Source organism: Xyrauchen texanus, chromosome 18 (genome assembly GCF_025860055.1).
Source record: "Xyrauchen texanus isolate HMW12.3.18 chromosome 18, RBS_HiC_50CHRs, whole genome shotgun sequence".
NCBI classification, from domain to species: Eukaryota; Metazoa; Chordata; class Actinopteri; order Cypriniformes; family Catostomidae; genus Xyrauchen; species Xyrauchen texanus.
Genome location: NC_068293.1, coordinates 20,173,684 through 20,239,902, shown reverse-complemented (window position 1 = coordinate 20,239,902; position 66,219 = coordinate 20,173,684). Strand labels below are relative to the sequence as shown.

At 39.2% G+C, this 66,219-nt stretch overlaps 6 protein-coding genes, 1 long non-coding RNA gene and 1 pseudogene across 10 annotated transcripts; 1 reads left to right on the top strand and 7 right to left on the bottom strand.

Annotated features, from left to right (window-relative positions):
- The first annotated feature begins 2,718 nt into the window (after positions 1–2,718).
- LOC127659274 (gamma-crystallin M2-like) lies at positions 2,719–3,752 on the top strand. Its single transcript, XM_052149015.1, has 3 exons — positions 2,719–2,808; positions 3,067–3,309; positions 3,414–3,752. Exons 1-3 carry the CDS (start codon positions 2,797–2,799, stop codon positions 3,684–3,686), a joined length of 528 nt encoding a protein of 175 aa, XP_052004975.1. The 5' UTR covers positions 2,719–2,796; the 3' UTR covers positions 3,687–3,752.
- An 18,642-nt stretch (positions 3,753–22,394) lies between these two features.
- crygmxl1 (crystallin, gamma MX, like 1) lies at positions 22,395–23,432 on the bottom strand. Its single transcript, XM_052148697.1, has 3 exons — positions 23,341–23,432; positions 22,987–23,229; positions 22,395–22,703 (listed from the first exon to the last, which is right to left on the bottom strand). Exons 1-3 carry the CDS (start codon positions 23,347–23,349, stop codon positions 22,434–22,436), a joined length of 522 nt encoding a protein of 173 aa, XP_052004657.1. The 5' UTR covers positions 23,350–23,432; the 3' UTR covers positions 22,395–22,433.
- A 12,486-nt stretch (positions 23,433–35,918) lies between these two features.
- On the bottom strand, positions 35,919–36,934 carry LOC127659149 (gamma-crystallin M1-like). Its single transcript, XM_052148819.1, has 3 exons — positions 36,857–36,934; positions 36,441–36,692; positions 35,919–36,244 (listed from the first exon to the last, which is right to left on the bottom strand). The coding sequence occupies exons 1-3, from the start codon at positions 36,926–36,928 to the stop codon at positions 35,969–35,971; spliced, it is 600 nt and encodes a 199-aa protein (XP_052004779.1). The 5' UTR covers positions 36,929–36,934; the 3' UTR covers positions 35,919–35,968.
- A 1,955-nt stretch (positions 36,935–38,889) lies between these two features.
- si:dkey-57a22.15 (uncharacterized protein LOC795575 homolog) lies at positions 38,890–42,250 on the bottom strand. 3 transcript variants are annotated; one of them, XM_052148717.1, is made up of 4 exons: positions 42,088–42,250; positions 40,716–40,787; positions 39,409–39,651; positions 38,890–39,274 (listed from the first exon to the last, which is right to left on the bottom strand). In XM_052148717.1, exons 1-4 carry the CDS (start codon positions 42,103–42,105, stop codon positions 39,002–39,004), a joined length of 606 nt encoding a protein of 201 aa, XP_052004677.1. In that variant the 5' UTR covers positions 42,106–42,250; the 3' UTR covers positions 38,890–39,001. The 3 variants fall into 3 exon arrangements, with proteins under 3 accessions (XP_052004677.1, XP_052004678.1, XP_052004679.1); XM_052148718.1 differs by lacking the exon at positions 40,716–40,787 and having other exon boundaries at positions 38,891–39,274; positions 42,088–42,248; XM_052148719.1 differs by lacking the exons at positions 40,716–40,787; positions 42,088–42,250 and adding an exon at positions 39,806–39,830 and having other exon boundaries at positions 38,891–39,274.
- A 3,575-nt stretch (positions 42,251–45,825) lies between these two features.
- si:dkey-57a22.14 (gamma-crystallin S-1) lies at positions 45,826–47,578 on the bottom strand. 2 transcript variants are annotated; one of them, XM_052148846.1, is made up of 3 exons: positions 47,516–47,578; positions 47,138–47,380; positions 45,826–46,929 (listed from the first exon to the last, which is right to left on the bottom strand). In XM_052148846.1, exons 1-3 carry the CDS (start codon positions 47,522–47,524, stop codon positions 46,657–46,659), a joined length of 525 nt encoding a protein of 174 aa, XP_052004806.1. In that variant the 5' UTR covers positions 47,525–47,578; the 3' UTR covers positions 45,826–46,656. The 2 variants fall into 2 exon arrangements, with proteins under 2 accessions (XP_052004806.1, XP_052004805.1); XM_052148845.1 differs by having other exon boundaries at positions 45,828–46,929; positions 47,538–47,573.
- Positions 47,579–50,754: 3,176 nt separating this feature from the next.
- Positions 50,755–51,719, bottom strand: LOC127659330 (gamma-crystallin S-1-like). The gene is made up of 3 exons (XM_052149105.1): positions 51,653–51,719; positions 51,312–51,554; positions 50,755–51,227 (listed from the first exon to the last, which is right to left on the bottom strand). Exons 1-3 carry the CDS (start codon positions 51,659–51,661, stop codon positions 50,955–50,957), a joined length of 525 nt encoding a protein of 174 aa, XP_052005065.1. The 5' UTR covers positions 51,662–51,719; the 3' UTR covers positions 50,755–50,954.
- Positions 51,720–52,493: 774 nt separating this feature from the next.
- On the bottom strand, positions 52,494–54,194 carry LOC127659329 (gamma-crystallin M2-like; annotated as a pseudogene).
- Positions 54,195–62,822: 8,628 nt separating this feature from the next.
- On the bottom strand, positions 62,823–63,725 carry LOC127658509 (uncharacterized). Its single transcript, XR_007972396.1, has 3 exons — positions 63,485–63,725; positions 63,111–63,188; positions 62,823–62,960 (listed from the first exon to the last, which is right to left on the bottom strand). It is a non-coding gene; the product is annotated as an uncharacterized LOC127658509 (long non-coding RNA).
- Positions 63,726–66,219: the final 2,494 nt, after the last annotated feature.

Below are 66,219 nucleotides of genomic sequence, written 5' to 3'. Positions count from 1 at the left end.
TTTTTTGTCATATGTTTGCATTGTTTTTATGTTTTTGTTTTTACTTTTATACCTTCTGTACAGCACTTTGGTTCCACTTGTGGTTTTGAAAGTGCTCTATAAATAAAGTTGAGTTGAGTTGAGTTGAGGAGCAAGTGGGGCAGAGAATCCACTGCTCTCCTGAACTCCATAGCGCCTCTCAATCCCAATAAAATCTGTGGTCAAATATGGTACTGCAACGAGCCCACAGTGAGACAAGAAATATATCTGCCCACAAACATAGTGCCAGTACTTTAGTATTAGTACGTGCTAGCAGTGTGACAGATTGCGAACATGGCGAGCACTATTGACAAACGTATGTGTAACAGCGTGTTGGGTATGTTGCGAATTCAGACAAATTAGCCATCAAACAGCTTGGTCCTGACAAGCCAGACATAAAAATTGTTTGGAAATCAAAAGACAAAGGTAGGTGATAAGATTCTGTATGTATTTGTGGCAGGAGGGCGGGGCCGGGTCTTGATTATACACACCCGGTCCCTTATCAGGCTCATCAAGCCTCCGAGAGGGATAAAGGTCAACTGCGGAGGCTTGTGCGGGAGAGAGAGATAGTTTACGGACATGTCCGTCATATGTGTGTTTGTTGTCTTTTAAGTTTATAATTAAACTATTATTTATATTGTCATGCCGGTTCTCGCCTCCTCCTTTCCATTGACTGCTTTACAGTATTGTATGATGAAAACTTATAAATCAACAAGCACTGGCTCTGTGTTAACTGAATAAATGTTAAATATGGGATGTTTCCCATATTTACTTTTTCATTCTTATTTTTTAAGTGGACAGGGGACAGCACATTACATCTACCGGACTTCCAGCTGTTCCGAGTGGATCGCACTGTGGAGTTGGGGAAATGGGGAAAACGAGAGGTGGTGGAACGTATTTTTACATCAACGAATGTTGGTGAACAGATGTAACAATGCTGAAGAAGATGTGCTGTCCTAATTTAGAGGTGCTCTCCATAAACTGTAAGCCTTTCTACTCGCTGTGGAAGTTTTCCTTGTGTATTCTTGTGAGTGTTTATATTCCTCCACATGCGAACAATAATTCGATCGGGAAGACATGCAGGCTTGAGTGAGGTTTAAGATGCCATTTATTTGATAAATGTAAAAACAAAGTAATGTCTCTCTCTTTGGCGTAGGCCCCATCCGGCGGTCCGAAGGATTTGTGCCCGGAACCGTCATATCCTGCCGGAGATAGGAGGCAGGGGCGAGGAGCCTACCCCCGTGCGGGACAGGGCTCAGCTGGTGGTGGTGGGGTGGCGGAGGTTGCCTGTGTTTTAGCGCACTGAAACAGCAATGTGATAGATTGTGAGCAGACTTATAAAGCAATGGCTTACATGCGATTGGCTAGGAATTGCCCCGTTAATGAAGTGATGATGTACAGCTGCTAGTCTTCCCGCTAGAACTACGCTGCACTACGTTGCACTTCCATTTCCTGGACTCACTTATTATTATTCTTATAAATCTCACACGTGAACTGCCTAAATACAAAAAGCACATTACATGCCCCACCAGAGACAGAAATCTATCGGCAGTTACTGCCAAACTTAGTTATCGGTAAAATTCTCTATCAGTCGACCTCTAATGCTGCTAACTGATCAGCCTGCTTATTTAGCATACGGCTAACATATTAAATGCTAGCTCAGTATACCAGTAGACAATTTTCCTGTTAGTTTAGCATACGGATAACTGAGTAGCATGCCAGAAATGCTGTTTTGATTATGTGGTATGAGATATCGCAGCTTAAATATAAGATAATAGACATGTATCATTTATTTCAGACAAAATACCGGACAGTGGCAACAATAAATATCAATCATGGTTGCCGGTTTTTATTTTAAAACCCTGTATATACAGTACTGTGCAAAAGTTTTAGGCACTTAAAATGTTTCACAAAAACATTTGTTTTAAGAAGGTTATTTATATCTTCAGCTTTAGTGTGTCAATAGGAAAAATAAATTTTAGACTTCCAAACATTACTTTTGCAAATAGAAATATTAGAATAGAAGAAGGCGCTCTGCAAGAGATGGCATTGCTCCTACAAAGCCCCCCACGGAACGTGTCAGTCTGAGATAATATAAAGAGACAGAAGCAATTGAGAGAGCATAAATAGATTTCCAAGAAACGGTACATCCTATTTGCCAACAACCAAGAAAAGCTGTGTCCAGTAGAACTTAGGAAAATAGGGGCTGTTTTAAAGGCAAAGGTGGCCACACCAAATATCTCACTTTCTATGATGGGTAATTTATTAATTAAATGTGATAATTAATTCAGTACAATTCAGAAATCAAAAGGACAAAGGTATCTTAATTTTTAAATAAACTTATATTGAATTTCTTTTAACAAGTAAAAAACCTTTTAAAACCAAAAGTGTAATGTGAAAAATCTGTGGTGATATATGTATATTTACAACCAAGCAAGGGTAAGTTTAGTTGACATACATGCTAACAGAATGATAAATAAAATAATAACAAATATTTTTAGTATGTTCACTTTCCCTACAATCCTTTAGTTACACAAGAATATTTGTTTCAGGCAGTATTTTGTCTGTTTAGATTGCTTTCTTGCCTATAGAATTGCTTTACAGGCAGAAAATTCTAATATTCTCCACCACAAGGCTTGAAAGTACCACTCGCTATACCATTCTGCTGACTAAGGCCTTTTTAAACAATAGGAATACAAATTCTTTGGGAGTCCATATAGTATAAATAAGGCAGCGGGCTGTTTCAATGACAAGTTTGGAACAACCACAACTGCAGCCATGCACGGAAAGGTAAGCCGAGAGTAAAGGATAACCATACCTTCAACACTTAGCTTATAATTCGAAAATACATGTTTTAACTGTTTGCTTTTCTGTTTTAAAAATAACATCTAATCAGCTCAAATAAAAACAGTTAGCAATTCTCAGTACAACAGTCCTACCTTTTTGGATAATTGGATATTTCTTTCGGTAATGTTTCATATTGTGCTGCTCTTCTCACTGATGATAAATAGTAATCCAGTCAAAATGTACCATATTGTGTTTTCCTAGGTCATCTTCTACGAGGACAGGAACTTCCAGGGGCGCTCTTATGAGTGCATGAGCGACTGTGCCGACATGTCCTCCTATCTGAGCCGCTGCCACTCTTGCAGAATAGAGAGTGGCTGCTTCATGATGTATGACCGTCCCAACTACATGGGAAACCAGTATTTCTTTAAGAGGGGCGAGTATTCTGATTACATGTCTATGTTTGGAATGAGTGACTGCATCAAGTCCTGCCGTATGATCCCTATGGTGAGTTCCATTAACATTTTGATGTGATTGAAATTAATCGATTCACTTTTAGAACAGAAAAAAGAATATTCTATTTATATTCTTTTTTTTTTTTTCATGTACAGTACAGGGGATCCTACAGAATGAGGATCTACGAGAGGGAGAACTTCATGGGTCAGATGTATGAGCTGATGGATGACTGTGACAACATTATGGACCGCTACCGCATGTCTCACTGCAATTCCTGCCATGTGATGGATGGTCACTGGCTCATGTATGAGCAGCCCAACTACAGAGGCAGGATGCACTACTTCAGGCCTGGAGAGTACAGAAGCTTCAGCAATATGGGTGGCATGAGATTCATGAGCATGAGGCGTATCAATGATTCCTATTATTAAAAAGTGAATTGTACTTACGTCACAAAATTGTTGTTACTTTACAATAAAGCAGTTTTGAACTAAAAATCCTTTTGCATTTTTCTGTTTATCAATTAATTTTGATATTCTTGTTGTTGTATGGTACCTATTGCTTTCACCTGTGATTTGTGGGGGACAACAAATTTAATTGGGTTTTGTATATTAATACAAAAGCAAATGTAAAATTAAACAATATTTCTGAAGTCCTTCCTACTGTAGTTATAACTGCAGTAATTATAGATTGGTCTCACCAGATGAAAGTTTTGCAGAAAGTTTCTCTTCAGATAGCCTTTTACAAAGTTTCCAATGTACATTTATTTTCTTAAGTTTTAAATCAATCTATAAGTTTTGAAAAAATATCTAACATAAATCATTGGTAAACTATTATATCATAATATAACCAAGAGTTGTATTAGCGTATCATGAATTCTTGGTATTAGTGTTTCGATAAATGTATTTCTCTACAACACTTAACATTTTTAAAACTTTAATGCTACTTAATGGAGCAATCCACATAAAAACTACCCCATGAGTTAAACACTTGCTGATTACATAAAACTATTTTATTAAATATAATCTCCTTAGGCTTGAACTGTAGATTATTATATTTTATTTTTCAGTTTTCAAGATGTAGGCTAAAATGTTTTATTGATCTATACATTTTATTGATAGCTTGGTAAAATGCTATTAAGCAACTAAATGCCATCTGCTTATAAACAAAGCAAGTTGAACCCCAAGTGAAGAATATATATTTAAATGATAACAGAATTGTGTGATTTAACATGGATCATTCTAGACATGACTTTTGAATTCCAAAATTACAGCTACTAACATTCAAACTAAACAAAAAATGGCTTCAAAGTTATGTACATCCCTTAATATGAGATTGTGTAACTGAAGGCCTGCTAGAAGGGTTCAGCAGAGACAACTCTAAATGAGTGTTCTCAAACCCACCCGTTACAAATAAAACGCTTTTACTGGTTAATGAATCTGACAGAATCTTCCAATTCATTTGTGCTGTTGAGGGATTCACTGGAAATTTTAAAGGTCCTGGTTGAAGCTCAGATTCACTCTTTGCTTGTAAACAACAAGGAATATAGTCTTATTGGGTAAAAGTTTTACCGCAATTTGTCTGTAGACTGATGAAGTCATATAGAATTGGGAATTATTAAAAAATACATACAAGAATAAAGATAAATATCAATGAAAGGGAAAAAATAAGGCCTGTTATGCCAGCAGAGCCAGATAAGTTCACCACTGGAGTTGAGTATGGTCATTGTTTCAGACATGAGAATGGACATTTACGCATCCAAAGAAAACAGAAAATTAAACAAAGGAGCATTCACAGGAACCAGAACAATGGTAGAGTCAAGGATATGGAATCGTGAGCTGGAAAAGAAAACACAGGCTGAAGGCAAGAACCCAAAATCACGGATTGAAGTTAAAAAATTTGGATAGGCAGAGACTCTGCGGGCATCTGAAAATAGAGACAGAAACAGTGAAATAATTATGCGAGACAGGAAATAGAATAACAGATAAAACAGATTAAGTTGATTTTAGTATTGGAGAAATCGAAAAAGGATTTGGTGCCAGGTAAGAAGGAACCCTCTTTGAGGTGAGATTCCCAGGCAGCAGAACAAGATTCTACTAATGGGAATAGAACAGCTGCGGGAACTGGCAACATAGTTTGATAACAATTTGTTAGAATAGCAAAATATGGTGAAATCGCATGACTTTGTTCATACGAAAACTTACGACTTATACGCTAACTTTAGTGGGAAATAAAGACTCAAGTCTGAGCTTCCGTGGCATGTTCTCTTTATTAAGCACAGAGAACAAACTGCACACCAACACATAGCCTTTTATAGATTACAGAACAAGAATTGCCTTTGTTCTAGAGGCTCCTAGCAATTTCGACCTTGAGATTTAAAGCAAAGCACGTATTTGTTCCAGCAGCTGTTTCAAGACTCTCACAGCAGTTTTGGAACTCAGGGTAGATAGTAGTGGTCTCAACATTGTCTTCATGTAGTGACCCATCAGTGACACAGCTTGGGCCGAATGCCCTCCTGGTAGGCTCCCCTGCCAGATGGAGGACAGGTTTTCCACCATGGCCCAACCAGTGTTGGCCTTTCCATCCACATAGAATCGGGGACTGTCCACTAAGAACACCCACTCTTTGAGTAACAGAGACGGGACCTGATGGGACTGACAGGGTTTCACGATCTCCAGAGCACGTAGGCCAATCGAGTCCGCATAATAAAGGGACAGAGTCAAACTCAAGGCCGAGTCCATAACAAGTAGAGTCCTTGTCGAGTCCGAGTTAATCCATTCACGAATCTGAATTAAAATTGTAACCGTAAACTCAAACACAACCTCAATATATTAAGTTTATTTGAACCTTCACAACTTAGAAAAAATATTGTTTATATAAATGTAACAAAAAAACCTCTGTTGAATTTAATATGTATAATTTCTGATTAGTATTCTACTGAACTAACTTCAAAGTGGTTTAAGAATTAAAGAATATCCTTTAGGTGTATGTAGAAAAATCTCTGGGGTCTGAGGGTATTTTGGGCCCTGGAGAAGTTTTGACATGCCTTGACATTTGTGCTTTTTTCAGTTGCTTAAAAACATATTAATGGCTAAAGTCTGATTACACTGTATTCAGCACAAACTGGGCTACATTAATATGTGAGCAACATGTATGTACAGGTTTGTATTTTTGAGAAAATAATGTTTATGCATGGTTTTTGAAAAAACTAAAATTTTAAGTCACTGAAATAAGGTCAGATAACACATACTAAACATTTGTCCACAAGACTTTTGAGAACTGGATCTTGTAGCCTAGAGTTTTTGCTACAGAAGTATGTGAAAACCATCCTGATCATTCATTCATACAAAACAATATAGTAATTTAACTTTTGTAAGACAATTTTAGTGTTGAAAGGTCATATGCGAGGAGGCGTGAATGATCATGAATATTCACTGTATTTCACACCCGAGAGACAAAAGACCCCCCCCCCCCCCGGGCCTATCAATGAGGGATAGAGAATGAATGTGAGGAGACTTAATGATCAAAATCAAGTTTTAAGTTAAAAGAAGTAATCTGACTATATATATTTTCTTAACATAAAGACTTCACTTAATTTTAGACCTACACTACCATTTAAAAGAAGTCTCTTCTGCTCACCAAGACTGGATTTATTTGATCCAAAATACAGAAACAACATTGATATTCTGAACTCTTTTTACAATTTAAAAGAACAGTTTTCTATTTAAATATATTGTAAAATACAATTTGTGATCAAAGCTGAATTTTCTGCATCATTACTGCAGTCTTCAGTGTCACATGATCCTTCATAAATCATTATAATATGCTGATTTTCTAATATGGGCATATTTAAAGTGCATTTTACTAATTTAACCCTAACACATATTTGCAAGCACAAGCTTTGTTGATGATAATGAGGCATTATAAACACTAGATAAAATATAATCTAAATATTCATATTATTTTTATATCATATTACATACTATATATATATATATATATATATATATATATATATATATATATATATATATATATATATCATACAGCATACAATTTAAATACCTGCTTTAGCCGAAACAGCATTTAAATATAACTAAATCTTGCTTATTAGGACATATTTCAAATGTCAATACTCTGAATCCTGGCTGGTAAGTCTGTAAACAGTCCCACTAGTAAAATATGTACATGTGTAAATAAAATAGCATGTCAGCTAATGAAAACTAAATGACTTACTCATCCAAAATTGTATCCTCGGCTGGATCAAGTCTCTCTTCAAAATACAAACATTCATCGGAGTCCCACTCTTCTTCTGAGGAAAATGTTAACTCTTCCATACTATCCTGGAGCTTTTTCGCCTGTGTATCATTGCAAACGTGCAGAAAAATGAATGAAATGTGTTTCCAACCTCACTGTCGGGGGCGTTTACCATTTGCATTGATCGTATGATCATGAGCGTATGAATATAGATAATTAGATAGACCTGTACATCACTTTGTTTCAAACAGATTACATTGCAGGAGAATATTTGTTTTAAATTTAAATTGTTTTATTTAAAATTAGACATTTTAAGCTTTCTTTAGACATAGGTTTCATGTTTGTGTCATAAGTATTCGGAGAGTTTCAGTTCATGAAATATGCTCGTGAACACAGAGACTGTTGAAAGCTCGCTCTTTTTATTTTCTTTTTTTTTACAAAAGCACAAGGTTTTGTTGTTATTGTGAGTGTACACAAATAAAAGTAGACCCTTTATAGTCTCTAATGATGTCTTACACTTATCTGTATACCCAAAAATGACTATTGTAAAATAAAGAAAAGTATTGTAAAAATGAGTATTGTAAGTTGTTTCTGCTGTAATGATGAAAATATCCAACAGGACACGCCGGCGCGTCCGTCAACCCCAGAGGGTTAAACACACTTCTTATTGCATTCTGTTGACATTTCAGTTATTTGTTGCTTTTTCTCCTCCACTCAAACATAGACTAAAGAAAGTGAAAGCTGCATCAGTCATTACGACCAAGGTTATTATCGTTTCAAATTTTTATTTAGTTTTTATTTCTTCTTAATTTTCAATTTATCACTGACCCTCACACTCTTGTCCCGAGTGAAACACACTCAAAGCAGTGTACAGCCTGCCAGGGCTGCATCTGAAAACTGGAAAATTCTGCCTTCGGAGGCTGTATACATGTAGAATGAAAATAAGGTGCTTTTCAAACTGTACTGAGACCAGTTTCTTTAAGAGATCCATTCATTCAGAACACTGTCGGTTAACCCATTAATTGATTAGGCAGTTAACTGCCTACCTTTGCATAGCCACTACTGAAATAAAATTCTGTCATTGTGGTAAAACTGGTATTATTGTTTAGTTGGGAACTTGGCATGGAGAAACATTTAAGTGTAAGTCATCAGTCAGTATTGCATTTCTTTTTACCTTATTTTTGGATGAGGCCTTGAAGAAACTGAATGTAGTCATATGATGCAATTTTAATACTGTAATACTTGGATTGTTTTACTGTTTCAGGGTTCCCATGATCATGGAAAACCTGAAAATTTCAGGGAATTTGACTGTTGTGTTTTCTAGGCCTGAGAAAGTCATGCAAATTAATTAAATATAAAAAAATTATATTGAAATATGGAATAGTTTTGTAGTTATGCTTGGCTCTAAAATATTTCATCAGCACATTGCACTCCTGTTGTATTCCAAGAAGCCTCTATTTACATTTATTTAATGCAGGGCCATCCTTAGGATGATGCAACCCAGGGGGGCCCCACGGTGATTGGTCCTACTGCTTCCAACCCTGGTGCAACCGGAAATTGCTATTGTAGGGGTCCCGGACCCACGAACACTACCAATGGGGACACAAACACTCTCCACCATCAATGCTTCAAGGCACTCCTGCAAGCCAAGGTGGAGGACCGGTGGGTGTTCCAAAGTTTGCTGCCACATGGGGTACTCCAGCAGCGACACAGTCTGCAGGACCCCCACCTCAGATCACTCTAGCCAAGATGGCCCACCATGATGATCCCGAAGCATTCATTAAGTTGTTTGAGCAGGCCGCTGCGTGGTCAGCTAGCCCCAGACATAGTGGGTGGGACGCCTGCTGCCGCTATTGTCGGGGGATGCCCAGCTCTTGGTCCAACAACTGCCTGTGGCTAATCTTCTGGAGTACCTGGTCCTGAAGCAAGCCAACCTACAGTGTGTCAGCCAGAACCCAGAGCAACATCATCAGCGATTCCAGGTGCTGACCTGTGGGAAATTCAGCTGCCCATTTGCCTTCGCCCAGCAGCTCCGAGATACCTACTGTAGGTGATTGCTAGTGGAGGGCCATGACGCTGAGGAGATTGTCATCTTGGTGATGCTGGAACATTTTATCGACTGGCTGCCCAAGTGGACCGTGGGTCCAATGCCACCACCCGACATCGCTGGAGGATGCAGTCTGGCTGGCTGAGGACCACTTGATGGTGTATCCGGGATACAGCCAAGCTTTTTCTCTCTCTCTCTCCCTCCCCTCTGCCTACTCCTGTTCCTGCCCCCTGGAGACAGGTGTTCATTCCCCTGAAACCCGCTCTGACGACCCAGGGGGTTACGGGCCTTTCTACCACCCCTTCTGAGTCTGTTCCCCTTTCCCGCCTGGTGGGATATTTTGTGGCCATAGGTGCAGGAGGAAAGTCTGGGCTGGCGTGCTGGCGCTGCAGGGAGCCAGGCCACTTCCAGGATCATTTTCTGCAGACGGAGTTGGGAATGTTGGTCCAGATTCCCGACACGCCACATACCGCCCCCAACTGAGCAGGGAAGTACCAGATACATGTGAGTATTCAAGGGGGTACCTATCAGGCCTTGGTGGATTCAGGTTGTAATCAGATCTCACTTCACCACTGCTTGGTTCAAGGTGAAGGTGAGGTGTGTGCATGGGGACATTCACGAGTACCCTTTAGTGGCCATTACTATTCAATTTCAGGGGGAAAAAACTGAACTGATGTGGCGGTTAGTCCTTGTCTCACCCATTCACTGATTTGAGAACCATTGAGATAAAGGTACAGACAGGAGCAGTCTGGCCACGTTGTCGCGCACCTACAGTATATGTTAACTGTTAATAATCATAGGACATTCTTTAAAAGCTCACACAGCTAATGTTATTTTCCATTTAGTAGTTCATTTAACATGCTATGATAACATGTAAACTAACATGCTTTAGTTATATAACATGTTATAGTAACATTATATTTTTTAGCATGTTTATTATTCTGTTTATTGTAATTCTGTTAGCTTTCTTATATTTTTTTTTACATTTATTGTCAAAAGGGAGACTTTTTTACACATACTTCAATAAAATAAATGGTTTCAAGTTTCAATTATAATAAAGTGTTTGCTCAAAAATAAATAAATATATAAAATAACCCTTCTGTTTTCACTAATAATAGTAATTGTGTAATACCGTATACCGTGATACTGTGAAACCGTGATATTTTCTGAGACAGTTATCATACCGTGAAAATCTCATACCGTTGCAACCCTATTGCATATCCGTATTTTTCAGTTATTAAAGATTGATTGTATTGAGTGACGACAAAGGAAGATACATCCTAACCGTTCATTCCGAAGAGCATTTCCAGACGGCTCATCATAATCGGATGGCAGGTCACTTAGGGCAAGAAAAAACACTGAACCATCTATTGGGCCATTTCTATTGACCGGGCATCAACGGGGATGCTCGCAGATGGTGTGTGGCATGCTGTGAATGACAGCTGGTTAATCCGCCGGCCACGGCAAGAGTGCCATTGTGCCCCCTTCTGTTGATTGAGGTCCCCTTCGAAAGAATTGGAATGGATCTTGTGGGGCCATTAGAGCAGACGGAATGCAGGCATCACTTTGTGTTGGTTCTGGTGGACTACGCAACACGATATCCAGAAGCAATGCCTCTGCGTAACATCTCAGTACATAGTGTTGTGGAGGCACTCTTCAGAATAATCTCCCGAGTGGGGATTCTGAAAGAAAACCTCACTGATCAGGGCACAACGTTTATGTAATGTACACTATGCGAACTGTATGAATTATAGGGATTATATCGATTCGGACCAGCTTTTACCACCCCCAAATGGATGACTTGGCCGAACTATTTAATCAGACACTAAAGAATATGATTCGTAAGTTGTGCACAAAGATGCTCAAAATTGAGGCAAGTGGCTGGAGCCCCTATTATTTGCATTACGAGAGGTCCCACAAGCCTCCACGGGGGGGACTACTCAAGGATGCGATAGAGCCTGTCCCTCCAGCTGAGATGAATAAGGGTCTCTACAGCCCATACATCATCATACCCAAAAAGGCAGTAGGTTGCGGCCAATCTTGAAATTCAGTGGAGAGTGGAGGCTCCACCCCCAGGTGGTCCAGCTGATTTGGGTCCGATTCGGCATGGCACAGGTAGATCTCTTTGCCCAGGACAATTCTCAATGCCAGCTCTGGTACTCCCTGACAGAAGCAACTCTTGGGACAGACGCAATGGCACACAGCTGGCACCGGTGCTGCGTAAGTACCCATTTCCCACATTGAGCCTTCTTGCACCGGTGCTCAACATGTGCAACAGCATCGGCAGTCGTCAAGCGATCTGTGGTCTAGTTCCGGAGAAGCGTGCATGTTTTTTTGTTTGTTTGTTTGTTTGTTTTGTTTTGTTGTTTTTCCCCTTTTTTCTTAACATAAATCATTCCATTAAATTGTACATAAATATGTTCAATAAAATGTAATAAATAAATAAAATAGACCCCAGTAACAATAACATTGAACCCACAATGTGAGCAAATGAGCTCTACAGCAAGTTAACAAAGGGAGAGAAAAAGGAAAGGGAAAAAAGCATCAGGCAGGAGCCAATGGACAGACAACAGAACAAAAAAACCCACTCAGGATGCATCAGAAAAATGCACGATGTGCAGGCAAAGTTAGCGGCTCACTCCAATGATTTAATGAAGGCCATAGTTTGTTGTGGTCGTGTAAAAGTCTTATGCCCATCCTTGCCATCAATTCTCAGCTTAGCCGAATAGAGCAGTGTGAAGCTTACCTTCTGTTGGTGCAGCAATTGTTTACACTCTTTGATTACATCCCGCTTCACTTGAGTCGATCTAGCAAAGTCTTGGAAAACCATGATGTTTTGGTCCTCCCAGCACAACTTGCCTTTATTCCTCTGTCTGCCGACCGCAAGAATCTTGCCAAGATAGATCGGTGTCTGTCACCCGCCTGGGGAATCTGACTGAGAGCTCTGTGCATGTACTCTATCTCGAGCCGGAGGCCTGCTGTGTCGATCAAATTCGGAATAAGCCTGTCCAAAAACTTCTCTATATCCTAACCTTCCTTTCCCTTGGGGATTCAAATGAAAAGAACATTATTACATTTGCTGCAATTTTCCATATCCCCTACTTTTTCCTATGCCCGCTCTCAAATCAGCCTTGGAAGCAGGTGGGTTAGCTTGTAGCTCTCGATTTAAAAAATGTCAACATTCTGCCCTCCTAGCACAGTTTTACAAACAAATCTAATATAGTTTTCACTGGTAAAAATTGCTTAAAAAGATAATTGTTGCAAAGTTTAAGCAGAGCTCTCATTTAAGTGACCAACCCTCACATAGCGTCACGTGACTCCCCTTTATAAAGGATGATTAAGGAAAATTTGATTATGCATTTGTTGGAATACTGAACAGAGGACAAGAGACCACATGCACAACCATAATACACTCAAAAAAATAATTTGAATATTTACACATTTCTTTTTCATAAAATTCTTTTGAATTGAGTAATCTTAAACAAAGGAATTAAGGAATTACAAGGTTGCGAGAGACAAACACAAAACATTTGACATGAGTGCATCACGCAAGAATTACATAGGAGCAATGCAATCGTGACAGCAACCAATAAGACAACAGAATGCATGACAATGCCAAAAGGACGCGCTATACACTCTCACAAAGTGCAAATGGCATCAATTAGCTTTTATTTAAAATAGAAAATAGGGAACGACAGGGAAGGAAACCAACCAACAAATGAAACAATCCAGCACAGAACAGCAAACACGAGGAGCTAACAAAGGGAGAGGAATCAAACAGGTTAACGAGGGACAGGTGAAACCAATAAACTAATAATGATCAGACAAGGAGGCAGGGTGTACAGAGACACGTGGTAATACAGAAACTAAACAAAGCCACGTGCTTTCATAGACACAACATGACAAAGGCAACATGCTCTCATGCCAAATGACAGACAAAACAGGACATTTGTGAGGTTTCGGCCACAAATAAACAGGCCGAAGTCCGAAGTGGCCGAATCCCAGAACAACATGACAACAGATCGTGACCCGGATGCACAGCACAAAGCAAGCACAACTTAAAGCACGCCTGAGGTCACGAGAGACAAACACAAAACAACTGACACTCGTGCATGCCGCAAGAATGACATGAGAACAATGCACTCTACAAAATATGCCAATAACCTACAAAACAAGAGAATGCATGACAGCGCCAAAAAGGATGAGCCATGCACTCACACATAGACTAGACAAGTCACTAAATATGAGTGTCAGAGCTCAGCCCCAAAGACAATAAATTACAATCAACATAACTGGCTGAACTCTGACAGAAATTGCATAAATCGTAAAAACAAACTAACGTATATCTTATAGTATTATACATACTAAGATGATCAGGGCAGGTCAACCCATTAGGCGACAAAAGCAAGCTCCTAGGAAGGCATCGCTTGGGGGGCACTGAGCAAATAAGTATGTGTTCAATCTTTGTCAAACAAAATGTGCCCTGTGTGTTCCTATGATGTGTTGTGGCACCCCCCACAGAACAAATGGACCTTGTACTAAATGCCTTACTACCACACTACTCTTTCTGTTTCTGTTATACCAGTGTTTGGCAAAACACATTTAGAGTAGTATGGATAGTATGCCATTGTGATCATGGTCATAAACTCAGAAGGGCTTGTGAATCAAATTGATGCCCGATGCGTGAATTAATCAATCTTTTGAGTCGGTTCTTCTCAACAAAGTTTTCTAATGTGCAGGCTGAATCGTTTGAAGCTCTTTGTCATGCAATAACAGTTACGGGATGCTTTAGAAGACAGAGAACGAAAACAATGCTGAATAAAGTAAATATTTACTAACAATTCAATGAAACAAAACCTGCAGCTGCATTCAGTCGTTTGCCAGTGATGAAAATCATGTGCGAGTGAGTGCAGCCTGTGAACGACTGTCTACTGACGGTAAAGATACTGTAGGATATTTAGGGGTGCGACATTTAGGAGGGAACTTTTAGAGTGCCCTCATTCTCACAGAATTATATGTAAGGATATTTGGTATGCTAAATTTAGAAGGGAATTTAGGGTCTCGAAATATGTGAGCTATGAACTAAATAAAACTGTCCTTATTGTACATGTACAATATGTACATATTGTAAATGTATAATGGAATTTGTCACATTCGTCAACCATTATAAATTAGATTAATGACAAATAACTAGATTATTCTCCCCCATTAAAATCGTAATACAACGTATCCGCTCACAATTTCTACTGTAAGGAATTAGCTTTAATAAGTGAATTATGATTAATTCACTTATTGGAATTATTTTATTCTCATGGCTTATTGAAAATAATATCATACGTATTTAGGTTCAGATTTGAAACAAAATCATTTAGAAACAGGGATGAGATTATTCATCAAAATATATCAGTCACATCGTTTTTGAACACAGACAAACTTTATTACTATTCTAAACTTAAATCGAATCTAACACATATATACATGAGGCAGGTTGGTGAGAAGAGTGACAGAATGTGAAATAAATGATCAGTACAGTGAAAATGAACTTTATGGAGTCTGTTGACAATACCTGAAGAACCATTTATCCTTCTTTGAGTCTACATCGATTTGCTATCGGATTACTCAAATTATTTAATTAATACACCAGCACTTTGAGCACAATATTGGAGATGTACTTGCGTGTAGTGGTGTTTCCTTGCGTCCTTTGTGTTGCTTGGTTCTTGGCGCTTGGTCGAAAGTTTGTTCTATCTATGTTTTGGACCGCTGTAAGATCGAAGTTATTGTCTGTATGAATGATGAGGTTGGCTTTGAAGCAGGGCGTGTGTGAACCGTAGAGAGTGGCGAGTTTCTCGGGACGACGAGATCCAGAGAAGACCACGAGGGAAGAGTCAGAGCAAAGTCTGAGCAGTCAGCGGAGCAGGAGAGATGACAGGAGAAACGAGAAGAAAAACGTGTTCTTCCAATTTGGAAACATTTGAACTGAAATTGGCCGCATCCCCTAAGGTGTCCTGCGCCAATCAGAAGTGACTTTTCAGAGTAACATTGTTCGTTGTCATAAGCTTTCTCTGCATATGCCAGTGAACATGTACATACTAAACATATGATATAATATCATGGATATTATACGTGTAGGTAACAAAACATGACAATCCCTGGTTACAAATAATACTGGGTAGGTCCTTGGTTATGCCACATGGATAAAACATTACACACATTTTAAAGAGGTACATCAGGCTATAATCATTAATTTGTCAGTTATACAAGTTACCACAGTTCAAAGAAAATTTCCAGAGCTCCGCCCTCCGAGCTTTCCAGAGCTCCGCCCTCCGAGCTTTCCAGAGCTCCGCCTTCCGAGCTTTCCAGAGCTCCGCCTTCCGAGCTTTCCAGAGCTCCGCCTTCCGAGCCTCCCGAGCTTTCCAGAGCTCTGTCTTCCGAGCTTTCCAGAGCTCCGCCCTCCGAACTTTCCAGAGCGCTGCCTCCAGAGCTACCCGAGCTTTCCAGAGCTCCGCCCTCTGAGCTTACCAGAGCTCCACCCTCCGAGCTTACCAGAGCTCCGCCTCCCGAGCTTCCTAGAGCTCCGCCTTCCGAGCCTCCCGAGCTTTCCAGAGCTCTGCCTCCCAAGCTTCCTAGAGCTCCGCCTTCCGAGCCTCACGAGCTTTCCAGAGCTCCGCCTTCCGAGCTTTCAAGAGCTCCGCCTTTCGAGCTTCCTAGAGCTCCGCCTTCCGAGCTTCCTAGAGCTCCGCCTTCCGAGCTTCCTAGAGCTCCGCCTTCCAAGCTTCCCGAGCTTTCCAGAGCTCTGCCTCCCGAGCTTCCTAGAGCTCCGCCTTCCGAGCCTCCCGAGCTTTCCAGAGCTCCGCCTTCCGAGCTTCCTAGAGCTCCACCTTCCGAGCCTCCCGAGCTTTCCAGAGCTCCGCCTTCCGAGCTTTCAAGAGCTCTGCCTTCCGAGCTTCCTAGAGCTCCGCCTTCCGAGCTTCCTAGAGCTCCGCCTTCCAAGCTTCCCAAGCTTTCCAGAGCTCTGCCTTCCGAGCTTTCCAGAGCTCCGCCTTTCAAGCTTTCCAGGGCTCCGCCTCTCAAGCCTCTCGAGCCTTCCAGGGCTCTGCCTCTCAAGCCTCTCAAGCCTTTCAGGGCTCCGCCTCTCGAGCCTCCCAGGGCTCCGCCTCTCGAGCTTCCCGAGCCTCCCAGGGCTCTGCCTCTCAAGCCTCTCGAGCCTTTCAGAACTCTGCCTCTCAAGCCTCCCAGGGCTCCGCCCCTCAAGTCACTCGAGCCTTCCAGGGCTCCGCCTCTCAAGCCTCTCGAGCCTTCCAGGGCTCCGCCTCCAGAGCCTCTCGAGTCTTCCACGGCCCTTCTCCCCGAGCCCCCTACGGCTCCGCCTCCCGGGCCTCCTACGGCTCTGCTCCCAGAGACTCCAGAGCTTTCTAGGGCTCCGCCTCTCGAGCCTCCTACGGCTCTGCTCCGAGACTCCAGAGCCTTCTAGGGCTCCGGCTCTCAAGCGTCCTACGGCTCTGCTCCCAGAGACTCTCGAGCCTTCTAGGACTCCGCCTCTAGAGCGTCCTACGGCTCTGCCTCCTGAGCCTCCCTCAGCTCCGCCTCCAGAACCTCACGAGCCTCCTACGGCTTCGCCTCCCGAGCCTCCTACGGCTCCGCCTCCCGAGCCTCCTACAGCTCCGCCCCAGAGCCTCCTGATCCTCCTACGGCTCCGCCCCAAGGCCTCTTGAGCCTCCCACGGCTCCACCTCCTGAGCCTCCAGAACGTCCCACGGCTCCGCCTCCTACGGCTCCGCCTCCCGAGCCTCCTAAGGCTCCGCCTCCAGAGCCTCCTACTGCTCCGCCCCCAGAGCCTCCTGAGCCTCCTACGGCTCCGCCCCCAAAGCCTCCTGAGCCTCCTACAGCTCCGCCTCCTGAGCCTTCCTCGGCTCTGCCTCCTGAGCCTTCCCCGGCTCCGCCTCCTGAGCCTTCCTCACTTCGTCTCCTGAGCCTTCCTCAGCTCCGTCCTCAGAGACTTCCAGGCCTCCTGACCCGGCCCCTGTCCTGTGGCCTCCTCCCAGGCCTCCTGACCCGGCCCCTGACCTGTGGCCTCCTCCCAGGCCTCCTGACACGGCCCCTATCCTGTGGCCTCCTCCCAGGCCCCCTGACCCAGTTCCCGTCCTGTGGCCTCCTCCCAGGCCTCCTGACCCGGCCCCTGTCCTGTGGCCTCCTCCCAGGCCTCCTGACCCAGCCCCTATCCTGTGGCCTCCTCCCAGGCCCCCTGACCCAGTTCCCGTCCTGTGGCCTCCTCCCAGACCACCTGAACCCGTCCTTGCCCTCTGTGCCCCCTTGGACTTCCTGCCTGCCCTCTGTGCCCCCCTGGACCTCTTGTCTGCCCCTTGTTGCCTCCTGGACTGCCTGTCTGCCCCTTGTTGCCCCCTGGACTTCCTGCCTACCCTCTGTGCCCCCCTGGACCTCTTGTCTGCCCCTTGTTGCCCCCTGGACTGCCTGTCTGCCCCTCGTTGCCCCCTGGACTGCCTGTCTGCCCCTCGTTGCCCCCTGGACTGTCTGTCTGCCCCTCATTGCCCCCTGGACTGCCTGTTTGCCCTTCGTTGCTCCCCTTGGTCTGTCTGCCTACCACAAGCTTCCCCCCCAGACTATGGACATTTGTTCTTCCTGTTTTTTTTGTTTTGTGAATTTTTGATCGTCTGGAATCCAATCCTTGAGGGGGGGCTATGTTAGGGTTACCTTGTCTTGTTTTACCGTTGCCCCTTTGTTCATTGTTCTCACCTGTGTATCATTTGTAATCATCCTGTCCTTGTGTATTTATATCCTGGTTTTTGGTTCAGTCCTTGTCTTTCGTTGAATGTTGTTAGCCGGTGTGTGTTCCCTGCCTGTATTTTCTGTGTTATGTTTATTTTCCCATTGAGGGTTTTCCTTTGTGTTTTTGTGTTTCAATAAAGTAAAGCTTGCACTTAGATCCGCTCTCCTCGTCTGCCTTCGCTGTCTGCATTCGTAACAGTAACTTATGATACTTTCAACTTATGATACTTTTTTTTTTTTTGGACTTGGGTTTGATTGAAAATTAAGTTCAGACTGAAAATGTAAATACTGGAAAAAACGTGATTCTATGAGACCAGGTTGTTTGATAAGTACTGTAATAACCAAGGAACTGCACATGAGAACATTGATAAAGGGGGTCTGTAGGGTTTAGTTGAAAACCCAACAATTTCTTAAATTGCAATCTGGAGAGAATTCAAACTCTCTACCTATAATATCTGTATAATTTAATGCTCATCTTTGATGACATGTGCCTTGTATGCCAATGATATAAAGAATTTGGCTTCACTGAAACCCTTTCCGAGTTATAGACCTTAAGCAGTCCTTGGGTGTGCTATCTAAAGCTGAACATAAACATAAATTTACTTTGTGCAGAAGGGGCTTATTGACACTTTTTAAATAGTTAATATGCCCCTGCTATTGAGCAATGATTTTTGATGTTTGTGAAACATGGTCTGGTTGGCCAACGCAATGGCGTCCACTATCCAGTGGGCAAGCCTCGGTTTGGAGACAGCTTTCTCTTTCCACTGTCCAACAAAGCAGACTAAGAGCTGCTCAGAGTGTCTAACACCTTCGTGCGATCCAAATAGGTGCGCACAGCAACGCTAAGGTTCACTACCTGATCCCTGAACAGGGTCATAGCCTGGTCGGGGTCTCAGGATGACGTGAGTGTGAAGTTCTACAGGGATTCTCAGCCTCAATGTCTGCTCAAACTTAAAAAAGGCTTCAATCAACTTCAGAAGGCACATGAAATAACTCAAAACATCCGATTCTTCATCACTGAAGCAATTTATTGAAAATCTTTCAGCAACAACTTGATCTTCTTTGCTTATTTTCAGTGCTTAAGTCAGATATTGAGCTTAATAACCTATACAGATAAAATACAAACCATATATAATTATAAATGAGTCACTATACACAGCAATGACAAAAACAATTTTACTAGAAATCACATAAAGTATATATTTACATAGCAGTTCAACAGCAACACTAAATCAAATGCACTTACTGCACATGGCCAGTTAGCATGTTAGATGCTAAAACCGCTAGCATTAACAAACAACTGTTCTTTTCAACAGTCTGTAGTCACTAAAGAAATTAGTCTTTATCCTACCAGTAGCATCTCAAAGTTGATGAACACATTGTGGCATTTCCCATCTGTCCTTGAGCAAACTCAGCATGTGGTTTACTCCAACTCAATGGCTACAATCGTGCAGGTTTTAGCAATCTTTCTCCTTTGGTTTTATAACCAGCAACAACACCAACTTGGGTAGGAGAAGCACATCCACTTTGCAAACAAAGATCCCTCTGCACGCTGGTAATAACACACACCTGGTTCTATGTAATCTGTGCCAGTTTCAATGACCAATCAGCTTCCTTGTTTCTTCCAGGTTGCTATGCGCTCACAATCAATAGTCCCCATTCATTTTATCTCAAATCTAAACTGATTTTATCTGATATAATTTTTCTCTATGTGGTGTGCTAGTGTCGCTGTGTTGTCTAAGTGAATCAACACATGCTTGCTGCGGATCAACGGCAGAAATCTGTGCAGGGCAAGAGATACGGCCAGCAACTCTAGGAGGTTGATTGCCCATTGCACACAGCGCCCCAGCCCAACTGGGAGGCGTCCGTAGTAACTACGATGCATCTGAACACCTGCTGTAGGGGGACTGCTGAGGTTTGTCCAAGGGCTGAATAAGTTACTGCAGGAAGGGGTGAGGGTCTGCGGGATGCGAGTCTGTGGCCAGTGCTGAAGCAATCTCAAGTGCATCAACCCGAGTGGCCCGACCATCGCTGAGGATGCCATATGCCCCAGGAGCCTCTGAAATTTTTTCATTGGAACCGCTGTGCTCAGTCTGAACGAACTCAGGTAGTTCAGCACCGACTGCGCGTGCTCGCTCGTAAGGTGAACTGAATCGTTTAGCCGAGTCGTGGAGGTGGGGCCTTGCGGCAGGGGGAACAGATGGCATCATGTTGGGAAGCGTTGCTTCATCTCGAGGTGTTTGTGCTGAGGAGAGGCTCGAAGCACTTACCTCCCTCCGTGTACATGGAGGCCCGACTGCAATTGCTCGGTGCCTGATCGGCATGAGAACGTCAGTGGTGGGCACTGGCTAAGTGACCCAGAGAGTGAGGAAACTGTTTCCAGTTGCGACAACATGTGTACTGCAGCCGTTGGGGGTGCGGCAAGCAAAGGAAAGGAAACAAAAATTCTCTACCTGGCCCTCCACCAGGGAATGGAGTGGTCTGGATACCAGCTCTGTGGCAGATGTGTCTCTCCCTAGGTTTCCCATCTCTGGAGTGCTTGGGAGCCTTCAGGGTCCGGGATGTGGTCCGTGAGATGGTGGGCATCCGCTTCCTGCGGGGAGCTCTACGCTGGGGCTGAGAGCTGCCTGGGGTTTCACCGCCACAGGGGGACACCCTCGACGAGCATACAAAATGCGGGATCTTGAGCTGTGGCGGGACAAGATGTGTTGAATGGCTGCCATCTGTATCTTCACCTTTCCCTCGGAAGAAGGAGACCCGTGACTGCAACATTCTTGCAGTGATTAATGCCTAATTAGTGACTAATACCAGCCTAACAGTTGTACAGGTTTCAACATGTACCAACAAATCTTTAGATTAAAATATAGAGATGACATTACATTATTACAAAAAAGTTCTAAGAGTCCATTTATCCCTATGTAGCCAAGTGGATACATTTAATTTAATTCTAGTCATAAATTGGACATGGGCCCTTAAGACTAGAGTTTTGTTACACAACTGAGTTTTGTGACACCCCTTGTCCGGCAAATTCTCGGGTTGGAGAAGTGAGAATATGCATTGTGCAAGAGAGCTCCCGGTTTTGTTCATCAGTTGATAATTATTTGGGTAAATATCAAATTTTACACAAAATGCTTAGAAATTGTATTAAATATGTGGTCAGAAGAGTTGCATGTTAAAACACCTGTGTTTGTTATGGATCATTTTTGAAGGATGCATATTGATTGCATGTTTGAAGTTTGACCACGTTAGCATATACGCAAGGACTAGGTATGTAAATTTAGAATTAATCCTATCTCATTTAATGATTTATAGCCCTGTGTATTCTAGTTTACTGAATATTTATTATACATGTTATATTCGAAAACATGTGTTTTGAGTATTCAATTGTTTAAACTGCAATACTTGTCCTTAAATCCTGGTCACAAATAAGACAAATACTGTGAGTATTTAAGCATGTGTTAAATGCATAAGATGCTTTGAGTTATTTAAGCAAGTACTTAAATGCATAAATGCTGTGAATGATGGAAGCATGTATGTGTTCAGGCATGTGGGTAGGCTAATGCCCTGTTTGTGATTTCATTTAACATTAAACCCACTACCGTATTTTCATTGTACTGCAATTCAGTGAATAATGTTTGTTCTCATTTGGGACATTGTTGTTCACAGTTTATATATATTTTGTATTCCCTTCTTAAATACGGCCCCATCGACTGCTGTCCTTTTGATAAATCAGCCATCAGAATAAAACCCAAAAAATATATTTTTGTTTCCTGTGTTGATTCTTTATAACCACCAGCTACACCTAAAAACATAAATAAGGTCAGAATGTTAATAAAAGAGGTTTATTGGACTAAGGACCATCACCAATGTTTCTCATGAAACTGATTGGCACCAGGCAGAAAGAGTTGATACAATTACATGTACTTGTGAGTGAGGTGTTAAATGAATTGGTATGTATGCATTTATGTAGAAGCCACTTAGAGCCACATGTCAACCATGATTTCTTTATTTTCAAATTTCAATAGTAAATGTTATTGGGGAGAGAAGAAAAGTTTGTACAGTTTGTTGAATTTATTGCAGCTCTCTCAGTTTCAGAAGGTAATACGTCTGATAGAACCAATTCTTGAGCTCATGGCACCCCAGTCGCTGTACCTCCTGTACTCACCAGGTCTCAGGAGGTATTGCCTGCCTCTGTAATTGGGGTGCTCGTAGAAGATCCAGTATCCATCTAGCACATTGCAGGAATGGATATCATTGTAGTGGAAGCGCTCATAAAGGGATGGACAGTCATCAGAAAACTCCATCATCTGACCACCAAAGTCTGAGCGTTCATAGATCATCATTCTGTAGGATCCCTGGTGCTATGGTTTGAAAAATATTAATTTAAACATCAATGTAATGCTGAACAACATTTAGACACAGCAAAAAATAATGATAAAAACTAAAAGAATTTGGTAAAAAGAAAGAAGTTTAAGAAACAAAAACTTAACCCATGATGTATTTCCTGAAAACAAATTTATATGACTTATTTTAAGGATATTTAGATATTTCTATAGGAAAACAAGACAAAAATACTGATTAAGGAAATGTTTGTAGTGTAGGCCAAGCTGTAAGATTTGATGCAAGTACAAGGATAGTGCTCACTTGGGGGATCATTCGACAGGATCTGACACAATCATTGAAACCCATCCACCGTTGGTAGTCAGGATACTTGCCCCTGTGCAGAAAGTACTGGTAACCCATAAAGTGTGGCCGCTCATACACCATCCAGCTTCCACTCTCAACCTGAATGGAGTTACAGCGGCTAAAATGAGAGTGCAGGTCAGCACAATCACTGCTGCACTCATAGGAGCGGCCCTGAAAGTTCCTGTCTTCATAGAAGATGATCTGTAACAGAGTTTTTGGAGTTGTTGTTTTGTTGTGTTACCAAACAAGTATGCAGATGTCATTGTTTATTAAACTTACAAAAAAATCAGCAAGATTAGACAAAAGCCTCACCTTCCCCATTGTTTTGAATCAGTTTTGTCCCAGTTCAACACTAAGCGAGAACTACAGGGAACCTTTTATATAGGCCTACTTTACGAAAGCAGACATTGTCAGTGACATCAATTAACTTCAGATGTCAGCTTTTTTTTTTGTTTTTTTTTGGAAGAGTAGTGTACTACCATACAACAAAAGGCATTTGTATCAGTTGTCAGGGGAGCAAATTATGTTTTGTCATCTTGAAAAAGACAACAGCACGACTTATTAACCCTTCATGCCCTTGTTTGTTTATATTTTGATTGTAGCGTAATGCATGATGGTATATTCAAAGGTCAAAAAAAGGCATTGTCATGGACCTTTACAATTGTCATTACTATTAGACAAATGATAAATGCATGTCTCCTTTGTAATTATAAGCTTTTTACTTCCTTTATTTGCTAAGGAATGCTTGGTTCATGGACCTTAGTACAGTAAATTGTCTTGTATAACTGCCATTATTCTGGTATTGCATCCTGTATGTGACATAAAATTTGAAGTCTCACTACTTTTTACTTTTGACACTGATTGAATGTACTGTATGTTTAATGTGTGAAGAACAATCAACTGTAATATTTTGTGTAGTGATCTTTCAGCTTTCATCACATTAAAGGGGTCATGACAAGGAATTACATTTTCCTTGATCTTTTCACATGTAAGATTTCATTGTACTATAAAGTCTGCACGTTTTAGAACTCAAAACTTCCTCCTCACTGCAAAAAGGGCATTTGTTGAAACCAAGCTGCCAGAACGACTCGTTCTCTACTTCCTCCATATTGTGATTTCACACTGTGGTAGAGATTTGCATCTGACCACCTCCACAACAACACATCAATGAGTACTTTACCTTATTACAAATATCCAAAAAAAATCCAAAATGGCGTCTTGAGGTCAAGACATGTTTGTACTGTGTCTGCATATAGAGTGTTTTATTGCTTTTAATGGTGCACGTTACTTCTCAACTTCTCTACAAAAACGATTCTCATGCACACGCATTTCCTTAACTTGTTGGATTATTACAGTCAACCATCTGGCCAGTAACAGCCACTAACAACCTAACGTGTTCAGCTGACTAGCTGCAATCGTGCGCCTTACAGCATCCCGTAGTGGCAGGTAGTAACGGAGTTTTGGCCTACCCTTGGCTGGTGTCTGGCTGGTGTCCTTGCTCCCCGGCGCTGTTATCCCGGAGTTTTGTAGCCCGGAGTGGGTACTCCGTCGATAGGACTTCGCGGCGCCGCTTTGGTGTGTCTGTCGATGCCCAGTCATCTGGCCAGTAAAAGCCAACAGCTACCTAGATCAGCTGACTAGCCGCAACTGTGTTCATCGTGGCACCCCATAGTGGCGGATAGCAACAGAGATCGGTCTAACGTTACCTCGGCTGGTTGGCGTCCTCGCTTCCCGGCGTTGTCTTCTCGGAGCTTTGTGGACCCGTCGTGGGTGCTCCGTCGATGGGATTTCGTGGTGATGATCTCGGTGTGCCTCCAATGTGATGTTTACTCTTGATGCGGGTCTTCTGGACGGCTGACGGGACTGGCTGCTTGGATTAACGGGGCATTTTGTTGTTGTTGAACTTTTTGACATCATACATTTTCCTTTGATTTGTGAAATGAACCTGTGAAGCCCGATCACCGATATATCGTAAGAATACATTATCATTTGACATTCTTATTATTGTTGATTCGTGTGTGCCACTGTGTGTGCTTAATTTTTTATTTTTTTATTTTTTTATTTATTTTTTTTTTCAACATGTCTCGTTTTTTGTTATTGCAGTTTTTTTTTTTTTTTTTTTATTGTCCTATTTCAGCATAGACCAGAAAGTCATGATAGCTCAGACAACCATCTTACACCTCCTCTCACGTTTGCTGAGACCCTTATTGGTCCAACTGATCCATACAACTTTCCTAGAGATGCAACCTGTTTCTTTATCACTCTACACATAGGTTTACCCCTTCAGTATATTCATTTGACTACACCCTTATCTGCCTATAGGGCAATGAATATATTCTATTCTGCTCAAAAATCTTTTCTATATATTTATCCGGTCCAATACTCTAAACGCCCTGTCTTGCATGCCTTCTGCAGAATTCTCACATTGCTCTTACTTTGCTCAGGTGATATTGAATTAAATCCTGGCCCTGTAGCAAATAATACCATCTTAACATCTCAGGAGCTCTCTTATGCAGACTTCTGTAATAGTAATAATTTGAGGTTCATGCACACTAATATCAGAAGCTTACTTCCAAAAATGGATTTGTTTGCTGCCCTTGCACACTCAACCAATCCTGATATTTTAGCAGTGTCTGAGTCCTGGCTTAGGAAATCCATAAAAAATTCAGAAGTCTCAATTCCAGATTATAATATTTACCGTCAAGATAGAACTACTAAAGGAGGTGGAGTCATTCTTTATTGTAGACAGGCTTTACAATGCTCTATCATTTTATCTAGGTCTCTGCCGAAACAGTTTGAGCTATTAATTTTGCAAATCCACCTTTCTAGAAATAAGTCCTTGACTGTAGCTGCCTGTTATAGACCCCCCTCTGCACACAGTTGTGCCCTAGACAACCTGTGTGAACTGATTGCTCCCTATTTATCTTCTGAGTTTTTATTGTTGGGCGACTTAAACTGGGACATGCTTAATGCTTCTTCCAATTTATTATCTAAACTTGATGCCCTCAATCTCACGCAAATTATTAATGAACCCACTAGATACAACATAAAATCTGCAAATAAGGGCACCCTCATAGATATTATTTTAACTAATATGCCCACTAAATACATCTCAGGTGTCTTTAGTCAAGACATCAGCGATCACTGTATAACTGCATGTGCTCGTAATGGGTCTGCAATTAAAAGGTCTCCTCTTATCATTAATAAACGTTCTTTAAAACATTTTTGCGAACAGACCTTCTTAGCTGACTTAGCCCAGGTATCCTGGAAGGATATCGACCTTATCCCTTCAGTTGAGGATGCCTGGTCATTTTTTAAAAACTCTTTTTTAGCTGTTCTAAATAAGCATGCCCCTTACAAGAAGCTCAGAACTAAAAGTAGATACAGCCCGTGATTCACTTCAGAACTCACTGCCCTGAGCCAACATAAGAACATTTTATGGCATACGGCATTAATGACGAAAAACCCTCGAGACCGGCAACTTTTTAACGAAGCCAGAAATCGATACACACAGGCGGTCAGGAATGCTAAGGCTAGTTTTTTCAAACAGAAATTTGCCAATTGCAGCACTAACTCTAGAAAGTTTTGGGATACAGTAAATTCTATGGAGAATAAGAACACCTTCGCACAGCTGCCTAAAGCTCTGAAGCTAGATAATATTATTAACACTGACAAGCCTTCCATGGTTGAGAATTTTAATAAGCATTTTGCCATGGCTGGTCGTGCTTTTCATTTGGCGAACCCGAACATAGTTAATGGCCCCTCACCCTCTGTAGCATCTTGTAATAACCACTCACGTTTCTCCTTTGCCCATGTCCAGACAGTAGACGTTCTAAGGGAGCTGCAGCATCTTGACCCTTTTAAATCATCAGGATTAGACAATCTGGACCCTTCCTTTTTAAGGTTGTCTGCGGTAATCATAGCTACCCCCATCACCAGTCTCTTCAACCTTTCTTTCAATTCATCAGAACTACCGAAAGATTGGAAATCTGCTGCAGTAATTCCGTTATTTAAAGGAGGGATAGATTAGACCCAAACTGCTGTAGACCAATCTCTATCCTCCCTTGCATTTCAAAGGTTTTCGAAAGAATTGTTAATAAACAAATTATCCACCATTTCGAATCCCATCACAGTCTTTCTGACATGCAATCAGGTTTTCGAGCCGGTCATGGGTGCACTTCAGCCACACTTAAAGTAATAAATGACATCATAACTGCTCTTGATCAAAGACACTATTGCGCAGCAGTATTTATTGACCTGGCCAAGGCCTTTGATTCCGTCAATCACAACATTCTAATTGGTAGATTGAAAAACCTAGGTTTCTCAAAGGATTGTCTTGCTTGGTTCACAAATTATTTTTCTGACAGGTTTCAATGTGTTAAGTCAGAGGGACTTCTCTCCAGTCCCCTGACAGTCTCCATGGGGGTGCCTCAGGGTTCAATCCTCGGGCCGACTCTATTTTCTGTATATATCAATGACGTTGCTCTTGCTGCAGGAGACTCAATGATTCACCTCTATGCAGACGATACCATCCTTTATACAGCTGGCCCGGTGTTGGACACTGTGTTAAAAAACCTCCAAGAAAGCTTTAATAATATACAATACTCTTTCTGTTCCCTTCAACTGCTTTTAAATTCTAGCAAAACTAAATTTATGTTTTTTAATCGATCTCACACTGTATTTGACTGCTCAAAAAGTATCATGACACTAGATGGGTTTGCAATAGAGCAGGTAGATACCTATAAATACCTAGGGGTATGGTTAGACTCTTCACTCTCTTTCCAGACCCACATCAATCAGCTTCAAACTAAAATCAAATCTAGGATTGGCTTCTTATTTCGTAATAAAGCCTCCTTCACTTTCCCAGCCAAACTCTCCCTTGTGAAAATGACTATTCTTCCAATTATTGATTTTGGTGATGTTATTTACAGAATCGCTTCAAATTCTCGTCTTAGGAAATTGGATGTTGTATATCATAGTGTCATCCGTTTTGTCACCAATGCTCCATATAACACTCACCATTGCAACCTTTACAGTTTAATCGGATGGCCTTCATTACATACCCGGCGTCAAAAACATTGGTATCTTTTTATTTATAAATGCTTATTGTGTAACACCCCACCCTATCTAAGATCATTAATTTCCAGAACAATCCCCTCTATTAACCTTCGTTCAAGCAGGTATGTCACCTTGGTGGCTACTAAAGCTCGTACTTCTTTTGGACGCCTCTCCTTCCAGTTCTCTGCTGCTAATGATTGGAATACACTTCAAAAATCTTTGAAGCTTTAATCACTTTTAAATTATTGTTAGCAAATTTATTGTCGGACCACTGTACATGCTAACCTGATCTGTGTACATGATTTACGGATCAGTATATTAATCATCTATGTTTATTGAGTACTACTTTGTCTTGTAATTATATGTGTAACTTATGTTTTTGTACCTCGACGCTTTTTTGGCCAGGTCGCCATTGTAAATGAGAAAGTGTTCTCAATGTGCTTACCTGGTTAAATAAAGGTTTTATTTTATTTATTTATTACTCCTGTAGCCCCACCCAATAGTGGTGAGCAATGAGATCAGTGGCTGTTCTGTCTTACTTGATGCCCTAGGCGAAATCAGGTGGCGCCCCTCTTACCGTCCCCCTTCCCCAATGTTAATATTTATAAGTGACATAAAATTACATAAAAGATCAGATGCCATAAAAATGGAAAAGGAAAAACACTGCTTCAATTCACACTTCTGTGCCAAGGGAAACTTCCCCAAAGATCACAATTTTATGACAAACTCTATGGTCAAATAATATTGAGTATGGATAGTATGTAGAGACACAGAGCTTGTTTCTCCACCAGTGTTCTTGTTCATTATATTTTCTTTTCTTTTTTTGCCATTGAGACACAAGTGCTACCTTTATATGTCACATACAGAGCTTACGCTACAAATCTGGTGGACTGATTTGCTAAATGTCCTTGCTTGAATATAGGTCTATCACATCAATATGAAGACAAAGCCAAATCCTGGACATATTTAGCCAATTTTGAAATCCCTGCCAGAGGCTTTTTTCAGGTCTGAAAAGGACATGTCCAGGAAAAAGAGGACATATGGTCACCCATGAATAGGTACGTTTACAGGCATGTTTTTATCGTAATGGTGGAAAACAGTTATCATGCACTCGAATGCTATATTTTTGGCAAAATGTTCCTGCTTCTGACAGAAAAACATGACAGAAGACATGTGCTGATTGTCAATGATCTTTCACCTGGCCGCTTCTGTCTCTCAATTTGTGAAACATTATCAGCATTATTCAGTGCTTGAAGTGGAAGAAAAAAGTGCAGGTCCTCTCCTTGGAAGTATTAAACTCTAATGTACTCTGAGGGGCAGTTGCTTTTTTTGTTCGCAACTTATGTTTATTTATACAATTAACAATACTGTTAATAATATGTGTTTATTTACATTAAAATAGTATTTAATTACATTAAAAGAGGTGTTCAATTACAATTTTCAAGTTCTAGATGTATAAATGGTAAATGGTCTGCACTTATATATCGCTTTTTTATGCTTAGTGGTTTTCAAAGTGCTTTACACTGTGGCTCATTCAACCATTCACGCACACACTCACACACCAATGACGACAGAGCTGCCATGCAAGGTGCTAGCCTACCATTGGAATCGACCTGGGGTTCAGTGTCTTGCCCAAGGACACTTCGGCACGTGGAGTCTTGTGGGCCAACTTTACTTTGAAAATAAAATTATTAAAACTGAGGAAGAATATTTAGATCTGCTAAATTCTGTATCTTTGTCAATATCATCCACATAAGAGAACAATGGCAATCTAATGTTGAACTGTTTTTTTACACAATTTTTTTTTAGCCTACAACTGAAAAAAAAACATTATATCTGTTTTTTCTTTTTTTATTATTATTATCTTCCCATTCAAAGAGGGGAAAATTAGCCTTTCCTTGTTCTGCACACATGAATTTGCACACAGGAGCCAGATACTTGTGCAGATAATAATCATTAGACATTAAACCCTATAGAGCAACATTGACACTACAGAGGATGTGTAAAAATCTTTGTCTTACAGACATTTGGAGACATCTGAACCCATCTGGGAGGAACTACACCTTTTTTTATCAGTTCATAAGATTTATTCTAGAATTTTATATATATATATATATATATATATATATATATATATATATATATATATAAGTCTCTTCTTACATCTGCCACTGACTGTTCAATTGGGAACATTTTAGTTCCAGATCATACTTTGTAGTGTTTAGAGATGTTGCCACATACAGAGAAAAATCATATAATTGGCACTTTAATACATCCCTTCAACAGGACCCAGCATTTCAACAAAAGATAAAGATAGTTAATGCTTATGTAGAAACCAATTGATCTTCAGCGTCATCTATGTGCGTGGCATGGGAGGCGCTTAAGTCATTTCTTAGGGAGCAGATCTTACAATATTCCTCCTTCATTAAAAAGATCAAAATACAGGAATTCAAAGAATTTGAAAGAGTATTAAAAGAGCTGTAACTGAGCTGAATCACAGAATGTCATCCAATGGTCTTAGAATGTTGACTCAGCTAAAATATTGGTACAATACTTGTAGCTTTTGTCACAGAGGTAGTGTTTTGGTTATTAAGGGCAGACAGATATATTTTGAGTTGGGGGGACAAGGCGGGGAGACTTCTTGCCAGATACATAAAACAGAGAAAGTTTTTTCACCATTTCTCCAGTGAAGTCTTCTGGAGGCAATATATTTACTTCTCCCACGGATATGGGGGTCGACGGATGCGCCGGCATATCCTGCTGGATATTTTCATCATTACAGTGGAAACAACTTAAAATACTCCGTCATTTTGGGGCATACAGATAAGTGTAAGACATCATTACAGACTATAAAAGGGTCTACTTTTATTTGTGTACACTCACAATAACAACAAAACCTTGTGCTTTTGTAAAATGAAGAAAATAAAAAGGGTGAGCTGTCAGCAGTCTCTGGGTTCACAAGCATATTTCTGAAACACGTTAAAAAATGAACTGAAACTCTGCGAATACTTATCACACAAACATAAAACATATGTCTAAAGAAAGCTTAAGATTTCTACTTTTAAATAAAACAACATTTAAAAGAAACATTCTCCTGCAATGTAATCTGTATGAAACCAAGCGATGTACAGTTTTTACTGGTTCATCTAATTATAGATAATGTGATCACACCCACCACCAGAGCATGCCATTCATACGCTAATGTGCTGAGAAGATCAATGCAAATGGTAAATGCCCCTGACAGTGCCTTAAAAACAAAGTCATTCACTTTACTGCTCGTTTGTAAGGATACACAGGTGAGGAAACTCATGGATAGTAAGGAAGAGTTAACATTTTCCTCAGAAGAAGAGGGGGACTCCGATGAATGTTTGTATTTTGAAGAGAGACTTGATCCAGCCCAGGTTACAATTTTGGACAAGTAAGTCATTTAGTTTTCATTAGTTGACATGCTATTTTATATAAACATGTACATATTTTACTAGTGGGACTGTTTTCAGACTTGCCAGCCAGGATTCAGAATATTGACATTTGTAATATGTCCTTATAAGCAAGTTTTAGTTACATTTAAATGCTGTTTCGGCTAAAGCAGGTATTTAAGTTGTATGCTGTATGATATAACTATGATATGTAATATGATATAAAAAATAATATGAATGTTTAGATTATATTTTATCTAGTGTTTATGCTGCCTCATTATCATCAACAAAGCTTGTGCTTCATTTGACACTGAAGACTGTAGTAATGATGCTGATCACAATTCAGCTTTGATCACAAATTGCCTATTACAATATATTCAATAGAAAACTTTTCTTTTTCTAAAAGTATCACTGTTTTTATTGTATTTTGGTTCAAATAAATGCAGTCTTGGTGAGCAGAAGAGACTTCTTCTAAAACTTTTAAACGGTAGTGTAGGTCTAAAATTAAGTGAAGTCTTTATTTAAAGAAAATGTACAGTCAGATGACTTCTTTTAACTTAAAAATTGATTTTGATCATTAAGTCTCCTCACATTCATTCTCTTTCTGATTCCTCATTGATAGGCCCAGGGGAGGGGTCTTTTGTCTCCTCAGGTGTAAATCACCTCAATATTCATGATAGTTCACGTCTCCTCGCATATGACCTTTCAACACTAAAATTGTCTTACAAAGGTTCAATTACTATATTGTTTTGTATGAATGAGTGATCAGGATGGTTTTCACATCATTTTGTAGCAAAAACTCTAGGCTACAAGATCCAGTTCTCAAAAGTCTTGTGGACAAATGTTTAGTATGTGTTATATGGCCTTATTTCAATGACTTAACATTTTTGTTTTTTCAAAAATCATGGATAAATGTTATTTTCTCAAAAATACAAACCTGTACATACATGTTGCTCACATATTATTGTAGCCCAGTTTGTGCTGAATACAGTGTTATCATACTTTATCCATTAATACGTTTTTAAGCAACTGAAAAAAGCACAAATGTCAAGGCATGTCAAAACTTCTCCAGGGCCCAAAACACCCTCAGACCCCAGAGGGTTAATAAAGCCTTTGAATAATTGTATTTCAATCTTTATAGTTCCACATCCACATCTTCCAATAAGGATATTAGCAATTTCGTAGAGACATTAGAACTTCCTAAATGGATGAATGATCAAAAATACTTTCTTGACTCAGACATTACTTTGGAGGAGCTTTTTGAGGTAATTAAAGCCTTGCCAACAGGTAAGGCACTGGGGCCAGATAGTTTTGCCACAGAATTGTTTTAGATCTTATGTCACAGAACTGGCTAAATTTATGTAAGTCATTCAAGAAAGGTGAACTACCGCCAACCACAGTGCAAGACCTGACGAGTCTCGTTCTTAAAAAAGATAAAGACATAAATTAATGTAAAAGTTATTGTCCAAATTCCCTGATCCAAGATTAAGCAAAGTAATTACATACATTATACATATTGATCAAGTGGGGTTTATATGTGGTCGTAGTTCTTCTGATAACATTTTATAAATATTATATTGTCAGTAGCGAATTATCATTCCCAAATCACTGCAGTCTCATTTGACGCAGAGAAGTCGTTTGATAGGGTGAGATTTTAGATTCAAAATTTCATTCTGCCCCACACTATGTATATTGGGTGATGGGGCGGTCATTAAATTAGGTGACAAATATCCAAAACCTGGGTCCAGTCTAGTGTAAAGATTGGCAGACAGTTAATTCTTAAGAGGATGGAAGTCAATTGGTGCTTCCTCATTTCAAGAATTGTTCACCGAATTGGGTAGGGTGGCAGCATTTGAAAATATTTCATATAAACAGCTTGGCAAAATAGGCATGTATGGTAAGAAATGGGACAGGTATTTGGCCTTTCTGGAGGGCTGTCAGTGAGGACGGAGGTCAGAGAGGATGTGGAGATAAACAGAATTATGGTGGTAATGGTAAATTCTATTCACTGTGGAATTCTTTCTTTTCTATTTGTTTGTTGATTTTTCTATTATTTTCTATTATTTGTTCTAAAACAATATTTTGTTTGTTTGTACAGTGTTATACAGTCAGGTCCATAAATATTGGGACATCGACACAATTCTAATCTTTTTGGCTCTATACACCACCATAATGGAAATGAAACAAACAAGATGTGCTTTAACTGCAGACTTTCAGCTTTAATTTGAGGTTACTTACATCAAAATCAGGTGAACGGTGTAGGAATTACAACAGTTTGTATATGTGCCTCCCACTTTTTAAGGGACCAAAAGTAATGGGACAGATTAACAATCATAAATCAAACTTTCACTTTTTAATACTTTGTTGCAAATCCTTTGCAGTCAATTACAGCCTGAAGTCTGGAACGCATAGACATCACCAGACGCTGGGTTTCATCCCTGGTGATGCTCTGCCAGGCCTCTACTGCAACTGTCTTCAGTTCCTGCTTGTTCTTGGGGCATTTTACCTTCAGTTTTGTCTTCAGCAAGTGAAATGCATGCTCAATCGGATTCAGGTCAGGTGATTGACTTGGCCATTGCATAACATTCCACTTCTTTCCCTAAAAAAAACTCTTTGGTTGCTTACGCAGTATGCTTCGGGTCATTGTCCATCCCGTTCATCGCTGTGAAGCGACGTCCAATGAGTTCTGAAGCATTTGGCTGAATATGAGCAGATAATATTGCCCGAAACACTTCAGAATTCATCCTGCTGCTTTTGTCAGCAGTCACATCATCAATAAATACAAGAGAACCAGTTCCATTGGCAGCCATACATGCCCACGCCATGACACTACCACCACCATGCTTCACTGATGAGGTGGTATGCTTTGGATCATGAGCAGTTCCTTTCCTTCTCCATACTCTTCTCTTCCCATCACTCTGGTACAAGTTGATCTTTGTCTCATCTGTCCATAGGATGTTGTTCCAGAACTGTGAAGGCTTTTTTAGATGTTGTTTGGCAAACTCTAATCTGGCCTTCCTGTTTTTGAGGCTCACCAATGGTTTACATCTTGTGGTGAACCCTCTGTATTCACTCTGGTGAAGTCTTCTCTTGATTGTTGACTTTGACACACATGCACCTACCTCCTGGAGAGTGTTCTTGATCTGGCCAACTGTTGTGAAAGGTGTTTTCTTCACCAGGGAAAGACTTCTTCGGTCATCCACCACAGTTTTCCGTGGTCTTCCGGGTCTTTTGGTGTTGCTGAGCTCACCGGTGCGTTTTTTCTTTTTAAGAATGTTCCAAACAGTTGATTTGGCCACACCTTATGTTGTTGCTATCTCTCTGATGGGTTTGTTTTCATTTTTCAGCCTAATGATGGCTTGCTTCACTGATAGTGACAGCTCTTTGGATCTCATATTGAGAGTTGACAGCAACAGATTCCAAATGCAAATAGCACACTTGAAATGAACTCTGGACCTTTTATCTGTGCCTTGTAAATGTGATAATGAGGGAATAACACACACCTGGCCATGGAACAGCTGAGCAGCCAATTGTCCCATTACTTTTGGTCCCTTAAAAAGTGGGAGGCAAACTGTTGTAATTCCTACACTGTTCACCTGATTTGGATGTAAATACCCTCAAATTAAAGCTGAAAGTCTGCAGTTAAAGCACATCTTGTTCGTTTCATTTCAATCCATTGTGGTGGTGTATAGAGCCAAAAAGATTAGAATTGTGTCAATGTCCCAATATTTATGGACCTGACTGTAAGTGTGCATGGTGCAATTTAGGATTTGACTATAGGGATATTTTTTGAGGGGCAGGGTGGAGTTGGGGATATAATGTGAGCTAAGTTGATTCAGTGTGTATATGTTCTGTTTATTCCATATTTCACATATGAATCAATAAAAATTATAATAGCAAAAATGTTAAATAAAAAAGAAAAACGAAAACTTCCTCTCCAGTCTAGAAAGGACATTAAACTGAAACTAAGCTGCAAAAACTTATTTTAAAATTGATAAATATATCACCCATATTTACACAACAACGATACCTATTCAGTGTTTAAGTAATAAGAAAAAGGTAAGATAACAGATATGAGGAAAAAGAGACTGTTATGAAAGATGGGACAGAGGCAACTATTGGACCTGACAGCAAACCCGCAAGCCAAGCTCTACAACTCATTTCAGATGCAAAGAGGACATTTACAAAGAAGTCTTAAAGGCTCATCATAAAAAAAAATTGACACTCTAAGACTAAGTGTCAGATAGAGGCTGGACAGCAGTCATGTAAATCTAAATTATGAGTGTTTTTTGGACTAAGAAACCTAACATTATAAAAGGGAAAATAATAATAATAATTACAAAGAAATAACGATATGACCCCTTTAATAGGTAAGCCAGTCATTTATCCAATAACAAAATGGACAGCTCAGCTAAGCTTGTTCTGAAAATAACACTTTATTTATTTTTAACACTTTATCTAGAGGTTTAACACATGTCATTGATACGCCTCATGCTCATGAATCTCATGTTGCTGTATCCCATGTCCCTGAAGCTCCTGTATTCTCCGGGCCTGAAGTACATCATCCTGCCTCTGTAGTTGGGCTGCTCATACATGAGCCAATGACCATCCATCACATGGCAGGACTGGCAATCAGACATACGGAAACGGTCCATAATGTTGTCACAGTCATCCATCAACTCATACATCTGGCCTTCGAAATTATCCCTCTCATAAATCCTCATTCTAAAAGATCCTCTGTACTGTAAAACAAATAGAGATTCATTAGAGTGCCTTCATTATTTAGCAGCAATACAACAGTAAACAATTAAATTCATCATCAGCTTAATTTCATGCTTTCCTAGAGTTTGGTGGCTTTTTATTGCAAATTAGCACAACACTATATATATAGACAAAGTGGCAGCTATAAATTCAGAGAAGCATAAGTGAGACCCATACTGGAGGAATCATGCGGCAAGATCTGATAGTGTCGAACATCATGCCCATGCTCATTATTCGCTGGATGTCATGGTACTCGCCCCTCTTCAGGAAGAACTGGTTGCCTATGAAGCCATTGCGCTCATAGACCATAAAGCAACCACTATCCACCCTGATGGACCCAACACGGCTCAGGTATGAGGAGATATCAGAGCAGTCACTCATGCAGTCATAGTGGCGGCCCTGGAAGTTCCTGTCCTCATAGAAGATGATCTGTCCATGGGATAAAAAATCCCAGTAATTTAAAATAAATTAATTGCTTTTTAGATCCAAACTGCAATAGTTTGAAATGAGCCATTAAATGAGTTAAGCAAGTGACTGAACCTGCAACTTTCTTTCAAAAGTTAAACATATACTTTTATTTAAAGCACTATTACCTTGCCCATTGTGATAGTGTGTTGTTTTTCCTCAATGCTGCAGCTCACTGTACTTTTGTACTTTGATAGCATTTGGTGGTGGTTTATATACAAAATCCAGGGACCCACATTTTGTTGTTATTCAAATGCCAAAAGCTGATGAAGCAGAACTGAACATGTAGTATGGCTTCTGCTGATTTGGTCTTGTGAACTGAAACAATAGTTTTCATCCATACATCTCTGGCAGCTTTTCATGCATTGTCTTTTACAGTATATGCAGAGCTTTGGTCACATCCAGAGTGAAAGTTCTTTGAACATCAAAAATGACAATGATATAATGACAATGACAAAAAGTGACAAATAGTTTTTCTCTTATTAGATCAAATATGTTTGCATTGAAACAGTCATAATTATTTTAAAAGGGCAAATTACAAGTGTTCAGATCAAGTGTAAAAGTTGTTCTCCTCAAATAAATTAGTTCCCTTTAAATATTTACTATTTCAAAGCAAGTGGCTTCTGCAAACACATTTTGCATAACGTTTCTCAGAATTGATTTTTCTAAAACATTTTCATAATTGTTTTTTATCACCTGATGCTGCGGTGATTTTTAGTGGGTGCATGAAATCAGTTCCCCTGAAATTCAAACGAAATATGCATATGTTGTTCATCACATTAACTGTGCTATAAAATAACTTTTGTTGATTCAACTCATCATATTTAGTACATGTTTTGTGTTTTAATGACTTAATTAGAAAAGTTTATCTCACAAATTAAAAAGTTGTCTGAAATGATTGAACTAAGATGTGAAAACTTCTGTTTAATTAGCTGAATTTCAGATATAGTTAGGGAAAAGTTCACTGAGGTTCACTTTAGTTCACTGAACCTTAAGACCTGCCACTGCACTGCTGTCAGTGGTGCTTTCATGTCATGATAGCCACACAATATTTGCATTGAAGGATGGTCTCCTCATGAGTGACAGGGATGCACATGTTGTAATGTGCCCAGGAGGCACATAGCTGTGAACACTTGTCACACAAACCTCAGTAACGGTGACACTCTACAAACATCAAGTAAAATATAAGCTCTTAACATCAACACACAACTACATTTACATTTATTGCATTAAGCATCTGCTTTTGTCCAAAGCGTCTTACAGTGCACTTATTACAGGGACAATCCCCCGGAGCAGCCTGGAGTTAAGGGTCTTGCTCAAGGGCCCAACAGTGGCATCTTGGTGGTGCTGGGGCTTGAACCCCCGACCTTCTGGTCAGTAAACCTGAACCTCAACCACTGAGCCACCACTGCCCCTACTACTTAATTGGGCTTATCCTTTTTAGGGGCACTTTAATTGCTCTTCATACCAAAGTATAATTATTTGATATAATCTTATGCACGTAGAGTGACATTCACTTTATAATTCAAGAGAACTGTGCATATGGCTATAATAGTCACAATAATAGTAAAAAAATTCTCACTATACTGCCAAATCACAACATTATTCAGTAAAAATATGTTTTGTGTAGTATTTATAATTACTTGCACTACACAAGAAGAGATCCTCTTGTGTGTGCATGCTATTTTTTATTTTTTGTAATACATTATTTGCTAAATATTAATACTTTAATCAAAATGTATGAATTGTTGTTTTTTATTTGTGCATAAAAAAGTGAAATAATGTTTGTTTTATTATCAATTTTTATTATTTATTAATTTTCTTATTTATACACCTCTAAAAATTTAAAATGTTTTGCTTCATTCTCCTATTATCAAGTAGATATCAGTGATTGTGAGGGCACTTATTTGAAATACTATATTTTTGATGCTGTATCTATTCAACAATAGGATCATCTTTTCATGTTACAGAATCTTTCAGTTTCAAAGCTTTTTGTGTGTTGTTTTGCTATATTGTATATGCTGATATTTCTATTATTAATGCTAATATACTTTTTGTAATGAATATTATACTTTCTTTCTTGAATGTGGTAAAAACTTTCTGTTCTAAGAGGTGTGATGATTTAGTGCTGAGAAAATTTAAAAAGTGCATTAATATTACAAACATAATTGTATTACTTTTTATTCAGGCATAAGAAGTAATATATGTTTATAAACAGTAATGCTTATAACCAGTAAATGAACAGTTCATATAAAGAAGTGCAAGCAGAATGGCTAAAAATCAGTGACTCGTCTGAAGGAGCCCACAATGGCGCAGGTAGCACACCAGTCTCGGTATCTCCTGTATTCCCCAGGTTTCAGGAAGTACTGCCTCCCTCTGTAGTTGGGATATTCATAAAAGATCCAGTAGCCATTCATCACATTACAGGAGTACACATGCCGATGGTGGAAACGATCAGACACACAGGGGCAATCGTCCAAGAATTCCATCATGTGACCGCTGTAGTCAGCCTTCTCATAGATCCTCAGTCTGTAAGGACCCCTGTACTGTTGACATCAAAATGCAAAGGAATGTGTCAGTACACTTCTTGAAAGGGCCAGATTTTAATGAGAATGACTGACAAGCTAAACATTAGCTTAAAAGGTATCTCCACAAGAATATCATATTCATTGAAGCTCACCATTGGAATCATACGACAGGATCGAATACAGCTACTGAAGCCCATCCATCTCTGGTAGTCAGGATACTCGCCTCTTTTCATATAATACTGGTGGCCCATATAATTTGGACGTTCATAGATCATGAAACAGCCACTCTCCACTCTGACGGAGTTGCAGCGACTGAAGTAAGTGTGCAGGTCTGTGCAGTCATTGCTGCACTCATAACTACGACCTAGAAAATTTTTGTCCTCGAAAAAAATTATCTGGAAAATGGAGCAAAATTAAAATTTTACTTCAGAAATACGAGTCCAGAGATTGGGAGAATAATCCATTTGAAGCGGTCAGCAAAGAAAAGTATACATAGGGGAGGTTTAATATAGTGTCAATTTCATAATATAGTTGTGCCAAAAATCCTACCTTGCCCATGGTCTCCGTTGGAGAGATTCCATATGCTTCCCAAGCTATTTATACTGCCTCTTGACAAACTAAGTATTGTTATTCAAATGAACACATAATATGTCAGGGTACTGGCACATGTTTACCTTTTGTTGGAGCACAATATTGGGCTCAGAAATATGGATTTTACTTGAAAAAGGATAAATAATTACATGTTTGGTGTTTTCTCTTTCATGGGCCAGGGAAAGGACTGGTAAAGCACCAACACATTCAAAGCACAATGCACACAGAACAATATGGAACATCCCCTTTCCATTAAAAATGTTGTTCAACAGAGGGAGCAGTTACTTTTCCCCCATTCTCAACAGTATTTTCAACTGCATTGGCTTCCAAACCAAACATATGATTAAAATGTAGTTGGAATCTATCTATCCTCCTAAAAGTTAAAAATGACCCATAAATGTAAAGAGTTTTGAAAGCATTCCTTTTTAAAACTGAGAAGAAAATAATTTGTATTATTTAATTAACTCTACTGAGTCTGTGTGTGTGTGTGTGTGTGTGTCTGTGTGTGTCTGTGTGGGCAGGTTTTTATGGTTTACAAGGACTTTTTTTCAGGTTACAAACTGGTAATTACAAGGGTATTATACTATTAATGTGGTTTATGAGGAAATTTCTAGTGTCCCCATAATTCAAAACGCTTAAACACATTTTGAAAATGTAAAAATGTAGAAAGTGTTTTGTGAGGGGTATGGTTAGGGGTTATAGTATATAGTTCATACAGTATAAAAATAATTATGTTTGTTTGTTTGTTTGTTTGTTTGTTTGTTTGTTTGTTTGTTTGTTTGTTTTGAATGATGAAATAAAAGTGTTCATCCAGGTAACATATTTATGTTCTTAAAAATTGAAAATGTAAAAGATTTTTAAATGTTACATTGTGGTTGTGTGATGAGAAGGACCTTGTTAAGATGATGAGAAGAATGTTGTTTACACTAGCATAGCTTTCCTGAAAAAGAGAAAACATAAAAGCTTAATTTGTTAGCTTCTTTAATGATATAAAATAATGTTTTCTCTGAACAACGTGAGAACATCTATCAAATACTAATAATATTATAACATTGTTAAATTAAATGTGTGTGTGTGTGTGTCAAATGTCAAAGAGGCATGTTTGTCACCTGAAAGTGTCCAATAACAGGGGGGTGAAATAAAGTGAAATAAAGTTTAAAATAAAGTGAATTTTAACTGGTCATTTGATCTCAAAGTGGCAGCCACCATCAGGGAAACCACTCTTTGGACACAACAGGTCTAAAGGCCCCCAAAGGTGTTCAACTTTATTTTCAAAAACTACCACAGCACTTTCTTAAACACCTTTTTGTTAATTTGAACTGCAAAATTTCCCTGATCCATGAAATCATTGTGTATCATGTCTAAAGGTTGATTTTAAGGTAGTTTGATCTAATATTGTTCAACTGGTTATTGTTCAAAATGTTTTCAAAGTGGGGTCACATTGACTGATCCAATCATATTGGAGATATTTTGTTATGTATTTTGTATAGAATACTTGTGATGTTTTGAAATGCCAAATGTGTTTGAAATTAACAGGAAATGGTGCACCCTTTTCTGTAGTTATTTTGAATAAGCATCATCTTAATTTGCTACTCAAAAAAGCATTTTGCTATCTTAAAATTATTTGCATTGGTTGACAAATTTTGTATAATACAAAATTACTATAAATCCCCTGGGAGCCTTTTACCACAAGAGTGTGGTCCTTTTACCCCAAGTGCGGTTAAAGGCCCCCTAACCACCTTTTTAAAAAGATTAATTTTATTTAAAACAAAGTTCTGTTATTATTTAATTTCACACTAAATATGTAGCTCCATCAATGTTCAATAAATATATTCTTTCAGTCTTGATACATTTGGTGACTGAAAAAAAAAAGCAATATTTCCTTAAGGTGTGCCGTTGTACCCTATAGGCATTTTAAATATTTTAAAGTGTAAGATAGTTTAGGAAAAAATTACTTACTGGACCTTCAAATTAATACATATAAATACAACAGGCTTTAAAAGGCATCTCTGCTACACCAAATACTTTTTAAAAAGCAGTAAACCTTTTCATTTTTATTGTTCCATTTTCATAAATAACCATTCAACTACAGAATATATGTGCCAAAATGATTCATGTGTTATGTAAAATGACAAAACGTTTCACAAACCTAATAGCAGTATTGCAAAATAAAGGGGCAAAAAATGTCCCCTCAATCACAAAGCCCTACATGTATACAAACAATAACATACTGTACTTACAGTCAAATCCAGAAACATTTAATAATTTTGTCTTCTCATTCTGTCTTCTTCACATCATAAAGCTGCATTTCGATCACTAAATGTATGTTTAGGAGGGACAGCATGATCTTTCCAATTCCTAAGGTATATGGGATTGATTGCCAATTTGTACCACTATCAGATGCATATGGATTTTAAAACGGTCCTAAAATTCCTCTGGGGTCAATGTGCCTTTAAATAGCTGGGCTGCTTTTTTGTTTCACAGTCATGTTATTGATGGATTTAACTACAATGCAGGGCAGTTAATCCAGACTGAGCCCCATATTGTTCAGCCAAAATTATAAACTGTGTGATAGACAATGAATAATTTCCAGTCTGGTAAATAGGTTTGCAAAAGAAAAAGTCACTCATGAGTTAAGTTTTGAATAGCTAATTGTTGTGTTTTCTACAATAATGTCCGTAATTTCACATGAAAACACTAAAACTAAAATAATAACCAAAACAAGCAAAGGTTTCACTCAAGAGAATTTATTTAGTACATGTGCTGCAGCGCAATACATGTAGACTAGTTTAAAGTGGTGATTCTTCGGAGGGATCCAAGTTTTGGGCCTGTTCCTCCCCAGTCACCATGCTTCATGTATTCACCTGGTCTAACGTAGTACATTCGTCCCCTATAGTTGGGCTATCTTACTTTCCGATAGCCATGTTGGCACCTGGCAGGGCTGCTGCTCAACAGTGGCACCCAGTTTATCACTGTCTTTTATAAAACCTATTGTAGAAGCAGCTGTGTGATTGCACAGCATAAAGTATTGTCATTCAAATAAATCTAGCATGGGAGAAAGTAATAGGGGCTGAAATCAGGGGGGCAATGAAACAATCTGGTGATGTTTAGCCTGGCCTTGGTTCAGTTTTTCCCTATTCATCAAAATGCACAGGACCTCATCCACTCTAGCAAGCAGATACTTCAATCAGTCCGACATTAGCACAGTTGATCAATGCAGAAGCAAAAAAGATCTGAAAGAAAGAAATCTTATAGAAATGGGGTTCCCAATTTTGTTTGTTAGCCGAACCGTTTTGACCTAAATCATAGAAATTATTAAGTACACCCTGATATTTTAAATAATCTTAACATTTTGAAATATAATAGATTTGACATCATTGTACTTTGTTTTTTTCTTAATATTGTTATATTTTAATGAACCTGTAGTTCATTTATTGTACTTTTCTTATAATATTTATACATTTTATTTGAAGTAATTCACCATTGGCATTTCTATCCCAATCAGAGATTGCACTACAGTCACAGTAGTAAAATTTACCAAAAACATAAAAAAACCTATTTTTATTTGTCATTTCTGTTTTCATTTTCCTGAAATCATTTAATTTGTCTTTTTTTGTAAAAGCATGTATTTCCATTTGTGCACATACATTTGATATCCTGATATTATTATTATTATTATTATTTTGGCTCCTGCGATGGGTATGGGGGCGTCCCATCCCTGTGCGTTGAGCCGACCAGATGAACCAGTTGTTTCCATTGCTGACGGTCTTGTGCCATCTGCTCTGCATCCTCCACAGCAACTCCATGTTGTTGGAGGTCGCCCGCAAGGACGTCAAGCCATCGGGTGCGGGGTCTACCTCGTGGTCGTCTCCAGCCTGCGACTCTCGGATCAAACTGGAGAATGGCTCTTGTCGGGTGGTCATGAGGCAAACGGAGGACATGGCCAAGCCAGCGGGTGCGACGTTGCGCAGCCAGGCAAGATGCTCTGGGCTAGCACGTGCGGGCTCTAAGCACTTGATTGGAAATCCGCTGGGGCCACCTGATCTTCTCAATGGTCCTGAGGGCCCTGCAATCAAAGCCATCTAATCTTGTAATCAGTGTCTTATTTAAGGGCCAAGTCTCCGAGCCATAAAGCAGGATGGAGAGTACTGCTGAGTTGTAAATCCGGAGCTTCGTCTTGCGTGAGATGGACTGGTGCCTCCAAAGTGGTTTCCAGAGAGACTGCAGAGCTGACGCAGCCAGGGCTCTTCTGCGGGTAATCTCTGGTTTTAGGTCCCCGTTGTCTGTCACTAAGGATCCCAGATACACAAAGTTGTTGACAGGCTCTACAATATCATTGCTAAACTGCAGTCAAAAAAAAAAAAAAATAAAAAAAAAAATAAAAAACTTTTTTGTTACGAAACCGATATCCTGATATGATAAAGTTAATATTAAAATTTTCAATAATTCAAAATGTATTATCATTGAGTTAATAAAGGGCTGTGGCAGACATTGTAACCTGGGGTGGGGGTCAGGTAATATTTGTAAGAAATGATACATGATTAACCTATATTTTAAGTTTCGGCAGCCGTGCAAGGAAGTAGGTGGCCTCCTAAATGACACCTTTAAGACCCATCTGAAGCCTCCGTAAACCGGTTGGTTTGGCAGTGAACAGAACCAACACACAAGCAGTTAACAGCAGCCTACAGGCCAAGGAGGTACAGCCAGCCATCACATATTTTCTTCTTTTCAAGACTACAGGGCAAATAATGTCAGAATAATGAAGGTTACTTTTAAAACAGGATTGCGTTGCTGATAATGTAAGTAATTATGTTATGTTATAACTTTGCATGGAGAGTAAAATGTAATTTACTTTTGTATTCAAAAATTTTATTTCTTTTCACCGTCGATTGCATGGGAGCACGTATTCTCTCTCCATGGGCGCACTGTGAATGTTTTTGTGTGAGAAAGAGAGCAAGAGTGCATGCTCTCATGAAACTGACTGACGGTAAGAAAATGTCACTATTTAATGTAAAGTCATAGACACAAGTTTGGTTAAAAGAAAAAAAAAGAACAAATTATTTATCTATGTTTTTTAATATCGGTTGATGATGAAAATATTTTCGTAAGCAACCTCTAAACTCTCTCAAGAACCCCCTGGAGTTAAGCCCAAAGTTGCCTATATTTTGGTCAGACACATGATGCAATTTTCGTCATCAGCAGATTGCTCGAACATCGAATGCGCGCAGCCCAATTTTTCAAACCACGTGTCTTGAATTAGTCGTTCCAAAAGGTGGAAACACTCATATTTGAGCAGTTGTTGTCACAAAGATGCACTAGATAAAGAAGTAATCTCAGGTAAACAAACATGTGCGCATGTCAAGAACACGTGTGTGAGATATTTTGGAGCAGTGCTGGGCAGATTACTTCTGAATTGTAATCGGGAACTGATTACAAATTACATGACAAAAATTGCAATCAGTAACGCAATCTTGCAGATTAACTTTTTAGTGTAATATGATATGATTACTTTTGGATTACTTTTAGATTATTTTTGGATTACTTCCAACCTAACTCTTTTATTTGATGTTGCTTGCATTTCTTATGGAAGTTTCTAGAAATATGGACAGGTTCCCTGGGCACGTTACCCAAATGTGGTTATGCAAGTTCACTATTTTACAAACGTCATCCTTGTGTGGTAAGAGATCAGACCAGTTATCTTTGGGAATCAACTTCACAAAAATGGCCTCAAAGTTATCACTGAAGAAAAGGGGAATTTTGAGTTGAGCACAAAACAATTCACAAAACTAAAACTATTTTTATGCCTCTAATGCAATTGGATTACTTTGTGAATATGAAATGACTGAGGCTGAGTGAAAATGTAATAGATTTAAAAAAGAGAAAAAATGTAAAAATATAATGAACAATTTATTATCATTGCCTTATTCACATGTAATCATGTAATCCATATGAAAGCAACTGTAGTCCATTTAACTGTATTTTAAAATGTAATTAAATCCAAGTACTTGATTTTTGCAATCTTATCAAATGTACTGTATGCAGCTGCTGAGTGTTCGCATCAAAATTGAACTATACTTTGGGCTTTACTTTACGAACTCCCAGGGCTTCAGGAAATTCTGTTTGGGAAAACCTGTTATAGAAAGATATCAATTGACTAATGAATGGTTTGTATAACTCTGTAAAATCCAACTCTGGATGTGAGCTGCACAATTCTAGATCATGTAATAATTGGTTGTGAAGCATTAGAGAAACCAAATAAAAATAAAATAAAAAGGAAGTCATATTTAGGCTTTGGCATTTGTTTAATTAGTATGTTATGGTATTTCCCAGTAGAAAGACACTTAGATTATTAAAAAGTTACTGTCCACTATGAATTACATTTTTTTTACCAAAAATAAAGGAATAATAATAATTTTCTCAAAACTTATGAAAATACATTATATATTATATGAATTATAATCTATAACTAAAAGCACAGAGACTACAGAAGCTTGCAAACCCATGTTGAGTAACACAAGCTGATATTGCCAATGTTAAGTCTATAAATCAGAGTAAGTGAAATGTGCTTTCCAGTTATCAAATACATTTAATTACTGTTTTTATAAACGGTGTACTGTATATCACATTGATAATAAACAAATAATAAAAAATAGAATATTTAGTGGATTATAAATCTAGTAACAGAGGTACTGTAAAATGCTTCTCAAATATAGGATCTGTTGGTCATCAATGGACAAAATCAAGATCCCTTTCAATTTTACTTTACCATTCTTCATCTCTGCTGGCTGCTCTAAGTAAAGTTCACTCTATTAATCAATGATCCGTTTAATGGAACCCACACAGGCACTCTTGCCTCCCCATTCAGTAAATCTGGTGTATTCTCCAGGCCTTATAAGGTACATCCTGCCTCTGTAGTTAGAATTTTCATAGAAGAGCCAGTTTCCACCTACTACCTTGCAGGAGAATATGTTGTTTGTATGGAAAATGTTCATCACATTAGGGCAGTCATCCACAAGATCCATCATTTGACCTCCAAACTCCATTCTTTCAAAAAGCTTCACCTCATGGGTAGATCCCTGTGTCTGATAGACAGAAGGGCAAAAAGTGTTTGTATATCAAATTAGTTTTGTGATACAATACTTTTTCACTCATCTTGGGTTGCATAACTCATAGCAAGCATAACTTGCTAAATTTATTCAGTGAACATTAAAACTGCTTTTAATATAGATCTCTCAAGTAAACAGAATTGATAATATAAATTAACCCGTTAAAAAGCATGGGTATAATCACCATGGGAATAACACGACAGGAGCAGACAAAGTCATTTTTTCCCAACCAGCACTCATACTCGGGGTACTCTCCTTTACGGAGCAGGTATTGTTGGCCACTGAAATGTGGTTGTTCATAGATCATGAAGCATCCATTTTCCACCCTGATGGAGTTACAGCAGTTAAGATAGCAGAGCATATCTGCACAATCACCACTGCATTCATACTGATGACCCTCAAAATTCTTGTCTTCATAGAAAATTATCTGTAAAATACATAGACAAATAATAATAATAATCAAAAAAATAGAAAATAGTAGTCCATATTTTTGCACATACAGTATATGGTAAAACCACTCTAAATATTCTGACTGAAGTAAACAGCATATGGCCTTTCTTACTTTCCTCATTGGATTGCTTTACCTTTCCCATTTTTGTCAGTCCAGTTATACCACGCGAGTGTGACACTGCCTATTTCATTAAGGGCACCTCTTTGTATATATAGTGGACACAAAGTGCCGACACTGTGTCTGTTATTCATATTATAATTGCAAGGAATGCTTTTGTGGTGTTTAGTTTTATTTTGTTAAAAACAATGTTTTTTATTTTCTATTGTCTAGACTTGATGTCAAAATGATTGCCATTTTGTGAAATGCAGATTACAAACTAAATACACTGGAAAAGGTGCTTTTTTAAGACTGTATTTTTAGACTGTGAAATGTTCATCATATAATGTACAAATAAAGATATTTAATTTTCATGTCAAAGTCATAATGTATATTTAAAGTGAAGGATGCAAGATGCTAAATATATTTATTGCCATTTTGTGAAATAAATATATATATATATATATATATATATATATATATATATATATATATGAATGATCTATATTATAATGAATATAACTATGAATGAAGAATGGCCAGTTTTCAGGATTTGCATAATTCAGAATGATCAGCCATATAAATGTATTAAATTAGTAATGACATTACTTTTTATTACTTATATATATCATACACTTGTAAAACATGATAATTTTTCATAATCAAAATGCTCAGTTTTAGTGTTGCTTCTCATTTAAGACTTGACAGTAAACGCCCACTGTTATGATTGGCTCTCTGCACTTGACTGAACTGCCATCTCATTGCTCACCACTATGGAAGTAATAAGATTAAGAAGTGGTTGATGTGTTGTTGTGGATGCGGTCAGATTCAGATTTCTAACACAGTGGCTACTTCACACTGCAGCTGAATGTGGCTAAAATCTGATTTTTTTTACTCACATTTGACACAGATCTGTTAATTGGATGATCGTGTGAACGGCCAAAAGTGCTTTGAATCAGACTTTTTCAAATCCGATCTGGGCCACTTTCATATGTGATTTTTACATTCATCTACCTCAACATTCGTCATTTGCACACTTGATTTCCAGCATATTTACGCCTGTTATATTTTAAAACTGTCATATCTGTCTAGTTAATGCATTCAGTTTCTTTTTAAGGAAAGAAAATAAAAGTATAGGCTTCAACAGTTGGGTTCAGTGATCCATTTGGATTGCATATTAAATATGCGCATGAAATGATACAGATGTAGATTTATATAAAGGCTCTCTTTGCTTGTGCCACTCGCTCAGAAAACAGTTTCTATATTTCTCAAACTGTATCAAAATATGAATGCAACCCAGTCAATGGAAATTTTTAATAAATAAAGGTAACTCTTCTTATACTTCCAATATGTATTGCTGTTTTTCCTGCTGTCTTTCGATTTTATGGTCTGTTTCTCTCTTAGGTATATTACACTTGAACTTCGATGATTATTTAATTTCCACCATACAAAGATAAATGACTACATATAAATACTTTATCCATTAACGGCCTTTCACCATCACTCGCAGACATATTATCAGACATCAGATATCAGGCAGGTGTCCTATCTGTGTTAAAAAATGATTTAATTTTAATTTGTAAAATAATGATGAACATGCCAGAGTTTGTTAAATGCATGCTCAAGGAGTGCTACACACATGTGGGTCAGTTTAGGAGTTTTCAGTCCAGTGTCTGATATGGGCTACATTTAAAATGGCATGTGAACAACCTAACAATAAAAAATATGATTTGTGCAAAAAATCAGATCTGGGCCACATTCAGCTGCGGTGTGAATGTAGCCAGTGCGACATCACAATGTGGAAGGAAGAAGAGAACAAGTCGCTTTGGCAGCTTGATTTCAACAAATGCTCTTTTTGCAGTGAGAAGAAAGTTTTGAGTTTTGAAACTTATAGAATGTTTTTTAGTACAATGACCACTTATATGCCAAAAGGTCAAGGAACATTTGATTCCTTTTTTCATGACCCCTTTAAAGGGATAGTTCACCCCAAAATGATAATTCTCTCATCATTTGCTCACTCTCATGCCATCCCAGATAACTACCTTATTTTCTTTCTTCTGCAGAACACAAAGGATTTTTTTTAAGAATATTTCAGCTCTGTAGGTCCATACAATGCAAGTGAATGTTGACCAGAACTCAGAAGGTCCAAAAAGACAGCAAGGGGGCATAAAAGTAATCAATATGGCTCCAGTGGTTAAATCCATATTTTCTGAAGCTATATGATAAGTGTGGTTGAGAAACAGATCAATAATTATGTCCTTTTTTTATTATCAAAAACCTTTTGACCAGCCCCAACCAGTAAATGGCTGAATGTGAAAGTGTAGATTTTCAGTAAAAAAAAAAAAGGACTTCAATATTGATCTTTTTCTCACCCACACCTATCATATCGCTTAAGAAGATATGGGCTTAACCGCTGGAGTCATATGGTTTACTTTTATGCTGCCTTTATGTCCTTTTTGAAGCTTCAACGTTCCGCTCACCATTCACGTGTATTGAGATGACCAACAGATATTAAATATTATTTTAAAAGTCTTTGTTTGTGTTTGCTGAAGAAAGAAAGTCATACACATGTGAGTTTGCATAAGGGTGAGCAAATGATAATATATATATATTTTTTTTGTTGTAAAATTGTTTATCTAGTCTTTACTTTTACAATTACATTTATAATTTTTTCTGTATACTTAAATTTGCTTTTTTTATTTTAAACACACTTGCTTGCACAGTTTGCACTTTAGAATTCATAAAAAATTTCAAACAAACAAATACATGAAAAAATTTCCCTACCTGTGGGGTTTATTAACGATTTATAGGAAATATTTAAATAAATGCTGGTTTTAAAGGCATAACTTCAAATATATATATAAAATATTAACATATATCTATAATCAATGAACACATAATATTTAATATCTCAAATATCTGTTCAAAATGTGCTCATAATTTTAACGGCATTACTTGTAATTTATCAGACACTTCTTAATCCGTAGCAGTTTACAGTACACTTATACTATAGGGAGTTTCTGGATCAAACTAGAGTTCAAGTTAGTGCCTTTCTAAAAAGCAAAATGCTCATTGTTTATAGATCACCAACTTCAGGGTTTGAGCCAGTCATCCAATAATAATAGCAGAAGCCATATTATTATGATACATAAATACATTTTTCTACACTCCATTTGTCTAATGAAGTAACTGTCCATGGGTAAGTTCTAACATACAAAACAAGCAGAGAGAACACTCGACACCTATCTCTTGGGTGAAAATGTTTCTATTGTTTTATTCAGCTCTCCAAACAGCGAGATGAAATCTGGCAGCCTATAGCAAGTGTCATCGTCAGGCAGTGACCCCTCCAGGTAGAGAGAGCAAGAACAAAACTGAACACACTTGAGCACAGACACCATTTTATTTAGTGTGTGAAAAAGGGCATACAGCAGACATTTCACAAGGACTCCTTTCATTAGAGGTCCATGATACGTCTGATGGAGCCCATACTGGAACTCATTCCACCCCAGTCGCTGTACCTTCTGTACTCGCCAGGCCTTAGGTAAAAGTGCCTGCCCATATAATTGGGCTGCTCATACATGAGCCAGTGACCATCCATCACATGGCAGGAATTGAAGTCAGACATATGGAAGCGGTCCATGAGGTTGGGGCAATCATCCATAAGTTCCATCGTGCGGCCACCCATGTCAGAATGCTCATAGAGCCTCATTCTGAAGGAACTATGATGCTGATGGGGAAAACAACAGAAATTTAAGGCTGAGTGCTTAATTTATATGAATCAAAACAGGTAAGCATAAGCGTTCGTCTTTACCATAGGAATCATACGACAGGATCTGATGCAATCGTTCATTCCCATCATTCGCATGTAATCAGGGTACTCGCCCCTCCTCAGAAAGTACTGGCGGCCCATGAAGTTGGGTCTGTCATAGACCATGAAGTAACCACTTTCTACTCTGATGGATTGACAACGGTTGAAGTAGGAGTGCAGGTCAGCACAGTCACTCATGCACTCATGGTGACGGCCACCAAAGTTTCTATCCTCGTAAAAGATAATCTAGAGAGTTTTAAAAAACACACATTAGCATATTTGATATGGTCATCACAGCAATTAATTATTTTCAAATATTACAAATATCACTAAATTGAACAGACCTTTCCCATGTTAGCAGGAGGCTTGGACTTTTTTCAGTTTTTGTGTCAGTGCCAAGTGGTGCTGGAACTATATATACATATCAAGAAGATAATAGTACTATGTTTGTATTGTCATTTAAATCAGAGTGCACTCATGTCAGCAGAAACTGTACCGCAATACTGCAAACATGACTGCCTGTTTACCCTAAACAAACACTTTGATTAGTTTTTCCAGCAAAAGCTGCACCACTGAAAGGTGCTAGAAAGGTCAGGGAACACAATACAACAAAAGAATGAGTTTTCTACCTTTATTGTGGTATTTCACATCACAAGACTCTTTAAATATGAACAGTTAAATACACCTGAATAGTTTTGACCTTGGAATTGTTAAATGCCTTTGGCAGATACTGGAAGTTTATTAATGTTTCATGAGGAAATCTGTTAACTTAATTCATGTTGTACTAGTATGTGTACAGTTATATGTAAAATGTTGTACTACCATGATTCATTTCAGTGACAAGTGTATTACTGGCAAACAATCATATTGGAAGATGTGTAGGATGCTTTTCAAACTAATTCAGGCATAACACCCAGCATTTAAGGCTTTGTCAATTACTCATTTTCAGACTGGGAACACTGCAGCATCGCATGTTCTGAGGTAGCCAGTTTTAAAGCTGAGCTAGTAGGAATCAGCAACCAGTTTCAACAACCCTTTTAAGTTAAGAAAACCAATGGCAGCTTCCTGCTTTGGCTTTGACTACTTAAATATATATATATATATATATATATATATATATATATATATATATATATATATATATATATATATATATATTTTTAATATCTTTATAGATATCTCAACAATACCATACAAATGTATTTATTTATTTTTATATTAGATGCCCACGGATGTGATTTGGCTTGAAATTTGTGTTTGAACATGGTGAGCTGTAATATAACACTATAAACTTGAGTGAGGAAAACACACCTCCAACATAAATATACATTCATACACTGCAAAGCATATGGACTTGTGACATTTTATCGACAAGTCAATGCCAGGACAGGCACAATTATCTTAATATTGTGGATTCTAAAAATCAGTGATTCTGCGGAAGGAGCCGATGGTGGCACACGTGGCACCCCAATCGCTGAACTTGCGATACTCGCCAGGAGGCATGAAAAACTGACGGCCTCGAAAACTGGGATTCTCATAGAAGGTCCAGTAGCCCTCCATGACATTGCAAGAGTGAACGCTGCGGCACTGGTAACTCTCATGAACTGACTCGCAGTCATCACTGAATTCCATCATCTGACCTTGGAATTCTGGCCGATCATAGATCTGAATACGGTACGATCCACCACATGGCTGCAAAATAATTTAAACATTTTATTTTCAAAGTTTTAAAAGATCTGAGGTTTGAATGTGTGCAGTATAATGCGTGCAACATCAAAATATACTGTACAGCATTTGCATTGTAATCAGGATGTTTACACAAAGTAGTTATCTATGTGAAATAACAGTGTACTGCAAGGATGAAATAATATACTAAAGTACTAATATGCAAAACAATTTTAAAAGTATTTAGATGAGTGTTCCTCCTCTTTTCTATCTCCAAAGTCCCCTTGTCAAAAAAATATTAGATGATCCCAAATTTAGGCTTAGATATTTCCTCTGGTTCCTATGCTGTAATGATGACAATATTCAACATTTTCTTCAATAAAATGAGCAGTTGTTGAAGGTAATTGTTGAATTTAAATAAGAAGTATGATGTCAGCTCACATGTTGCACTACTAAAAATCTTGAAATTTATTTGTATAGGTTTTTATGTAACTTTGAAGTCACATTCAGCCCTTTTGGAAGTTTGCTGAGGGCCCTCAGTGGAACCCAGCCCCTGGTTGAGAGGCACTACCTTGGACAATATCCTATAATAATTATGTAAACATTATATCAACAAGTAAAATTATTCTTCAGTTGCAAGGCTTTGGTCATTCATATTAGCATTACTCACATGGGAAAAGGTACGGCAGGAACGAATAGTGTCATTGTAGCCCATCCAGCGCTCATAGTCAGGGTACTCCCCTCTGGTTAGCACATATTGGAAACCGGAGTAGTTGGGTTTCTCATACAGTACCCAACACCCACTCTCCACTTTGATCGAGTTGCATCAACTGAAATGAGGGTTCATATCTGGGCAGTCAGTGTCACACTCATAGGAGCGGCCCTGAAAGTTTCTATCCTCATAAAAGATCATCTGAAAGCAAGAAATATCACAAGCAATAACAACAAGTCATGCAGCACTTTCTAATAATAACTGCATTGTGTTATAAATGGCCTACTGATATTATGTAGACTTCAATTGTAATAGTTATGTTTTTTCATAAGTCATACAATGTATTATTCATTTTTGTTGGCATATGCGAACAACTGTTCAATGACAAATGTACAAATTATTGTTCTCTTGCAATGTATTTGGACCCAAATGCTAATCTGCAGTCATCTTTTTTCAAGAGATATGAAATCTGATATATTTTTTGTCCCGGTCTCATTTACCTTACTCATTTTGATTCAAGCCCTTGGAAACAGTCCTAAACAAGAGTAACAGCCAAACAAGCTATTAGGGCATGAGGTCTGTTTATAAACCTCCATCAACATTTGGTGGATCAAACTTTATTTGTCATTTCAATGACTGGGATTTGGCATCCTGCTGGTGCTGCCAACCTCTTGATCCCATCCATAGATTTAAAAGCCCTGACTCATCAAATCAAAATTCCAAGCTGGCAAATTACTGACCTCAGCTGGCCTCCTCTGTTTTGGTGCAGACACAAACATGTTTTATGTTCTATCGAAGTATTGCTTATGTCAGAGTATGGATATACTCATCACAAATTGTCATTGTACTGTAATACTTCTTGAGTTCAAAAAAGTAATTTTATTTTGTGTAAGAACTGGTTAAACTTTGCATCTTCTTCATTCAGTTTCTTTATAATCAGAATGCATAGGGAAATACATTCATAACCAAACCTTCCATTACTTGAATATACTAAAGATATGAACATCTTCAAATATTTAAAAGTCAGAAAAACTAACTTTTAATCTTGGTATTTCTAAAATGACACACTTTATTTACTCACCCCTCTTTCATATCACCTGGCTGTAAACAAGTCTTTAGAAGAGGAAAAAGATTTAAAATGTTTACAAAAGCAATAACATCTATTTTTGCAACCCATAAAATGTCTTAAATTAATAAAAAAGCTTCATGATGTAAGAGATCATCTCTTATAAGGAAACACCATTAAGGATGTTAAATGTGTAATGACAGGAATGTTTAATAAACTATACAAATAAAGATTTGCTTGTAGAACGTTTGTCTTCAGTCCTGCAGAGATTCTTGGGAGCCTTCCTTGGGTCACCACTGTCCTGTATTTGACAAGAGATATAGCTGCAACATTTACAGTTCACAAACTAAGCACATGATGGCAATAATTCTCAACTTCATGAGCGTATTATTATTACTTGGGGATCATGTGGTGTAGACTGTGACTGTAGCAGAATGTGGCTAAATGTATTTGAGGAACAGATGACTGCAACTCACACTAAATGAGGAGCTAGAAGAGGATGAGATGGAGGGGGAATCTGGTGTCTGTTCCTGCAAGAACTTACTGTGTTCCTTGATCCAGCGTTTCAGCACCTGGGCTATCATGTTGCAAAGAGACAGAAAGAATTAAAAACAACAAAGTATTTTGCTCTATTTAATGACCACTGTGCATTTTTTATATGCAAAAGGTCACATGCTGTGTTTTCTTGAGTGGTCTACTGCTTTGAATGAACTAAGCATGGCAAATGTATGATAGGAGAGGGAGAATGGGTGAACAATATTGCCCTGTTGAAGAAGACTGTGAGGTCACTCATTATCTTTTCATAACCCCTTATGTATTGAGAAGTCTGAAGTTTACATATCCATCCATCCATCCATCCATCGTCAACCGCTTATCCTGTGTACAGGGTCGCGGGGGGCTGGAGCCTATCCCAGCTAACATTGGGCGAAAGGCGGGGGACACCCTGGACAGGTCGCCAGTCCATCGCAGGGCCACACATAGACAGACATACACTCACACTCACCTCCACATCCACACCTAGGGCAATTTTTTTGAAGTTTACATATAACTTAGCTAAATACATTTAAACTCAGTTTTTCACAATTCCTGATATTTAATTGTAGAAATTATTCCCTGTCTTAGGTCAGTTAGCAGGCCCAGATTACCCAATGGGCATTATGGGCACGGGCCCAGGGGCCCATGCGCACTTGGGGCCCAAGCGAGGGGAAGATTTATTAATTTTTTTAATTTTTTTTTTCATTTCCGAAAACGGAGCGTATATTTGCACTACGTTTAGCAAAAAGACACTCGACACAAAATAACTACTGTAGCGTAAGGCGTGAGGTGCATGATGGTAGCTTTTGACGCGTTCGGCTAGAGTTCGAATCCGCCTTTTGCCGAACTCGCTCTTCTCACTTTTCCCAACACATGCAGGTACTTACTGCTGGTGGTGACACGTACGCGTGCATTTGAGCAACACTGGCAACAAAACTAGCACTAGTGTAATTGCTAAATAAGTTAATTGCCATTATGCAACGTTTTAGAAAAGTATGAATTAGCAGAATATCCAGTGTTATGAAAACAGTAGGTCAACATAACTACAATGCATTCTTTAATTCCCTGTCTTATTCTGCCCTCTGGCATATCGAAATTAATACAAACCTTAACATAAAGAGACGGACAGTGTTATTAACAGACAGTAAAAATCATACTAATAATACTATGTAAAAAAAATCTGATGAGCCCAGAATATAAACTCAACGTGTTTAATTACACGTTATAAGCATTGCCGAATACACTCAAATGAGATCGACTCAGAAAAGACGTCAATAAATGCACGCGTCACCTGCTACATCCTCTTTGTTGCATGCGCAAATTATGATCACTAATACAAAATACAACATTTTATTCACAAAAATGTCTCTATTTGTAGAAATTGCTGCACATTCGTTGAATTCTGAATTTTGCACACATAAGTTGAAAGCAATTTGTTTGTGGATAGTAGGCACAAGAACAACACAAACACAAAAGCGCCTCAGTGCACTGTCACTGATGGCCATTGAATCTCATCTGGTCATGGACTTGGATTTTGATGACATTGTAACTGAGTTTGCAGGAAAGCCAGAAAGAAGTCTTTTTAAGGGCAGCCGGAGAGAGGAGAGGAGGAGAGACAGACAGACAGACAAAAAAGTGAGGAGAGGAGGAGAAAGACAGACAGACAGACCCTGAGGAGAGGAGGAGAGGATGAGACAGACAGCCCCTGAGGAGAGGAGGAGAATGACAGACAGACAGACAGACCCTGAGGAGAGGAGGAGAGGATGAGACAGACAGCCCCTGAGGAGAGGAGAAAGACAGACAGACAGCCCCTGAGGAGAGGAGGAGAGCATGAGACAGACAGACAGACCTTGAGGAGAGGAGGAGAGGATGAGACAGACAGCCCCTGAGGAGAGGATGAGACAGACAGCCCCTGAGGAGAGGAGAGGATGAGACAGACAGCCCCTGAGGAGAGGAGGAGAAAGACAGACCCTGAGACTGAGGAGAGGAGGAGAAAGACAGACAGATAGACAGACAGCCCCTGAGGAGAGGAGGAGAGCATGAGACAGACAGACAGACCCTGAGGAGAGGAGGAGAGGATGAGACAGACAGCCCCTGAGGAGAGGAGAAAGACAGACAGACAGACAGACAGCCCCTGAGGAGAGGAGGAGAGCATGAGACAGACAGACAGACCCTGAGGAGAGGAGGAGAGGATGAGACAGACAGCCCCTGAGGAGAGGATGAGACAGACAGACCCTGAGACTGAGGAGAGGAGGAGAAAGACAGACCCTGAGACTGAGGAGAGGAGGAGAAAGACAGACAGATAGACAGACAGCCCCTGAGGAGAGGAGGAGAGCATGAGACAGACAGACAGACCCTGAGGAGAGGAGGAGAGGATGAGACAGAGAAGCCCCTGAGGAGAGGAGAAAGACAGACAGACAGACAGACAGCCCCTGAGGAGAGGAGGAGAGCATGAGACAGACAGACAGACCCTGAGGAGAGGAGGAGAGGATGAGACAGACAGCCCCTGAGGAGAGGATGAGACAGACAGACCCTGAGACTGAGGAGAGGAGGGGAAAGACAGACCCTGAGACTGAGGAGAGGAGGAGAAAGACAGACAGATAGACAGACAGCCCCTGAGGAGAGGAGGAGAGCATGAGACAGACAGACAGACCCTGAGGAGAGGAGGAGAGGATGAGACAGACAGCCCCTGAGGAGAGGATGAGACAGACAGACCCTGAGACTGAGGAGAGGAGGAGAAAGACAGACCCTGAGACTGAGGAGAGGAGGAGAAAGACAGACAGATAGACAGACAGCCCCTGAGGAGAGGAGGAGAGCATGAGACAGACAGACAGACCCTGAGGAGAGGAGGAGGTATTGTGTGTGTGTGTGTGTGTGTGTGTGTGAGAGAGAGAGAGAGAGAACAACTTACATGAAATATAGTATTATCAAAAAAAACAAAAACAAGCTGCTTTATTTTACATTTGATTTACATTTACATTTAGGGCATTTGGCAGATGCTTTTATCCAAAGCGACTTACATGTAGTACATTTGTCAATAGTTGGACAGGTGATACACCAGCAATTGTAATTTGTATTGTAAGCAACCAATATTATACCATAATACTTACAGCATCTTGTAATGTGTCTACTACCATTTCACTATCATTCAATCATCAAACAAAGCGCCATTAGGGGCCATGAATAATAAAGTGCTAAATACATAAGTGCAGAATTTTTTTAGTATAAAGAAGAGTAAAAAAGTTGAGTTAAGATGACCTATACTGTTTTCATCACAGGAAGAGGCAGGGACGGACTGACAATCTGTGCGTTCGGGAAAAGTCCAGAACGGCCGTCCAACCGAGGGCCGTCCGTCGGCACAAAAAAAAGTATAATAAAGCAATATGAACAGCCAACAGTAGGGACACTAATACGATCACTTATATGCAACGTGTAAAAAAAAAAACTGAGGAAGAAGAGTCGGCCTACTAGCCAGTTTGTGATTCGTCCCCGCCCGCAGTCAGATTTGTAATGGAAGCAGGTCAGTTTAGAAAAATGTACAGTTTTGTACATGAGCTGCAGCCAGGACGAAATTAACCCTTTCGCGACGTCACGCATCACACACACACACACACACACACACACACACACACACACCAGTGTGATTAGAACGGTCAGTGCACCGTGATTAGCTGCTAATATTAAATGTGCTTTCGGCGTTGGCTGGCGCTGAGCCAGAGACGGACGCGCTCAGCGCTGTCATATCACAACTTAGTTTTCAGTGTTTTCAACCACATAATGTTTCTTTTAGGTTTTAGGTTTCAGACATATAATTTCATTTCACATACGTAGGTACTAAACAAACAATACAATACATTTAGAGAGACATAGAGTTTGTAAAGTACAACCTCCTGACAGATGCCTATCACATCCTTGGCTTAGGTTACAAATTTCTTCTCACTCTGCCTGTGACACAGGTAGCTTGTGAGAGAAGTTTCTCTGTACTGAAGTACATTAAGAATCGCTAAGGAGCAGAACTTCTCAGGAACACCTGGAAACATTCATGTTAATGGCCACAGAGAAGGACATCCTCATGTCCCTTGACAATGACCTCATAATAGACAGAGTTGCTCAGAATAGTGCCCTTCTCAAGAAACTTTTACTTCCCCAACATTAAAGGTGCTGTATTGTGAAGATCCAGGACTTAGCCAAAAAACTTGAACACCGACAACTTCTCAGTCCCTCACCCCTTTCCACTAAAGCCCAAAACGGTCTCCTAAGGCCCTCCCCACAGGGAGAATGAATGCATGTGCATGAGCAGTGATTGACACGCAGTTAGACACCCCTTATGGCCCTGATGGGTGCATCTGAACAGGGAGCTGTGGATTTCTGCAAATCACACTAGGCTGCAGGTAGTACCAGAGGAGACAGATTTTTTTTTTTTAATTACCTGCTTCATGTAGTTCTACTTGAACACAGGGTCAGTTTCAGCAAATATGACAGAAAGTTAGTTTTATAAGGCCTACTACACTTTTAAATTTGCTTACATTATATTTGAATAGTTATAAGTTATAGTATATAGTAACTATATGTTTTATAATTACAAGTTTGTGTAATTTGAGGTTTCTGTAGCCAGTGACATTTAATTACTTGTATTTTATTTTCAATGCAGATGTGATGGTATTGTACATTTTTAGTTTTTATTTGAAGGCTGAGGCTTCATTAATAAACAACCCCAATTATTATCATCATTGGTTTTGAGATGTTACTTGCTGTGAATACCTTGTCTGATACAGTATTGTGGCATATTATCAGGACATCCTGGCTAGTGTCTGTTGCGCGGCTAGTGGCGAATGGCCGGATGATGGGCCTATTTGGGAGAAAGTCCAGGGCTGTTTTTTAGCCCCAGTCCGTCCCTGGGAAGAGGAGAGGGGGAGAGAGACAAAGAGCGGCAGCCCCTGTAGAGCCGAGGAGTAGAGGACAGGAGAGGAAGAGAGAGACAGACAGGAAAGCTACATTAATGGGTGTGTGTACGTGTTTGTGTGTTAATTATGGAAGAATTTGATTCATATAACTGGATTGATAAAGGTGAGGCACTATGTGCTTGCATATGCCAGCTAGTTGCTCGCTATAGGTGTTACCAGCAAATAGTATCCAAAAATTCAAAAGCTTGATTGTGTGGGTGGGGTGGGGGGCCCTACAAGACATTGTGCCCAGGGGCCTCTGAATTCTTAATCCGGGCCTGTCAGTTAGGATCACTACTTTATTAGTAGTAATAAGTAGTAATAATAGTAGAGAAAATTATTTCTTTCAGCTTTTATTTCTTTCATCACATTCACAGTAGGTCAGAACCCAGATAGCAATAAGTCGGCGGGCCACTGGCGGTGCTCCGGCGGCAGTAGAAGCGGCAGAATGGCGATATCGCAAACACGTTTGACGGCGCACCACCGGCGGCAGCCGCCTTCGTTCCGCGGCCGGCCCGCTGGCTCTCCGCCGTTCCGCCGCCGTTATATCGAAGGCGGACCGTCGGAGGCAAACGCTTTTTTCGAGCGATCTGCCGGCGCTTATTGTATATATATATATATATATATATATATATATATATATATATATATATATATATATATATATATATATATATTTATTTATTTATAGCATGCAGTTTATCAAGAATAATGACTGATCAAACCAGACAAATTTCCATTTGGCGTTTTAATTCCACATTTCAAAGTACAGTAACTGTCATTGAAACAAGATGTCAGATCACTGAAATATAAATAACAGAAAAATACAAACATTATATATACACACACACATACACACTAAAGAACATGCAGGTTTCCAATTCAATTTTGGTAAAAAAAAAAAAAATGTTTAAAAAACACTATTGTAACACTTACAATAATTGTTAATAATATAAAGAGGTCAGCTCTGGGATGAAAAGAATTACCAGTAAACATAAGCAATGAGGATATTTGGTAACAAATAAAGTGCAGGATACCAAATAAATTGAGGTATAACATCATATTTACAAGTAATTTCTAACAATAGGTTAAGTGGTAATCATTTAGAGTAAAGCTCTGGAGTAGAATATACCATTATAACTGCAATGCTGACCTGTGGCACAAGGATTTACAAGCTATATTTAACAACAGAATAACAGTTAAGCACTGTGACGGAATGAAAGTAGAATTTTTGGTACTAGTTAATGTGCAATATCAAATATCAGGCATGAAATAGGATTTACAAACTATAATAGAATCGTTAAGCACTGACGGAATGAAATAAGCCAATACTAAAGTCACGGTAAGTAGAATATTTGATACCAGATAATGTGCAAATATCAAGTATTAGATGTATAATCTAGGATTTACAAGCTATATTTAAAAATAGAATAGTTAAGCACTGTAACAATGAAATAAGCAGCAAATTGTATATGAAATAATTGAGATCTTTGGTATCAAGGAATGTGCAGGATAACAGGTATAATATACATTTTGACATTCAACTTACACATGACAACAAGTGGAAATAAATATAATTAACAGCAGAAAATCTGGCTGTAGAGAACACAGCCAATCAGAATGTCTGGAGAGGTTGGGGACTGCATGGCGTAGTGGGCTAAGAATCACCGGTTTTCCCGACCTCCAGAATGAGGCAGTGCAAATTGGCATATCTTCAGTGATTCCTCGTGTGCCTGTATAAAAGGACAAACCATCCCATATTCATCCAAGGAGCTGCCCTCAAAGCAGGGTCACGAGAGAAAAAAAAAAAAAAAAAAGCAATTTCCACAGTGAACAGTGTGGATTGGGTGAGTGTAGTCTGACACTTTTAGCAGGCTTTTTAGAGGTCTTGATGTTACTGACTGCAGGATAAAGAAAGGGTTCCAGTTGTCAGTGATGCTGGGGTGTCAGTAGTCAGCCTAGGTTTAAGGGGTCGGCTGTGGGTCCCTCTCAGCTGTCTGGCGCCTTTTCCACCTTCATGTTCAGATGCTCCTTTCAGGTAGCGTAGCGTTAACCTGGATCGCCTCATCAGTGGCATCCTGGGTTGCCGGGTTCTTCCGGATGGCTCCTGTAGAAAATAAAGATCTGTCATTCCATTTGAATGGCATATGGTCATACACATGTACTTAAATATAAAAAAATATCCAACTTACTTTGAACAATGGTCTTCAGGAACATGTCTCTAAAACATGCTTTATCCCCTACACCAGTCCAGGTTGTATTGATGGAAAGGTGATTAGAGAAGATACTCTGAAGCATTCAGCCACACGGTTGCCTTTAGGTCCCTCCCACATTTGATTGCCAAAACCGAAGCTGAAAATACAAAAAAAACATGTTACAAATTACATTTCTCTGAAGCTTCTCATAAACTTAAAATGTGACAGGCTGTGGATTCAGACTGTAGAATATGCAGTGTACGATCTTAATTTTACTTTTTAGATTACCCTATGGCGTTATAAACGAAATCGGCACACTTACAAATCGTTGCTGGAGCTCTTTATCCTTCCTCAAACTGTTGTCAAGCAACGCCAAATCTTCCTGGGTGTCTAGGGGGAGTAACAGATCCCCTGGCAGGGATAACTCTCCAACAGACACATTGGCACTGAAATGTTACAGCATAGCATTTTGTTGTCCATGCTACGCACAACATCGCCAAACTCCAAGACGTTGCAGCATTAGGGTTTGATCTGCACCTACAGGGGTTCCCAGAATAAAAGAATAAAGTAGTCAGTCCTGGTCCTTCAACTACTAAACTATGACATTTATATCTAGGTCTACTACATGTACAGGTGGCCCCAGTGGGAATTAAACCAACAACCACAGGTGTTGTTTGCAAGTTGTACCCGATTGCCCAGTGCGAGCAAATGTCTTCAACATTGTCCCAACTTGCTTCACCTGCTCTTGAAGTGAGCCGCTGTCACCTGGGAAGTAACAATATATTGATTAGCAATACACTAAATATAATAGTAATATAATATAACCACAATTATCATACCAGTAACTTTCCCTGTAATTTCTATCCACAGTATGTTATGCATGGCATACAAGTTCATAATGAAGAACCCTTATGATAACATCAATTTCATTTTTTTTCTTTGAAGCAGAATATTTGTTTGTAAAAGGGAGGAAAAAGAAAGTAATGAAATATTGGTATACAGATTTTGGTTGATATATCATACTGTACAGTGAAATTTGCTATTGTTGTATCCCTACTCACCTGAAGGACGGATAGATCAGGCAAATCTCCAGTCAGGCCTTTGTAGAGTGTGTGCTCCTGCATATCCACAGGTATTTTAATTCAAACATGCAACATATTGTAATAAATCTACAATATTCAGCCTTTACCTTACACCCTCGGTTGTTGCTCTACACTTTTATTATATTAAATACTTATTTATATAGCTTGCTCACTGTATAATCATGATAGCCTAATACTTATAACACAAGATTGCATCTTAAACGAATGACTGAGTTGAAAACTTGAATAAGAACGCATTTTACACAGAGGGACCAGTTAGGGAAACTTACCTGCCTACAATAACTGTTTTCATTTGATTTGAGTTACATTAAACATGAATAACCTTAGCCGAGTCCCCAGGAACATCGGGCTATTAAGTAACAAGCCTGTAACTGCGGTCTTATCAATTCTAGCTTCACCATACACTCAAACTGTGAGGTTTATCTGTTTTCCTCATGGACCTGTAGCACAATGCCCTGACAGTGACTTCACCTGTGCCCTGATCTTTATTAGAAACTGAGAGGAGAGCAAGTTAATATAATTTATATTACAATTATCACAAAAATTAACAAACAGTCTGCTTTAAAACTAAGAAAAAACAAGCTTCTATACTAACCTTACATAAAAAATGAACACGTGGCTGAACTAGCTTAGCCGCTATCTGCCGACACACCACATTAGATTAAAATACTTACCCTTGTAGTTGTGCAGATAACTTCGATATGTAGAGTTTAAAGCCCTTGTCCCTCTTGCTTGTCGGAGCAGGGGATCAGGCATCAACAATGCGATGAACATCGCTGACGCGTATTTTCGGAAGATTCTGGAGACATTGAGTAAAAACAGACATTTTGGGCGACGCGCAAGTAAACCGGAAACAGATATGGCGACAGCGGAACTTCACAGTTCAGTCTTTGTAATGTGTTTTAGCAATACATTTTTAACATTTATAATGCATTTAGATTTTTTTTTATTGCCTTTACAGGTACTTTAACACTTTCTTAAACATTTGTACAGGTCATAATTGCAAAACCTGTAAAAGGTAAAATAACCAAAAAAAAAAAATAATCGAGGTTGGAAAAAATGTAGACATAAACGAAATTTCTGCGCAACTGTGAAACCAGAGGATAATTTCGCTTTTTCATTGAGTTTATCCTTCACGTCAAAACAGGGATTTTCATGTTTATGACAGATATCACCATGGTTGCAAATTAATAAAAAAAATTTAAGTATACCCGAGATTTTGGCCATGTTGCAGATGTCTTTCACTGTTCACTGATAGTCAGGCATTCGTGAAAAGTCTAACTTCATCAATTTATTCTGCTAATTTGTTCATACCATGAATTAAATATCTATTTTAAAACCTAATCAGAATCATAAAGATATTTATTGCCAAGTAAGTTTTACAAAAGGAATTATTTTTGGTTTATTGGTGCATGTCTCAAATGCGCAGCAATCAAAGAAATGTAAACAATTTTCAAGTGCATAAAATAATTCAATATATTTTACATATATTACTGTATAATCGCTTCAGTTTCAAAGTAATTTAAATGTCATTTCCTAAACCTTACCTTATCATGGAATCAAGAGTCAAGACTCTGTTATAAACCCTAATGGCTTTGGAGCAAAAAATAGCCAACATGGCTGGTCGATTTTGAGAGTAGAAATCCTTGTATTTCAAAGCGGCTTGCCGCCAGCCGCCCGCGGTTGATCAGCCCGAGGCAACCGCCAGAGAAAATGAAGCGGGCGGCCCGCCAGCTTTTCGCGGGCGGCATATCACAAGAAATGTGAGTGACGAATTCGGCGGCAAACGTTTCATCCCCGCCAGTGGGACGCACCTATAGCCGACAGCTTAGGGACGGCGGCAAAAAGAAGCCGTGCGGATATGTTTTGCTATCTGGGAAGTTAACATACACTTTGTTGGTATTTGGTAGCATTGCCTTTAAATTGTTTAACTTGGGTCAAATGTTTTGGGTAGCCTTACGTAAGTTCTCACAATAAGTTAATGGAATTTTGTCCCATTCCTCCAGACAGAATTAGTGTAACTGAATCAGGTTTGAAGGCCTCCTTGTTCGCACATGCTTTTCAGTTCTGCCCACAAATGTTCGATCAGATTGAGGTCAGGGCTTTGTGATGGCCACTCCAATACCTTGACTTTGTTGTCCTTAAGCCATTTTGCCACAACTTTGGAGGTATGCTTGAGGTCATTGTCCATCTGGAAGACCCATTTGCGAACTTCCTGGCTGATGTCTTGAGATATTGCTTCAGATCTTTGTACCCATGTGCACTTGCAAACTGTAGTCTGACATTTTTATGTCAGTTTTGGAGCAGTGGCTCCTTCATTGCTGAGCAGCCTTTTCAGGTTATGTCGATATAAGACTTTTTTTTTTTACTGTGGATATAGATACTCGGCTACCTGTTTCCTCCAGCATCTTCAAAAGGCCCTTTGCTGTTGTTCTGGGATTGAATTGCACTTTTCGCACCAAATTATGTTCATGTCTAGAAGACAGAATGCGTCTCCTTCCTGAACGGAATGATGACTGCATGGTCACATGGTGTTTATACTTGCGTACTATTGTTTGTACAGATGAATGTGGTACCTTCAGGTGTTTGGAAAAGGCTCTCAAGGATGAACCAGACTTGTGGAGGTCTGCAAAATTTTTCTGAGGTCTTAGCTGATTTCTTTTGACTTTCCCATGATGTCAAGCAAGGAAGCA

Excerpts from the sequence above, each read along its gene's own strand:
- LOC127659274 (XM_052149015.1), top strand. Across the intron at positions 3,310-3,413 it reads CCTGCCGTATGATCCCTATG|TACAGGGGATCCTACAGAAT; the intron begins GTGAGTTCCATT and ends TTTCATGTACAG.
- crygmxl1 (XM_052148697.1), bottom strand. Across the intron at positions 22,704-22,986 it reads CCTGTCGAATGATCCCCCAA|CACCAGGGATCCTACAGAAT; the intron begins GTGAGCACTATC and ends TTCAAACCATAG.
- LOC127659149 (XM_052148819.1), bottom strand. The coding sequence starts at position 36,928 with ATGCTATCAAAGTACAAAAGTACAGTGAGCTGCAGCATTGAGGAAAAA. Across the intron at positions 36,693-36,856 it reads ACACTATCACAATGGGCAAG|ATCATCTTCTATGAGGACAG; the intron begins GTAATAGTGCTT and ends TCCCATGGACAG. Across the intron at positions 36,245-36,440 it reads CTTGCCGCATGATTCCTCCA|TACAGAGGATCTTTTAGAAT; the intron begins GTATGGGTCTCA and ends TTTGTTTTACAG.
- si:dkey-57a22.15 (XM_052148717.1), bottom strand. Across the intron at positions 39,652-40,715 it reads TCTCATCACACAACCACAAT|ATAATTTTTTTCGAGGACAA; the intron begins GTAACATTTAAA and ends TCCATTTTCCAG. Across the intron at positions 39,275-39,408 it reads CCTGTCGTATGATTCCAATG|TACAGGGGTCCTTACAGACT; the intron begins GTGAGCTTCAAT and ends TGATGTCAACAG.
- si:dkey-57a22.14 (XM_052148846.1), bottom strand. Across the intron at positions 46,930-47,137 it reads CCTGTCGTGTTATTCCCATG|ACACAGGGATCTACCCATGA; the intron begins GTGATTATACCC and ends TCTGTCTATCAG.
- LOC127659330 (XM_052149105.1), bottom strand. Across the intron at positions 51,228-51,311 it reads CCTGTCGTATGATTCCTATG|CATCATAGTTCCTTCAGAAT; the intron begins GTAAAGACGAAC and ends TTTCCCCATCAG.